The sequence below is a fragment of the Sycon ciliatum genome, chromosome 9 (genome assembly GCF_964019385.1).
Source record: "Sycon ciliatum chromosome 9, ocSycCili1.1, whole genome shotgun sequence".
In the NCBI taxonomy this organism is placed as follows: Eukaryota; Metazoa; Porifera; class Calcarea; order Leucosolenida; family Sycettidae; genus Sycon; species Sycon ciliatum.
In genome coordinates this window covers 25,719,895-25,791,983 of record NC_088651.1, presented here as the reverse complement: position 1 = coordinate 25,791,983, position 72,089 = coordinate 25,719,895, and the positions used below count along the sequence as shown (strand labels likewise).

Genomic DNA, 72,089 nt, shown 5'->3' with positions numbered 1-72,089 from the left:
ACCTGGGCACCCAATTCAGTGGCCGAGGCCCAACTGGATTCGTTTCACCGCAGGCAGTTGCGTAGTCTCATCGGTATTAGGTGGCCACAAACAATAAGCAATGCTGCTCTCTACAAGAGGTGCAAAGCACAACCGATATCTAACTTTGTTCGCCTAGCCAGATGGAGACTCTTTGGCCATATACTGCGCATGCCTGACGGATGTCCTGCTGTGGCGGCTATGATTAACTATTACCAGGTGAAGGAAACAGTGTGGAGGGGACGGCCAAGAACGACTCTGCCTATCGTGCTATCCCGTGACCTGCAGAGAGTGGGGCGGAGGGGACTCAAGACGTTGTCTGATCTACTCTCCCTCCGGGAGATTGCACAGGGCAGAGGGGAGTGGAAGGACCTTTGCAAGGACGTCTGCAAGTCCAATAGTGGCGTCTACGACTAAAACCAAAAAATATTGCTCCGAAATATCACAGTACTGCTTTTCATAACTGCTGCGGTAATAATAATTAACATCTTTTTTAAATACCAACAAAATTCCTCTCTTAACGTAGTGCGTGGATCTGCATCCACCTGCCACCATTTTACTGGATTATTCTCAAAACGGAGTCGACAATGCCCTTTATCCTGTGTCTGCGTCCTCTGTTCAATCTGAGCAATGCTGTCATGTGCCCCTTAGCAGGTACGTCTTGTATTGTATTTCTATTTCTGTTGTCGTTGCTCTTTTTATTTTTATTTTTTCGTTTCCCAATTCCCAAGTCCATTCAGCACGTGCGAATTTGTGGGCGGTTTACCACCGCTGACATTGACGCGTAAGTGCATAATAATAATAATAATAATAAAGCTTCCTAACAAGTTTTCTAGAGACATTCATCAGGGAAATACGTCTCAATAATGAAACCTAGCAATAAACAACAATATATACGTGGAACAGGCAGGGATAGTGGGATGGTCTAAGACCATGATTGAGAAACAGAGGGTACCAGGTTCAAGTCCTGCTTGGAAGCGGAAGGTTATTTCCAGCCGTGCTGCGACGTATACAATCATGGAAGACCATGCTACACATCCATGATTGTGGTTCAGGTTTTCACGCATGCAGTGACTGGGTACACAAACAAAGTACACATGCACAACACAGATTCAGCTCTCGGAAGCAGTTGTTCACTTTTCAGACATTCTGAGGCCAGCTGAAAGAAAGTAACAGAGTAGACAAAGAGCAGAGTTCAGGATAAGGATAAGTGCTAATAATGGATGTTAAACGCAATGGACGAGCCGGCGAAACTAGCACCGCGGAAGCTGATGGCCTGCTGCTGGGGAGTTTGAGTTGGCTGAGTCTGCTCCAGTTGAGTGAACTGGAGCAAAAGCACCTTGGAGCAACAAGTCAATGTCGTCAACATCCTGCTCCGACGGCTTACTGACGAGGTCATCGATATTGAAGATTGGCGCCACTTCCTGCTCCGTGAAAGCCGGACGATCAATTTTATTTACTGCTACAGGCTCACCTGACTCTTCTTTCCGCCGAGGATGTGGGCCATGCATCTCTGTTGGGCGGACGATGGCCGAGCATAGCTGGACAAACTCTTCGAATTCCGGTGGCCTCTCACTGCCATTATGTGGCGTTCTTCAACGCCATTCGCTGATAGCATGGACTCCACCGTGGCCCTCGGGCAGTGGATAGTAAAAGCTTGTTGTTAGCTTGGCTAACCGCGAGATGTCCTGCATCGTTTTGTTGAGTGTCGTTTTGCCCAAAGGGGCATTACAAAACCACACTGGCTCGCGCGTGGCATAGTTCACTCTTGCCGTCTGGAACAAGCGAGGGCAGTCGGGGTGGAGATGTTTGAGGAGCATTCAGATGCTGGTGATCTGCTCCGGGTCAGCGATGCGCCCTGCACCTTTGTGCTCCTTTGCCACCTTGATCATTTTTAGTTGCAAAGTCTGCCGACAGCCATACAATCATATTCTTCTTCTTCGTCCTCACATATCTGTACGTATTCCTTCACTATCCGTTCTTGCAGCTCTCTACCGCGAAGCCCAAGATGCAAGGTCAGGCTGGACCAAACATGCCGGGCAAGGTCAACTGCTGACTTGTGAGTATTGAAATATTCGCGAATCTTGCCAAGATCGATATCCGAGACTGGCTCCTTGTGCTGCACAGGTGTGCAGTTGCCTTTCCGTTTGTTCATTTTCAGAACAGCGTCGAGCACATTATTCGACTTTTTCGAACTCTTAATCGGTGAATACGTTGAATTGTCTCTCATCCTCCTGCAATTCTCTTTGTATAGCAGAACGGAAGCTTAATACACCCCGCAATGATCAGTGCAGCTCCGCCGCTCCGCTGGCTGGTGACCGACGCATTTGGCCTCACCAACAAGCTGGGAGAGCTGCAGCATGCACTGCTCAACGATAATGTTGACATAGCGGTTATCACAGAAACCAAGTTCTCGGCCCAGACTGTAGCCTCTGAGACGATATTTCCAGGATACTTGCCACCCATCCGACGTGACCGGGATACATTTGTTGACGGCATTGCTGTAAGGGTTAAGTCCGGCCTCCCAGTGGTGCACCTCGACCAGATTCCCACTGCTGACCACGAAGTCCTCTGGCTCGCAGTGAGTCTTTCTACGCAACAATCTGTTGTTATCGGTGCGTTGTATCGGCCTGGATCCTGTAGGGACAACGACACCAGTCTGATTGAGTATCTTGGACCTGCACTAGACGTGGCCCGCACGTCATGTCTGGCGCTACAATCAGGCAGACTGGGGGCGCTTGCAGGCCTTCTATCGCATTGCTGACTGGCCCACCATTGTGACTGACGATCCTGAAGAGTCCTGCAGGAAGCTAAGTGACGTGATCTCCAGCGGCATGCAGAAATTTATCCCCGCCAAGCAGCTTGTTACCCGCCCTGCAGACCCCAAATGGTGGACTCCTGAGTGAACCAGAGCATTGAGCACTAAAGACAAGGCATGGAAGGCCTAGAGACGCAATATTTTCAGCGAAGCCCACAAGGCTTGCTTTATGCGCTCAGTAGAAGATGCTATACTGGCGAATTCGCGAGCTCGAACATCCTGGGAACTGATAGTTCGTCGGAAACGGTCACGCGGTGGCCTGAGAGACAAGCAATGGTTATCTGTGCTCAAATCTGCTGCTGGCGCCAGTCACGGCTCGTCTATACTATGCCCAGTGGATGGCGCTGGTAACCAACTCCGTATGAATACTGCCAAAGCGAACTGCCTTGGTCTCTACTTCACCAATAAATGTAGCCTTGGAGATGATGACTTGGGCCCGGGGGATCTCCCTCATGCTCGCCAACCCGGGGTCACCCCACTTAGCCGAACCCACTTCCACCTGCAAACAGTGGAACGCCTCCTGAACCAGCTCGACGTTTGCAAGGCCTCCGGTCCGGACAACATCCCTGCCCAAGTGCTCCCATGAACTTGCATCGCCTCTCACGTCCCTCTTCGCCCTGTGCCTCCGTAAGGGTGTTCAGCCAGAGGTCTGGAAGAGTGTTCGAGTTGTGCCAGTCTACAAGAGGGGCAGCCTATCCAACCCTAAGAATTACCGCCCAGTCTCCCTCCTCCCCATCATCTCTAAAGTGATTGAGCGTATTGTGAACTGTCAAATTGTGAATCACCTTGAAAAACATCATCCCCTGTCAACCAAGCAGTACGGATTTCGCATTGGCCTTGGAACAGCGGACTTACTAGCAGTACTTGGGCATGACTGGTCGCTGGCAGCTGGCTCTGGTGGCTGTGCCCAGGTAAATAAGTAAAAGTAAGTACCCTGGTGTTCTACACAAAGCGGCCACTCTCGGTATTGGCGGTGGCCTGCTGCAGTGGCTACGGGACTATCTACGGAATCGCACACTAAGCGCAATCGTCAATGGACAGGAAAAAATCTGCGCAATTCGAGATTAAAGCTGGTGTACCCCAAGGAAGCATCCTGGGACCCACCGTATTCTTGATGTATGTCAACGATGCTGAGACCTGTCTTTCCCCATCAACGCCAATGGGTGTGTACGCAGATGACACCACACTGTACACCATCATACCAACCAGAGTTTGTTTTACAGATTGCACCTCCTACTGATAGACCATAACAAAGAGAGGAGAAGAAGAAAAAGACAAAAGAAAATAATGATCGAGACAACAAAGGAGAAAGACAGACAATGTACTAGTAGGGGCTCTCAGGGAGCCTATGCCAGTTAGGCAGGACTAGCAACGCCGACTTGGAGTCTCGGCGTTAGCGCTATCCAGCGCACCATGGACGGGATTACGAAACACATGTAAATAGATACGTGAGAGGGAGGGAGCTGATTGTGGATATATGGGGTGTTACAGCGAGTCTGTAGCCCAATACCAGCGGCTTTGTCGAAGGTGCTGATGCACCTTGCCCTTGAACGACTGGAGGGACGTCAGGCGTGGTGGAGACTGCAGCACAGTTGGGGGCAAGTTGTTCCACTCGTCAATGATACTGTAGGGGAAGCAGCGTCGCACGTAATCAGGAGAGGAAGCCGGGCGGACGTTCTGTAGCTGAGACTCGTGGCGCACCGAGTGGTCGGACCGAGCTCGAGGACATGTTGGTGGAGGAAGCTGTGGGGGCACCAGCGACGTTAGTTGCGGTGACCCTGCCAGACACATCAGTTTATACATAATTATAGCTGAGTGCGTCGACCAATCCCCTTGCTGCTAGATGACCTTGCTGGAAGTATTGCAGACATGCAATCTAGCCTGGATCGATTGAGTAGCTGGGGAGAACAATGGCGGGTTCGCTTTGAGCCGACAAAGTCGCAGCTGCTGCATATTGGCCACCACCGCAACCCCTGGCCACTCCCAGACCTAACATTCGTAGCCCATGATATTCCCTGCGGGGACGAGCTGAAGGCTAGGATTTCTGCGCCGTGCATCAAGTTTCCTTGGTCGTGAAGGACGCTTGACAACGTACAGAGGCTTCGTACGCCCTGTACTCGAATACGCACAACTGATATCGAAGGCCTTAAGGCCGGTTTTTGACATGACTGCACTAAGTACATAATAGTTGTACATTTGGAATTATAATTGTTCTTACTTGCCATGGCGACCCCGTGAGTCCACATAACTGGCAGGGCAGGGTTGGGCCTTTTTCTTTTTGTTTTCTTTTCCATACAATCATATCACTTGTTGCGTTTAAAAATATGGATGGGCGCAGCCAACCCTCACTTGCATTGTCTCGACCGAGTACAGCGGAAGGCCCTTGCTATCACGGTCCTGACGCCTTGCTGCAGAGCCTAGCTGCCCACCGCCAAGTGTACGCTCTACCGAACATGTACAAGCTAATGTGCCTTTAAGACCATCCATACCTCTCTGCGCTCGTTCCGCCTCACCAGGAAGCTAGTCTCGTCCCACAGACAAGGTCGCAGCTCTGTGTCCGCCATCAGAATCAGCTACAAACAGTGCTCCTCACTACGGCCCAACTTTCTCCAGCGTTCGTTCCCATATGGTGTAGTGGATGAATGGAGCAGGCTGACGCAAGACTGTTTCCGGAACCGATGCCCCAGTTGAAGTCTCTCCAATCCTTTATATATAGCACAATGGGATGTGCTTCTCCTGCTACGACTCATGCTATCTCCTTCAGCGACCACCATGCTGTGACAACCCCTTTCAACATGGTTCCAATTCGAATTCCTCCTGCAGCTCCTGCACAGACACGGAACATCAGACGTATCAATATGGACCTGTTTCGGCAAGATATCCAGTGTGCTAACCTGTGCTCTATGGAGGGAACCTGTACCGAAATGTGGACCCAGTGGCACGAGTGTCTCATGTCACTCGTAGATCAACATGCACCACTCCGGCCTCGGAAGCACCGTGCCCACAATGTCGCACCATGGTATATCCCGGAGCTCGCAGCGCGTATACGCAGGCGCAACAAACTGCATCGTAAGTGGCTGAGAACCAGACTTGATGTGGACTACCGCAGCTTCGAGCAGAGCAGACGGGAGGTTACTCGCACTAGCCGAGCACTGAAGGAACAGCATTACAATGAAGCATTTGTGAACGCTACGGGGAACCCAAGGCAGACTTGGCGTGTATTGAATCAGCTGAGCGGACGGCAGCCAGTCCACACTCTTCCCAAACGCTCCCCGGATGACATAGGTAATGTGTTTGCAGGCATTGTCAATGATCCTCAACGTCCCCCAGCCTTGACTCTACATCAAGGCCCCATGTCTCCGAAGTAGAGGATATAACCCGAGTCAGAGGGTTATACCGGCTGAATATAAATCCCGACTGCGATTGCAGGAGGGATTTATATGAGGGTACGGTATAACCCGACTACGAGGTTCATATCCTACTTATGCCAGGTACCCCTACGCATTTCCAGAACAACGAACCTATTTGGAGATCTCCTACATCATGCAGTACATGAACATCTTCTGATGGTTATCAGTTGTCAATTGAAAGAATGGTCGAGCAAGGTCAGAAGGAGATTCCTTCGTGGATGTTTGGCATAAGATTTCCTTTCAGTTCCAGTGCATATTGTAGCATCTTCATGATCTTGTCTTGAGTCGTGAGCGGTGCGGAAGTCGACTGAATTGCTGCGGTGCTGGAGTTTGTCGTTGAATCAAACTACCGTCACTAGTTAGATTACAGCTTGGACTCTTTGGGAGTAAGTGTTACTATAATTATGGTACAGTGCTGATTTTTACATGCGGCATCTCATAATCAGTTTTGCTTGCAAGTAGATGCATTTGCATACACTGTTTTGTATCACATTTCAATCCAATCTATTGTAGCCTTTTTCCAATCGGGTTGAAGTGCATGTACACTGGTAATATAAACTTATTTACGAAGAAGACGGTCCGTTGATGATCTTCAACTCTTCGAAGTACAATGTACATTGCTGACCCATTCGGGATACTTCGTGGTTATTCGACGTTCTTTATCCTCAGATTCAGTATAACAGAATACTCTGTAGACGAATTCCAGGTCATTCTTCTTTTCCATTGTGTACTGTTCCTCGTCAGTGTGCCGTTCTGTGTGGAGTGTACACGCGCATGTGGTGTCCGTTGTGTCTGTTTATGTATGGTCCGTGCGCTGGAGTACGGTGGCAGTGCCCTAGCGTACGCACTGTGCACCGGGATTTATATTCTATATAAATCCCGCGCGGGATTTATACTGGCCAATATAACCATGGCAAGACGAGCGCTGATTGGCTGAAAACAGGCCCTCCGTACTGTACCATGGTATAACAGCCTTTCAATCTTTAAGCCTGTTACCATTTCCCGTGTGCGTAAGTGTCGTATCCATACTATTGACACGTGCCTTTTTAGGCCTCTACGGGACAAGTATGCCTTATTTAGGTGTCTAATTATTTATCTATCTCCCGTAAACGGGTTCATAATCGTCTTTATTTTATGTCTTCACACAAGGCCTGGGGCCTTCCTTATTTGGTATACGCTGTTATTTCTCCACATGGCTCCCGCTCTTTATGCAACAGTTCGTACACATATTTACTACGGTTTGATACGCTATTGCATGCGGGACCAGCAATCTCGTGGCCATGGACTTCCATGGCCGCAACTAGATACTATTGCGATCACCTTCCTTCTCTCTCTCTCTCTTGCCTTCCGCCTTGAGGCGGAAGCTTCGGCTTTCGTCTGTCTTGCCTTGTGCTCTCATATCGTCTCTTGAACTAAGTAATTATTAGCTAGCTCCGTTGAAGATGTGAGTAAACCTTTTTTTGTAGTTTTGTGTTTGTGACCTTATGGTTCAGCAGCTGCTCATGCTCGTGCAGCTATTGTACCTGAAGCCATAGCTGTAGGGTTTCTACCGCCTCATCGGTGGGAGTGGAATCGACGCCCCTACAGTGCGACCACCGCTGGTCTCCTGAACTTGTATTGCCGGTAAGGAAGAATTGAAAAAATACACCAGTCTGTATTTGTTGCAAATTGACGCATTTTGCAGCACTTGCTACCTCTGGGCATGTGGCTGATTGCAGACTGATTATTGCTTGATTATTGCTGAGCCCTAGGCCTTGCGAGTTATCAGAAGAAACCTATGAATTAGCCTCTGGGATGTAGCTGATGCTATTACCGCTCTTTAGCGACGAAATGGCTCTAGTCTAGTGCCCTTTTCTGCGGGTTCTCAGTCTGTCGGAGTACTTACTCTGAGAGTTGTCATTATTAACAAAAGACGGGAGGTAGTTTGCATCTGCTTTTGTAGATTTTCCCGGGAAGTGGAACCCTGGGGTTGAAGTCAGTATCTGCAAAACTTAGACTACTACAGAAAACAATAGCCTGATCTATGTGTTCTGTCTTCATTGAACATGCGAGTGAGCGTGCGGACATGTTGGTGCCTGGAGCGGTGAATGCATGTCCAGTGGACGCTGTGATCCATACAGGATCCGCCGCTACATTGTTGTCAGAGGATTTTGCCGACCGCCTACCTGAGGAGCTGGAAAAGGAAACCTCTGACCAAGGCCCGAAGTGATTGGCCCCAACGGGCAACCACTAGAAGCCGTGGCGTCAGCAATTGTTCAGTTGGAACTCGGAGATGCAACCTGTTGGCACCGGGTAAGAATTGTTAAGGGGTTGCCGCGTGAGTGTATTGTTGGCCGGGACGTATTATCCCACATTCCTTGGACAATTTCTTCGGGACAAGGGCTTCTCTACCTCCCCCGCCTCAATCAGTACTGTGGGTTCGGATTATGGAGTGTTCAAACTGAAATCTAAAGTGACATAGTTGGTCTTTGACCGCCTCTTGAAGGCAGATCTGCGGTTGAAGCCCAGTAAGTGTTTCTTGTTCCACACAAGTGTTGAAGTTCCTTGGCCACATTGTTACCCGGGAGGGGTTAGGACGGACCCGGGTAAGATCGAGAAAGTCAGAAACTGGCCTACCCCTGAAGCAGTTGGAGAAGTGCGTGGTTTCTTGGGATTCTGTGGGTATTATAGGCGGTTTGCCCAAGATTTTTCCACCATTGCCCGCCCCTTGTACAGCCTGAAGAAAACTGGCCAAGTGTTTTTGTGCACTCCTGACTGTGAATCCGCTTTCCTGAATCTGAAGACAGTGTTGACAACCGCCCCAGTACTAGCTTACCCCAGGTTTGGGCAAGATGCGTCACCATTTCTGGTAGACGTAGATGCTAGTGGACTAGGGTTAGGAGCAGTGCTGTCTCAGGTTCAGGAAGGTCTGGAACGGCCAATAGCGTATGCTAGTCGACTTCTGGCCGATACAGAAACACAGTATGCATCCACGAAAAAGGAATTGTTGGGTTTGGTGTGGGCTGTGCGCCATTTTCGTTGCTACCTGCTTGGTAAACAATTTGTGATTCGTACTGATCATCGTTCTCTAGAACACTTGGCTAATTTCAAAAATCCACCGGCGATTGTGGCTCGCTAGCTGGAATTTTTGTCTGAATTTGAGTTCACCATATTGTACAGGGCAGGTCGATCACACGCTAACGCTGATGCACTGTCACGCCGCCCTGACGCTCCGACGACGCTGTTCGTAGGGGCCGTGAACAACGACGTTGGCAACATCCCCACACCCCTCATCACGCCTGCAGAAGAAACTGACGCAACAATTTCACTGGGTAGGCATGAAGATAGATGTCTTAGATTGGGTTGCAAGTTGTTCTTCCTGTAGCCAGTTGAAACGTCCCGTAGGCAGAGGGTCTGGCGCTCCACCACAGTCTTCCTGGACGGGGTATCCTTTTGAGCGAGTAGCAATGGATTTGATCCCCAATTTACCGGAGACAGCGGAAGGGAACCGCCATATTTTGGTTGTAGTGGACTATTTCACTATATGGGTGGAAGCTTTTCCGCTTCCGAGAATGGATGCTTCCACTATTGCTTTAGTGTTTGTCAATGAGTTTGTGTCACGTTTTGGTGCTCCTGATGGGTTGCATACCGACCGGGGCAAAAATTTTGATGGCTCTTTGTTTCGCAGTGTTTGCTTTCTGCTTGGCATAGATAAGACCAGGACAACTGCGTACCATCCACAGAGTGACGGTCTGGTTGAAAGATTCAACCAGACGCTTGAGCGTGGCCTGGCGCACTATGTCTGCAGGAATCATCGAGATTGGGACATCAAGTTGCCAGCCTTCTTGATGGGATACCGCTCGACGCCGCAGACTAGTACCGGCTACAGTCCAAGCTATCTACTCTTTGGTCGGGAGTTATGCCTACCTCAAGACTTGGCATTTGGATTACCGCCAGGAGAAGCATCCGCAGTATCGTCACAGCCGGAATTTGTGAGTGCTCTCCGCCGACGCCTGGACGCAGTGTGGCTTCTGGTGCCGGCTATTCCGACGGGTACAACCGCCAAGTTTTCTAGACTGTGGCACGGACCGTACCTAGTCGAGGAGAAGCTCTCAGCCGTCACCTACCGCATCAAGCTGTCAGAGCCCACGGCACATCGGCTGATAGTGCACGTCAACCGGCTGAACAGTTGCCATCATGGACCGAGTCTGCTGCAGGAGGTCCACGAGCAAGATGAGTCGGACCCACCGCAGCCCATGGCATCCACCTTGACTCCGTCCTACCAGCCTGATACCACTGATGCCACCGCCCGAGACGAGGAGGACACCGCTCGGGTATTTGACAGTGCTCCGCCAGTTGGCCTGATGGAAAGGCGAACCCCGCGTTCCCGCCATCCGCCCCAGCTGTTTGGGAGTCCTGTGTGGCATGAGTAAGTGACTTCAGTGGTATTGACTGGATTGGTTGTGGCCAATATTACAGCTAGTCTTTGAACAGTTTTTTTTGATAAGAACTTCAATTTGACCTGCACTCGTTTAGTTAAATTGTTAGCCATGATCTTAGTCTAATATTTATTACGTTACTTATAACACGAGGACGTGTTCTTTTCCGTGTAAGCGGGAGGATATGTCGTATCCATACTATTGACACGTGCCTTTTTAGGCCTCTACGGGACAAGTATGCCTTATTTAGGTGTCTAATTATTTATCTATATCCCGTAAACGGGTTCATAATCGTCTTTATTTTATGTCTTCACACAAGGCCTGGGGCCTTCCTTATTTGGTATACGCTGTTATTTCCCCACATGTCTCCCGCTCTTTATGCAACAGTTTGTACACATATTTACTACGGTTTGATACGCTATTGCATGCGGGACCAGCAATCTCGTGGCCATGGACTTCCATGGCCGCAACTAGATACTATTGCTATCACCTTCCTTTTCTCTCTCTCTTGCCTTCCGCCTGGAGGCGGAAACTTCGGCTTTCGTCTGTCTTGCCTTGTGCTCTCATATCGTCTCTTGAACTAAGTAATTATTAGTTAGCTCCGTTGAAGATGTGAGTCAACCTGAACGCTGGTGTGAGTGTACGTGTCTGTATATGCCTGAGTGTGTGTGTGATAGTATGTCTAGGTATATGTGCGTGCGTGCGTAAGAGTAATTCTGTTGGTGGACTCTCTCCAAGTGGCCACCACTGCACGGCCTTGTAATGTGAAGGTTTAATAAGTTAGTTCATGTCGAACCGCAGCCTTGGGGTCCAACCCCGGGCCGTCCGGATACGACATAAGCTCCTATCGTCAATAGCCACGACAAAAGCTACTGGCAGTGATGGCTTGCCAGGAACAATTCTTAAATCCTGCGCTGACCTTCTTGCACCCTCACTGATGCTCATCTTCAACAAATCATTGTCCGAAGGCCAGCTGCCACCGAGCATGAAAATCGCCAACATCACTCCCGTCTACAAAGGTGGTGACCCCAGTCAACCCACCAACTATAGACCTGTCTCTTTGCTCACTATAGTTTCCAAGCTGCTTGAGCGTATCCTCCATGAGCAACTCAGTCAATACCTGGCTGAACATCATCTTTACCCTTCCTGTCAATTTGGCTTCAGACGCCAGCACTCTACAGAAGATGCTCTCACAATGGTTACAGACAAATTCCTAAGAGCCCGAAATGACGGGCTGTCAACTGGCGCTGCTTTCCTGGACATGTCAAAGGCCTTTGACAAGGTCCAGCATCAGACACTTGTCGAAGACCTATTCCAGCTTGGAATCTCCGGCACAGCCCTGAACTGGTTAAGCGACTACCTTTCAAATCGTCAGCAACAAGTCGTCATCAGCGGCGATAGCAGCTCATCTTTCACATGCTCAAGTGGGGTTCCCCAAGGGTCTGTACTGGGACCACTATTGTTTGTCATAATATATGTCAGGGATGTGGCCAGTGGATCAGTTTGCCGTCCAGGTAACCCAATTCGCGGACGACATCATGCTACACGATAGCAGGAAGGACAAGGTAGTGCTGTCACACAACCTGTCTTCAGCCATCACCCATCTCAGCAACTGGCTTGGTGAGCACAACCTAATCTTGAATAGTCAAAAAACACAAATATTGTTTATTTCTGCCAATCGTCATGACGACAAGACATTGAATGTGCACTGTGCAGCTACTTGTACTTGTACTTGCTCACTGCCAAAACTGGTCACGTGGGTCTCCCCGGGAGAGGGGAGAGAGACTCAAAAGGAATCTTGGAAAGATGACTCAATTGGCCATTGAACCACCCAACGGCCGACACCCCCTGAAATCCCCAAACTAGGGTGGACTTGAAATGATCCCACTTATGGGCTCACCACACCTCAGTAAGTGGATGAGGACAAGGTGCAGAAAAAGGATTGACGGCATCAGGGTATCCGTCCCGGGATCCAACTGCAGGTACCCCTGCCCCCAGTGAAGGTAATACTTGGTACTAGTGTGGGTGGCTAAATCAGAGTGGATCTGATATAAGCTTCACTAGCACCATTGATTACACAAGAGTTAATCTAGCCAGAAGCAGTCCATGGTTAACAGGTATGTATACTTCAAATAGAAAGTATATGAACCCTGAAACCAACAAAGGTGGTAGGTACAACAATACACCTTCAAGCAGCCGAGCCCGTTGGCAACAGGCCCAACACTATCTGGCATAAGTGTACCCACCAACCGAACTAGCTACACTCCTCCAGCAAGTGACAAGCGCCAAGTACCTGGCCTTGCACATCGATGACGCCCTGAAATGGAACACAATGGTTGACCATACAGCCAAGACAGTGTCCTCAAAGATTGCCATTCTCTTCCGCCACAGGCAGTGCCTCCCAATGCCATGCCGCTCAACCTACTTGAGATGTATAATTTTACCCACATTCCAATACGCATGCAACAGCTTTTCCTCTTCCCTTTCCTCTGCACAACTTGATCGTCTTGAGAAACTTCTCAAGCGAGCTGTGCGTGTTGTCTGCTCTGCTCCATTCCTGTCTGCAACTGCCCCTTTTTTTGAACGCCTCAGGATTCAACCCCTGCAATCAATGTATTGCCGCAAACTCCTCCTGCTAACCCTTCGTGTAATTCATAATGACTGTAGTGTGCTTCTTCATGACCTCGTTACACTTCTGTCACACACCCGTCGAACGAGGAGCACAGATGTTCCCCTGCTTCTTTTCCAGAGGATCATATCTGCCGCCGCCACACACAGCCCTTCATATTAATGTCCCACTCTCTGGAATAAGTTGCCTGCATCTATACGATCACTGAAGAAAACAGGTCAATTCCGGACCGCTCTCTTACCCCACCCGAAAATTCACTGACTAACGTTGCTCACTGATCAAATAATTATGCAATCTTTCCTCTGCTGTCTTGAATCCTACTCTATGTTTCTTTTTCTTTAAATCTTTTCCTTGCATTTGTGTGCCTGTAACTTCAGTCGATCTCATCTAACAAGGCAACACTGCCTGTTTGTTATTCGACGTTAAATAAACCAATCCAATCCAATCCTTAAAGACGAATGTCCATCACCACTTGCATCAAAATAATGGGCTCTGGGCTACGGACTCCCTGTGAGGCTGTCACCCGTCAATGTGCAACTACCCTCGTCCATCATCTCTTTCTTTCTTGTTTTATTTTATTTTATTTCTCTTTCTCGTGGCTCTCTCTCTCTTTTTCTTTCTTTCTCTTTTGACCTTCCTCCCTGCCTAGCTACATTCCTATTGATGCCTGGTCGTAGCCTATGATTCCGAGACCTCCGGTCGGACGAGCCTCGCAAACAACATCGGACTATCGCCCCTACTCCCCTTTGTCTTGTTGTCCAGTGTCATTTCAGTTGTCCTCTTCCCTTGATTATTATCAGGGCTGTGTTTTCTAGTAAAAACAATTGTATAATCATGTACAGTCATGACATGTGCTCTCTAAGGGTGCGTTCCTAAGTCCTCTCGGAAAAGTTAAAGACTCTCGGAAACGTTCGAGAGCTGTTTCTTCGACTTCTCCTTTCTTCTTCTCCGGGAAGCTAGAGAATATAAGAACGCACCCTGACTCTCTATGTAGTACCACACTTCTCCAGTGGCTGAAATGTCAACACTCAATCATGGAATAGCCCATAACAGTTATACAAGTATGTTACAGTATTAGATTCCAATGCTTTGAGTTCTTGGACCACTATTGTTCTCAAATCCTGCTGAGTGTAATACCAACTTTGCGTCGACTATACATATGCAATAAGTGATGCCAACACATGGATGAAAAGCAAGAGAGATGCAAGTGAGCACGGCAGTGCACAACAGAAATGAGTTCGAAACGTGTAGATAGGAAATAGGTAAAACGTGGATGCGACCCAAGTGCAACAGAACTATGGTTTGAGTATGTTCCACATTGAACTGCCAAAAGTGTACCTGCAGATATTGAAATGATATAGAACGCAGTGAATGAAGAGAAAGGAAAATAACCTACTTGGAAAGTGTCCTATTGACATGCCACGATGTAGAAGTGGGTCATTGAAATACATGCGTTAGTTACTACACAGTTCTTCAACGTGAAAAGTGGCTACCAGTCGGTTACCACCATGACAACTGTACCCATCGTACATGTAACCGCCACTGGATAACTGGGTGAATTTGGTGGATAGCTTGAGTGGACCAGCAGTGTTGATATTACATATGCCACTGATAGAGCCAGGAGTCACACTGCGATCATCACCGCTGACCGCATAACCGCTTACACCACTTCTAATAGGACCAGGATTGGGACATTCTGTGTTGTTGATGAGAATGGAGATAGTGAATGAATTCCAGCCAGAAGTACGGTAAGAGCCGAATGCTGACGTGTAGGTTACCCTCAACACAGTGTCACTGCGTGTCTTGTTGTACATCACATTCCATGTTGGTGGAGTGGAGCTTTGTCCCGTTGTTTGTCTGAACGACTTCCACGCCACCACACCACACTGTACAAGTAAACACAATGGTACACAGTGCAAAGTTTATAATCAGAATGATTGTGTGATCAAAAATGACTACAGTACCAGTAGTGTATCCCACATGCCATGCAGGATACAATATTCATTGTTGATCACACTTTATGATGGTAGAAGACAACCTGGCAGTCGTATAGCATTATTGGTTTCTGACGCTTATTATTCTGTAAGGCAAATGTAACTCTGTGTGGTTTCAACCATATGGCTTCTACAACTTGTGTGCACCCGCCTGCATAAACCGCAAGTGTTGCCACATCGATATCACTTACTTCACTCGAAATCTTTGGTCGAATTTGATTACACTTAACTTATTTATTTATTTATTCACAATCACGTGGCACTAGCCAATGAAATGGTGATATGGGCGATAGCCAGCCATGGTGGTAATAGAGCTAGAGGGGAGAAAGAAAAAGAACGAAAGGGGAACTGAAAAGCAGGAGAAGCTAGGGCAGGGCTGGATATCAACTAGTATGTTGCATTCTGCAGTAGCTGTGTGAATGTATTGTAACATTGGCAGCTTAGCTTGATAGGTAAGTGTTCAGTCTAACTCTGGCTTTTACTGCCTTGTGTCAGTTTAAAATTGCTTTGTCATTCACTAGACTTCTTTGTGATCGATTTGGCCAGTGACTCTGAGCTCCGCTGAGATCAAAAAAGATTCAAACAACTAGCTTTCCCCAAATTGAGTACTATGCTGCCTTGTCCCGGCTTGGTTCAGCATTCTTTCTGGTTGGCCTCAAAGTTATGTGCCGTGGACAAGACTCGCTATGTTTATTGCAGTTATAGCACCCGGACATGGAAGCAGGTTAAAGATGTCGTGCCGATTGTTTTGACCAGTAACTATGAGTTCCACTGACGAGATCTAACAAAGTCTAAACAGCTAGCTGACCGGAGATAGAGTATTTTGCTCCTCCACCCTTGCTTTGGGCAGCACTCCTCCTGGTTACGGTCAAATTCATAACGATACCATCGTGCAACGCCTTCTGGATTTACCACAGTTAGAACACTCAGACCTTTTAAAAAATGCGTTGAACTGGTCTAAAAATTCTTTATCGTTCAATAAAATGCATTGTGATTGACTTCGCCAGTTCCTGTGTGCGCTTGGCTGAACATCCTCTACGACATGGTGACAACAGAGGACGATTGTGAGATATGCTGGTTGCATGCACCATCCCAGCGCAAGGACCCTCTCCGTGCCACAGAAGGTGCTCGTTCTACCCGTTCCATTTAATTTTTGTCAGTGAAGATCTCCTATTATTACACGTTCTGTGTCGATCTGGGCCACAATAAATGTTGGCCCGGAATTCATCAACAATTCTAACTAAGCAACTTCACCTTGGCAAGTTGCCAACAACACTTCCACCCCTAGACTCTTCCAGTCTATGTGGATTGAGTGCTAGTGTTGAGATTGAATGTCAGATATGGAAGAAACCTCTGGATGCAGATCTCTAAAGCCCTGCAGTAGCTAGCTTACCTTTTGTCCTTCCTCCTTTAAACTAGCATTGATTGCTGCGAATTGTTTAGCAGAATGCTGCTTCATTGCACTTAATTGTTGCTTGGTCTGTGAGAAATTAGACGCGCACAAAATTTGGTTGAAGAAAAAGCCTTTCAAAGGACCAGATATTTGATATCTCGCAAACATGTAAAGAGCGCCGCCTCCTGTGGCTGGGGCACGTTGCCCGGGAAGGACCAGACGCAGCCTCTTACAAGGCACTGCAGCAAGCTCTCAATACTTCGGACATCAAGCGCCCCCGTGGACGACCCCACAAGAGATAGGTCGACAACATTAAAGAAGACTTCAAACCTCTGAATGTGCCGATTCAGGACTGCCTAAACCTCGCCACCAACAAGTAACTCTGGTTAATGATCATTGACAGATGCATGGCCCCATATGAGTTGTTTTTGCGGGCAATATGCGATCTGTTTATATTATCATTATTATTATTTTCACTAGTTTGAGGGAAAGAGACGAACGGGAAAAGTCTGAAGAAAAAATTGACTGTCACCACCAGGACTCGAACCAGGGACCCTCGCTTGTAGCTAACGATGCCCTAACCATTAATGTTATTATTAATATTATTACTTGAAGTATTTTAAAACGAAGGTAAGTTATGGGTCGCAAATATCCACGCAAACACACATCCAGTCATAATAAGGCACTTGTCATAAGTATCCGAACGTTTTCGGTCCCTTCTCATCAAGGATTATACAGGGAATGGCTCAAGCTGGAAAGACTAAAACTTAAATAGCGTAAAGATAATTAGATAACAACACTCGTGACAAGGTGGAAAATTATCAAGTTTAGCACGACACAAAACTCGAAGGAAAATAATAATAGTGACAACAACATAGTGAGCAAATTAAGTTACATTGTTACCACCTCGACGAGGAGTAACACCAAACAATTGTAGCGACAACACATTTTCTTTCTGTACGCAAAGTTCAGGATCTAACTCACTAACTTACTTAACTGCGCAACAACACTGTACCACAATAAGTCCATTACTCCGCCGTCTTGGAACGAAACGGAGTTTGTGAAACTCATGTTAATGGTTACGTCGGGCGTTGAGTTTTCATTTGGCAACGTTATGTATAAACAAATAGGTGGCGTTGCCATGGGCTCGCCGCTTGGTCCTGTATTGGCTAATATCTTTGTAGGGTTCTGTGAAGCGTCCATTAGTCCATCATTGTGGCCCTCTATGTACAGTCGTTTTGTAGACGATGTGTACTGTCACGGTGAGGATGAGGATGTCTGTGGGACTTTTCTACTAACTCTGAATAGTCTCCACCCGGCGTTGATATTCACGTCGGAAGCGGAACAAAACGGCAGCTTATCCTTCTTGGATGTACAAATATCATGGAATATTAACACTAAGAGTTTGGACACCACTATCTATAGGAAGCCAACGTTCACCGGCCTCTACATTCCGTGGGGGAGCTATACTCCAACGAAATCGAAGAGACATCTTGTGAAGGCGCTAGTTTATCGTGCACATAGAATATGTTCCTCTCATCTATTGCAGGACGAATTAGACAGACTGACATCAATATTTACGAACAACGGCTATCCAAAGGAATTTCTGGCCAAGCTAATCAACGAAAAATCGGTGACAGACAAGCCTATCCAATTTGGACCTGACCGTTGCCCAGTGGTGCTCCGTTTACCCTGGGTTGGCACCGGTTCTGCACGCGTGGAGAAGGATGTTCGTGGTATCGTATGTCCATCATATCCGTGCGTCAAGCTGTACGTCATATTTGGGACAGTGCGTGCGTTCAGTGTGAAGAAGGATGTTCTACCTACCCTTAGTAAAAGTAACCTTATCTATTTCTTTCAATGCCGACAATGTGAAGATCGGTATGTAGGTAGAACCCTTCAGCACCTGGGCGCACGCATTCGTCAACATGTGCCGTTAAGTTGTGTTCCGCTTGATGCGCGCGATTGTCGTCCTCGCTGTGGTCGTCCTCCAAAATGTGCTGTCCAGTCCATCGGTGGATCTTCCTCTTCCCGTGAAGATGTGACTGCATGCCCGTCCTCCTCTGCGTGTGTAGGACACGGGCCAGCTGAGAACAGCATAAAAGATGGTGAAAGACCCACACGTAAACCACCAAAACTGACAAAGGATCTGTCGGCGTCGGAAAGGGTGACGAGAAGCCAAGTGAAAATACGGACTGATGAGGACGAAAGTACAATGACAACGGAAGTGACAACAACAGTCAATATTCGAAAACGTGGTAGACCGCGAAAACTAACCTCAATATCGGACACCGGACAAGTTGGAGTAAGAAGCTCAATAGAAATCCGCAATGGAGGAGACGTAACGGAAAGGACACCGGGTATCGCGCACCCAACGGTTAGTGTCAAGAAACGTGGAAGGCCGCGGAAACGCGAAGAGACAGATAGTGGTGATGCCACGAAGAGGCGAGATGACGGGACATTGGAGGAGACAACACCCAATGGAGCTAAGAATCGCACTTCGCCAATCAAGCAACATCTGTCAGCCCGTACCAATTGTCGTGAGTTGTACAGTGATAATGTTTTCTCAATATTGTCACGTGGTATATGTGCGTTACATTTGGCTGTGTTAGAAGCTTTGTATATCCGTAAGTTAGATCCTGAACTTTGCGTACAGAAAGAAAATGTGTTGTCGCTACAATTGTTTGGTGTTACTCCTCAGCGAGGTGGTAACAATGTAACTTAATTTGCTCACTATGTTGTTGTCACTATTATTATTTTCCTTCGAGTTTTGTGTCGTGCTAAACTTGATAATTTTCCACCTTGTCACGAGTGTTGTTATCTAATTATCTTTACGCTATTTAAGTTTTAGTCTTTCCAGCTTGAGCCATTCCCTGTATAATCCTTGATGAGAAGGGACCGAAAACGTTCGGATACTTATGACAAGTGCCTTATTATGACTGGATGTGTGTTTGCGTGGATATTTGCGACCCATAACTTACCTTCGTTTTAAAGTATTATCCGCCTCCGACCTCTTTAAAAAAATTATTATTATTATTATTATTATTTGCTATTCATTATATGCCTGGGATACAGGATTGGTTTCCTTACCTTACGCCCTTCTTCCTCCAGAGTGGTATTGATTGCAGAAAACTGTTCTGCAGAATGTTGCCGGATCGTCCTGAAGTGTTGCTTGGTCTGGGAAATATTTCAAACACATTCAAAGTGCAAACCAGCGAGCTTGTATCTGTGACTAGGAGGATAGCCAAATGTTACCTAATGTGATGTTGTGTAATGTTCCAAACGAAGCAAGTAAAAATACTGGGCCGCTCTCGCAGGATGTTACTTTATCGTTTTGTGCTTTTGATCTTTGAACCGTTCGGTTCGGAAGTCAGTGTTGTGCCAATTTACGGCACGTTATGACTCGCCAGTATCTAGCTGATATTTGCATGTGTTGAACACAAACAACGGAAACTTGTAGACTTCTGGTCCTTCTCTTTTCTTACTAGGGTTAGCATGGCTTTTTCTGGTTTCTGGGACTTGCACCCACAATTATAACAAGAAAAAACACACTCGATCCATTGTGTAATGTGATATTGTTGAGATACTGTATTGATTCACGTACCTTCTGCCTCTCTTCCTGCAGAGTGGCGTTGATTGCTGAAATCTGTTCAGCAGAATGTTGCTGGATGGCCCTGGAGTCTCGCTTGGCCTGGGAATTATTTCATATACAAAGAACAAACCAGCTGACTTGTATAATGTGGCCAGAGGGACAGTGAAATGCTAGCCTGTTTGATGTTCTGTTCGAAAGTAAGTTACAAGTAGTAAGGATATCAGGCGGCTCTTGCAGGAAGTTGTTAGTTTTACGTTAAAAAAAATCTTTTGATCCGCTCTGTTGGTTGCTTTCTATTCACATCCAGACACAGCTGGATAAAATATTTCAAATGGAGACAGTACTCGGGAGAATGAAGTTGAAGACACCACTGCAGCTGTACTTATGGTTGATAAATATGGTGGTAAAGACACACCTGGTAATATGACGGTAAACACACGCCTGCCCACACATGTTCTCTAGGCTGCAAAGTTCTGGCACAGAGCTCTCCTTCTCACCACCACCACCATCAGTTCGCGCCTGGCGCCTGGTCGATGCATGGCTGGCGGTATCCGGCATAGCAGGCTGGTACATCAAGTTGCGCATGGCACATATATGATGACACAGCAACGACATAGCTCGATTGCGACAGTACTGCTTCATGTATTAAGAGAGTATGTTTGAGAAAACCAGGAAAGCTGGCCTGGGCCATATCTCCGATTTCGCTCAAATTCTGCAAGTAAGTTTCCTGTGGGGTCTACAACAACCAAGCGAAAGGGCTCGTTGCATAACTTACCGACACTTTGGAACTGGGGACCACCTCGAAATGGTTCCAAAAGACGACTGAATATTGAGTAAAAAAAAAGCGTGGGTACAACGCGTACACGATGGAGCTAAGAACAAACCACCACCATGCCAACATCACCTCACCTGAGAAGTCTTCACATCAACACCGCATAGAACCATGGCTATATCCAGGAAAGCAATGGCCATCTTCTCCAAATATCACTAAACTGCATCGCTAAAATAGCCAAATTTCAAGGGCCGTAGCGGGAACCATTTATGGCGTATATTTTCCTGAACCATGCACTGCACGACAGTGGACTATCTCAACTACTACACAGGACATGTCTAGTAAAAGGTTTTCCACGTTTTCTGAAAATAAACAAATTTGAATATTTTCACTTCACCACATTGCAACATCGCCAATTTCCTACCCGACGACCAAAATCGCCTCCTCAAGCTCCAACACTAGGCACCGCTCCAGACGCCAGCACGCCAAACACTGCAGCGTGGTCACCTATGCCGAGTGTGACAAAACATTTGTACTGACAACCCTTGTGACTCCAAACAACAACCATTTCCTTCCCTAAACGGCCTCGAATTCACGAGCAGGAAAGCTCTGCATAGGTGCCAAAAATATTGATCGATATTTTCGCGTCCTGAATGTGCCGTGCACCGACCACCGCGTGACATAGCAGATCGACGGATTTGATCGAGTTGATCGACATTCAAGATCAGAATCAAAATCTGGACGATCACATTCAGGTTGATCAGCAACATGATTTTTACGATGGTATGATGTATGGTGGCATGCTGTTTGAGTGAACCATGAAGAGGCACGATATCCTGGACTTGACGATATGGGATCTAGCTGCAACTTGTTTTCCAGGCAGCTCATTTGACATTTCGACCACGTAGAGCATTCAGGAGCTGCACAAGCAGAAGGTTCTGAGGTTTGTGTGGCGTTGCCAGCACAATCGCGCCAGGCCAGCCCTCCGGGACAGGTTTCGAAGTGCTCCTGGAAACACAACCCGCCTCCGGCAAAGACAGGGTTTGCGCCTCCCGCTAGCCCGGTGAGCAGCAGGGGCATCCCGTCCATCGCACTGTGGTGCCGTCCTCTGGAACACCCTCCACAGTGAAGTTCGCCTACTCAACCATTCCAGTTAATTCGCCATAGCCGCACTGCCCTTCACGCTGGCAGGCTAGATCTGCAAACTCCGTGAATTCTCCTCCCTTCTATGTTCGAAGTACCATACTCCTTGAAGTAGTCTGCACCGCACTGCTGTTGCTGTTGCAGTTGCTGTTGCTGTTGCAGTTGCAATTGTTGTTGTTGGTGGTGGTGTTGGTGGTGGTGGTGGTGTTGTCGTCGTCGTCGTCGTTGCTGCTGATGCTGCTGTTGCTGTCCTCTCGTTTCAGAAAATGTTTGCTCGTGCTACTCATCATCCAGTTAAGTTCCTATTATGACTTTGTAGTGAAAAAGAAGAAGGAAGGAAACAATGTTACGAGTTATGACTTATGACTTTGTACGTTGTAATTTTCTTGAGCTCCGGTTTCCCTTTTCATTATCACTCAAGCGCAGTTTAGCGCGTATTGGCTTGTGAGTTCTCGCTCCACATATACTGGCACACACAGAGACATAGACAGCAACAGCGACACTACACAAAGTGAAGGGTAGTTGGCCGCAGCCAGATGTGAACCGAATAACGAGTGAGGTATGGAAGCGAGGACTGAGAACAGAGTGTCTCAGATAGAATAGGCGTGCCAGTGGATAGCAGAAATAGGCCATGATGCAGAACCACTTGGGACCGTCAGATTAATTTTTCTGGACCGAGCCAGCCGGGAGAAAACCCTCGCGCCGACGGACGCAGTTGTGAGAGAAAAAACCAGGTCACGGTGTATATCCCCAATGGTGATTAGGCATCATGTAGGCATGGAAAGCACATCACGGCAAAAAGTGATAAAAAATGATAATATGCACAGAAATGAAGGGTGGGAGGGCAGGGACACTGGTGAGACTCAAACCCGACTGAAGAAGCCAAGAAAAGAAGCGACAATAAAGAATACACCAGATGCCATATTTGCAACTGAAAATATTTCGCGAGAAATCATTTCTCGCCTATCTCGCTGCGCCCGGCTGGCGAGAAATACCACTTCCTTTCTTCTGTTTGCTTTAGCATTTTATCGTTCGACAGGTACCCTCTGTCTCAGGTACACTCATAATTATTTGTGCAATTGTTAATTTTGCTCCTGAATTGTCCTCCCTTTTCTTTCCTACCGTCCTCCTCCTTTCTCCACCCCATTTCTCAACCTTTTGAGCCTGGGCCCTTTGAAAACCTCTGCCACGCAATAATTTTTTTTAATTCACTTTATGTGAGCAAACTTGATTTCAAACGATTCTTTCATGTATCCTGAGCACAGAACTGTTTTTTGTTTTGGAAATACAACAACGATTACAAAAGTTATGACCTTTTCAGAAAGGTAGTTTTACACGAAATTGGTGTTTTGAAATGTATGCTTGCGCGTGTAACTCCAGTTCAAATTCACGGAGCGACTCCCATTTTTTTACTGTACCGGCACATCCTAGGAGTCCTCTGTGCAGCGGTACAGCTAATTAACCCCATTATCACATTCGCTTCCATGTATTTGGGTTTGTAACCCGTGTGTACTTGCGAATTCAAATAAAAATACACATACATCCATACATAGTCGCCACCGGTTTGAGCACGTGCGTTTCAGTTGCACTACGGAGAGATCGACTTGTTGGGTACGAAAATGCATCCACGGCTATTTTGTGCATTGTGTATTAAAGCTGGTCGTGTGTTTTGTGCATTATTTGAGGATTCCTAAAGTCATTTTTGCACGTCACATGTGCATCTGCCTTTTTTCAGTGTACGCAGACTCCACTGCAGCCAGTCCCGGGCCATCACCAGGATCGATTCTAATGCTTTTGTCCTGAAAGTCTAGGTTGTGACGGTTACGCTTTGGGTTATTTCCACCCAGAAGCGACCTTTCTGAGATGGTTACACAGTATAATGCGGTGTACAGGGATTGGCTCGCCATATATAGCAACCCCATCCCCCTGCAATGTGTTGGTTTCCTTACTTGCTAGATTGATTTTATATGATTCTTGACTGATTTGAATCATATTTTCTTCCTTATTGGCCATGGGCCATCGTGAAAATAAAGAAAAAAAATATATATCTGGTCGGTTCATATGGTCCACACACACCTAAGAAGAGTAGTGGTCCGAGCGATTGATCACAACCGACCCCAGCTGGTACATTTCTGTTATCGAGGTTCGTGGTTTCTCGTAAAAAAAAACCAAACCAAAAAAAGCATTGCTTGTATAGTATAGTATAGAAACTTACCTGGATTTCAATTTTATCAATCTTCGTCTTCTGTTCGACAAAAATGGTGGTCAGTATCTTTACATCGGAGAGCAGTTGATTAATCTGAATGTCCCTAGCCTCCAGTTTCTCTTCCAGTCTCTTATTGTAGGTTTTCATATCCTCAATTTGGTAACAGAGTTCACTGTTGGCAGATGATCCGCATAAATCAACTGGAACAGCAAACAAACGCCGGCAAAATTGTAGAGCAAGTCAATGAAATACAATAGAGAAATACCATGGAACTACAAGTTACGCTACACTGTCCACTAACACCACCAGTTACTAAACAATCCACTCATGCGATAACATTGCACGACACTGACCGACGGTACTGACGTTCTACAACTAACTGGCTAACAGCTCTAGCACATCTTAGATGCGCACTCCAACAGCCTTCCAACTTGGAAGGTTCTAAGGTATGGAAATAACACAAGGAGTGGAAGTTGAGCGCAACCAAGATAAGCACGAGCTGAAAGTCTCAGCTGTGAAGGACGTTGGCGGATGTTCATGCATGTCGATGACGATGCTGGCAAGACCATTGGACAATACGGTCAAACCACGATTCAAGAACGCAAAGCAACATTTCAGACAATTTCAGTACCGTCGGTCAGTGTCGTGCAATGTTATCGCATGAGCTGATTGTTTAGTAACGGGTGGTGTTAGTGGACAGTATAGCGTAACTTGTAGTTCCTTGGTCTTTCTCTTTTGTACAAATTAAACCTTGGCTCTCCATCGAAGTTACTGAAAAGAAGTTTTATTGCGGAGAGCAACACACAGGATTTATTCTTGCGTTTTCAAAATTAAAATCCCTGAATATTAAATCTCTGGATGTCTTATATTCGAAACTATCCATATCTATCTTGGAGAAAACGCATGCTGGTGTTGTAGATATACATGTACCCTGCTGCATTTGGCTGTGGAAGTATCTTGGCTAACCCGTTATATGTTGCGACTCAAACCCTGATATGTACCCCAGCATGGCTAACTCGACAATTTGGCAAAGCCTGAAATATCACTACAAACAGACGGCGCAAACTCTTGGACTCTTACTTTGTTTGAAGCGAGACCCGAATGCATCAGCATACTCAACATGCTGTTGGATTTATAATAGGGAAAATTCTCAATCTGCGGACAGAACTGTTTTGTCCTTTTGTGAACTCATTATCGCGGTACAGAGAAAATAGGGAAATTCCTAAAGAAAATGACACGTTGTGTTGGTTTAGGATATGACTTGAACATTGGAACTTCGCTTTACGCAAGCAATGCTCTACCCAATGAACTATGGTGTCGCCAGCATACCAGCTGAGACGTTTAGCACCTTCTGCAGATGTCACCCAATTACCTTCGCAGATAGTACCATCTCCCTTGTATCCAGATTGACAGTAACAAGAGTATGATCCAACAGTGTTATTACACATTGCATGTTCATTACACTCATGTACACCAGCTGTACATTCATCTAGATCTGTACAGAGAGTGAAGTGAATTACATGGAACACACATCATTACCTGCAGGTTGACAAGTAGTTGTATGGAATATGACAGAAACCAGAACCCTAGGACACTGCACAGTAAACCCTGGTTTAAACGACCAACCCACGGTACAAGCAAAAACGGTCGTTAAGGCCAGGTGGTCTTTAGAACCAGGTCCCACAACTTCTGTGTAGAACTGCCCTTGCATGAGAAAACGGTCGTCAAGAGCAGGTGGTCGCTAAACCAAGAGGTCGCTTACACCAGGTTCTACTGTACTTATTTGCTAATAAAACAGTACTAGGAAACAGCTCAAGAATGCACTAGTGCAACAATCGCTGGCCCTATCCTCCATCCTCCATGCGATCTCAATCGACAAGGTGTTACCTTCTGTATCCATCACACACTACGTGATACGAGTGTATGTAGTCACTTTAATGGCTAAAGAATGCAGCAACTTGTCCACTGAAGACGCATCGAAGACAGGAGAAGAGGTTGTGGGCTTCTTTTAAGACCGAACAGAATCGTTCACAATAAGTGAACCCCACTCTGCTGATCGGACAGGCTAGCGGTCCACTTACCATTGCACACTCGCCCATCACCTTTGAATCCCGTGTCACACTCACAACCGAATGATCCGTGAGCGTTGAAGCATGTTGCCACAGCTGGTTGATCACAGGTATTCAAGGTTGGTAGACTGCACTCATCAATATCTGTGGTGGATACATTGATTGAAAAAGAGGAATGTAGTAATGAGAATGGACACATACACTCAGTAATTAACAACTGTCCATTACATGTATACTGTCAAGAAATGGGGTGACAGATACGCGCCAAAATTAAATAAGATTTTGAACGATCTTTCACATGTTTCTGGTCTTTCCTTCCCAACATCCTTCCAATTCTCAAGACCATTGGTATTGAATTTGGTTGGGAATATGTTACTTCCAATTCTCAAGGCCCATAAATCCGCTCTTATCGAAGTCGTAGTTACTAAGTCTACATAGCACCTTACGAAGACCAGTATTGTGAATTACCGACTGTTAATTACACTCACCTGCATCACACCTCCTTCCAGTCAGTCCAGCTGGACAAACGCAAACAGCGGATTGCTGCCTAATGTTGAACACACATTCTCCATCAAGTGAGCAAGGTAGGTGCCTTGTTAAGTCAGTTGTGGGGCACTCTGGCGTTCGATCTGCAATGGCATTCGCACAATAGCATGCCACATGCAAGGATTGTGACGTAGACATGAAGCAGCCTCAAACCAATGATCGGCGAGGACATTGACCACGCTAGAATGTTGCTTCTGCTCCCTTCGGCTCATCGTGTATCATAATTGAGGACCTTTTCATGCTGTTTTCCCCAAATATTATTATTATTCTTGGCTTGGACAAATGCTCAGTTCACAATTGAGAAGATCTAACTGTTCTCCACACCGTATTTTCGATCCTGGTGTACATGTATTTTCAAGCCGTGGAATTGGTACTGCCATCGAATACATATCAAGAAAAATGTGTTACTTAGTAATGGAGAATTGAAAGCAGTAATAGGCTATTGTATATCATGTGTATCGGACACATTCCGTAGATTGGCATTGCTCATGTCTGCAGAAACATCACGTGACTCGTCGTAGAATTAGGTCCACTTACAAATACAGTGTTTCAGGTCTGTTGCGAGCTGCGGTGCAAAGCCCAAGATGAGACTTAAGACGAAGGTCCGTTGGAGTTTCACAACTTTCTCATCCAACATTGCTTGAATGGCAGCGGGTGTGGTGAGAATGGTGACAGCTCTTGCTCGACTAGAGTTGGCTACCAGTAACCAGTCAGTCATGCAATTGGTATCTTCAGTAACAATCGCCGCTGGGTAATCTATTGAGAAATCCAAACAAACAATTTTCAATTTACGTACTCTCGAAACACCACAGACACACTCTATGCTCAGTACTCCGTGCTTTACATTGACACAGCGTTTGTTTGTGTCTATTTCACATGGATGGAGCTAATGGGATGTCGGTCTTTGACCACTTGGTGGTGGGTCTGATCTACTCACCTCCCACCGTTTAGGCGCTGCATCTGCGCATTGATCTTAGAGAGTGGTAGCGTTCCCACGGCGGATGCGGAAAACTCTGCTTTCAGCCGAGTCTCACGCGAACCGTGATTATTTATAAATTTTATTATTATTTCACTTCGCACATCCAAAGGGAACTGGATGGAGTAAAGGCGAATATGAAAAGAAGTTAATTTGCGCGTGCAGTTTGTACTATTTGCTTTGTGGTGGATAACGTGATTTTTGAATGGTAACTTCAATGTGCTTCGATAGCCTTTCCTTTAGACGCTGGTCGTCTGGCAAATGAAAGCCAGTCGTGGGAGCTGGAGAGAACAAGACGCTGTGAACCATCTGATGTGCCCCTGCTCTGATATGTATCTGTACATAGTGTATGCTGGTAAACCTTGAAGTAGTGTGGGAACGCAGCCGAAGGACAACGCGCCCAACAGGAAGACTGAAATACCCATACAGGCTTCACCATAGCAACATGTACTGGTGTTTGGTGACTAATGTTTTCGGAGATGTGTGTACCTGCCATTGAGTCTTATCGGACCAGGAAGAGGATACGGGAAGCGATGAAAATTCGCGCTTGGGCCAGAGAATGGACAAGAACGCATGCTGTGACCTCCTCTAAAGGTATACCATGCATATTGTTCATATTCCTGGCCCCAGTACAGAATTACTTGGTACAAATAAAATTTTGTTTCTCACGGATAGGGGTACGTTTGCAGAGCTGGGCTTTGCGACTGCAGCTGTGTTCACAATGGCATGTACATGTGCAGTCCACAAGTCGTTATTTAGCGCAAATGGAGTATTTAGCCTAGGAGTCGTGCTATTGTCACGACCCGCGAGTGTTGTCGCGCAAGCGTGCAAGGGTAACCGAAGTTGAACCACATCTAAATATAAGACTAGACTGAAGAATGAACACACATGCACACCCGGGCTGTATCTGCTTCCTGAGAACTCACTCCAATCAAAACAGAAGAGAAGTGAAACGACTTGAAAAACACCAAGGCTCGCTCGTGCTGAAGTGAAAAGAAAAGACTGAAGTGTGAGGTAAATACAGCGAGCATATAATTAACAATAATTATATCAACGCAAACTTAACGATGAGCTCAGTAGGTGGAACGAACAGATACAGTAGCTGTGCAGAAGTTTGCAAAAGGAACAGCGGATCGGCAACAATAACGACAGCTCTCTTGTTAGTTGTAATGGATAGTCTAGGCCTTAGGGCAACATCAAGATATTGGCTGACAGTAATCAAAAGAAAACCAGCTGTATAGTCAGCAATAACACGACTGTTAATGTTTAACATGTTTAACATGCACGTGCACATGAATATCTTCACAGGATACCACACTACCACTGTCGGTACACGTAACGTTTTTTTGGCGATGTTTTATTCATATTTTAATCATATTTTAATGGGTGTTTTTTGCCCTCTCTTTCTCTCCGCCATCGCCATAGTACGTGTAGGTGTGGATTACTATCTCCTCGCAGCGCTGTTTATTTGTAAACCCATCCCAGCGGTGCCCATCCTCATTTCGTTCATGATGATGTTTTGTGAACAAAAAACCACTATGCCCTAAAATGAATGTGTGAAATGCACTGATTGAGTGCGAGCCTGTGGTCCTATAGGATTCTGAACCAGATTTTCTAGTCGCGAAATGCAGACATCTACCTAGTTTATCAACGTTAATGTCACCCTCTCTTTAGAAGTTGCACTGGCTTTTTTTCCGCCACTCGGCTTTCGTCTAGTAGGCCTTGACGGATTATGCTAATATGTTCGTGAAATTATGCTTTTCGCATTTCTGGAAAAATTGCAGAATTATGCTATTTTAATGCCAAAACTTAAAAGTTATCATAATTATTATGCCGCATTATGCTCACATATGCTGCTAATGCATAATAGTTCTGTGCAAAATAACAGGGGATTTTTTTGTAGAGGGAGTTGTACTGTAGCAGCAAAAGTTCAACGGGGTCAACTCACCGTCCGATCTAGCTACGACCATCACTGATTGTAGTGGACTGGACATGTTATCAAGGGAGTCGTAAACCTTCAACTTCCTAGTGCATCTACTTGAACTTATACTTGTAGAACATGTAGAACTGTATGGAATTTGATGCGAACAGGCGGATTATTCCAATTTTATGCGATTCGTATGCAATTTGCCTCGAATTATGCGATTATTCGATTTTGGTAGGATTTATGCGAAAAATTATGCTAGCATAATCCGTCAAGGCCTATCGTCTAGGGGGTTAGACAAGGGAAAGTAGGCATGTAGGGGCGTGTACCCGCCTTTCGGCATCGGGAATTTTTGGGATATATCACTGTGTTTCAAGTGCGCTTTAACGCTATTCTCTTGATAATAAAGTTCTCTTTGGTTTTTACTCGGATACTGAGCCAGTAATTAATGTAAAAAGGAGAAGAAAACACGTGAGATCGGGTTATGCACGTTATGCGCTATCTGGATTTTTATCATATTGTTACAGTCGTGGATAGTTGTGGCATAACTAGTTCTCATGTGTTTTCTTGCCTCTCTTTGGTGCTTGCCTTTACATAGTGTATGCTTTCATCCCTCTCGTCTCACTGTATATTTCTCTCTTTCCCTTTTCCTTATTTCCCCTTGTGCATAATTCTTCATTACATAACATTTCCTCTTTGTAATGGTTACCACCTCCGTCATGCTTTAGTTTCATTTGTTCATGTTGTTCTACCTCCACATTATACTGGCAAAGACAGAGGCCTAGCCCAGAAAAGCGACAAAACACAACTCGAAGGGTAGTTGGCCGCAGGGAGATGTGAACCGGACACGGAGTGACGCATGAAAAATGGGACTGAGAACAGAGTGTCTCAGATAGAAAAAGGTGTGCACGCGAATATCTGAAAGATGCCATGAGGCAGAAGCACTTGAGACCGTAATAATCTGACAAGGTTCTGCATCATGGCCTATATCTATTTTCCTGGACCGAAGTAGCCGGAAAGAACAAACCTGGGACGCAGTAGGGACGGAAGCTCAAAACCTGGTGAGACTCAAAACAAACTGAAGAAGTCAGTAAAAGAAAGGACGATAAAGAACACGCCAGATGCCATATCCGCAACCGAAAATGTGGCACCAGAAATCATTTCTCGCCTTTCTCGCTTCGCTCGGCTGGCGAGAATTACAATCTTGTAATTAATTTGAATTTTTTTTCAGAAAATCAGTTTCGGAGTCCTTATTGAGGGTCAGCATATTAGTACAGATGAAAAGAGTAAGTTATCTTTCCCTTACTGTTCGCAGACTTAAATCTTTAGTGCGCATGTTCAATGCTTCTACTTCAAGTAAATGAAATCCAGACCCTGAACTCAAGTACGCACAGGGCGTTGTGCGGACCTGGGCCTGCCAACACTGGGCTGCAAAACCATCCAAGACGCAAACTGGATTTCATTCTATTCGCAGCAGACAAACTTATACAATGCAATACTACTGTCAAGATACGCAACAATGAAAGACGAGAAGATAGTTAAGAGAGCATGTCTGAGAATACCAAAGTATGTGTGCAAGTAGATCTCTCCGATTTCGCTCAAATTTGCAGGTAGGTTCCCTTTGGGGTGTGGATCGATTGTGCAAAGCCCTTGAAAAAGTTTCTGAAGGGAACCTTGAAATTTGCATACCCCTCAAAAATGGACGAAATATCACATTGTTTATGGGTCTTGAAACGAGTCACGCCACAGCGTATACGAACAAGCTATGAACAAAACTCCATCAAGCCATCATTGCCTCACCTTAGAAGAGTTCCTGGAGTAGTACCGCTTATCCACGCCAGCATCCCAGAAGACGAGGTCCATCACCCCCTGACGCCACAAATGATCGTCTTGAAAATAGCCAATTTACAAGCGCTGGCAAAACAGCCAGCTACATGTACGTCCTCAATTGGCCAGAACTATACACCGGCAGATAGTAGAACACCTCTTCTAGCGCTGAGGAAATGTCCCCCATCTTCCTTTTGAGGTTTTCTTGAAATAAACTTTTTTTGAATTTTTCCACTCGACCATGCTGAAATACAGCCAAAGTCATACCTGTGCAGGAAAGCTCGCCCCTCCGCGACGTCTCCTCAGCAATTTCTACTCCAACACTACTCCCAGGACCGCATAACAAAGTGTAGTGTTGACTTTGACAAGGAAAAGCAGCGGTGATCACTTGTCACTCCAAACGACAAGCTTCTCCTTGCGCCACCAATTAAAGGGGAAGTTAAGGCAAAAATTAAAATTTCACCAGTTGTAGTCTTCGGGGTGCTGAGTCGAATGGTCTTGGTCCGAGAAAGCTGAGACGCTCCCTTCCTACTTGAATCCCAATCGAACTCGCGCACTTCCACCGAAACTGGGTGACTGCGCCCTACGAGATGGGGATTTGTATGCAAAATGTCACTAAAAGCGCCATTTCGTTCTTATAAAAGCACGGATGACCGCGATTGGCCCATATGTTGTAGTCTTTTGGACGCTGAGTCGACTGGTTTTGGTCCGAAAAGGCTGCGATGCAGCGTTCCTCCTTTATTCCCAATCGAACATGGTTGAAGAAGCAGTCACGTGCTCCTGGGTGCCAAAATCACCTGGTCACCACGCCAGCAGGCGACAACTCTCACACCAAGGTTCAACTCGAGTGACAGGACTGAACCCAAAAAAGGTCAAAACAGGCTGTAAGTTGTACCCTGCAGGCACGGTGACCAGGTGACTGGTGTACGCAGGAGCACGTGACCGCTTGTTCAACCATGTTCGATTGGGAATAAAGGAGGAACGCTGCAACGCAGCCTTTTCGGACCAAAACTAGTCGACTCAGCGTCCAAAAGACTACAACATATGGGCCAATCGCGGTCATCGGTCCTTTTTATGAACGAAATGGCGCTTTTAGTGACATTTTGCATACAAATCCCCATCTAGTAGGGCGCAGTCACCCAGTTTCGGTGGAAGTGCGCGAGTTCGATTGGGATTCAAGTAGGAAGGGAGTGTCTCAGCTTTCTCGGACCAAGACCATTCGACTCAGCACCCCGAAGACTACAACTGGTGAAATTTTAATTTTTGCCTTAACTTCCCCTTTAATTTTTGTGCGACTGTTGATGCAAAAGTGACTGAAGGCCTGATCTGAGCGCAGTTTTTGAATTTTATTGCAAGATGCACGGTGAAATCACGTGCCTTGTGACGCAAGAATGCCAAGTCGCGTGGCCACATGGGCTCACGAGATTTCAGAGTCACCTTTGTCAAGCGCGCTTGTTAGTACTCGCCTTGAACGCCCGTTGGTCTGGAAGGGATCACACTTGTGTTGTTACTGCGCTCAAGTCAAGAACACGCTGACCGTGTTGTAGGCCTACGAACCGGGACTTTCCCTGACCAAGTAGGTCGAAGACCAGTGAAATGATGATGAAATCACATTCTTTATGACGTAAGAAATCTCTCATGCAGTTCACGCGACAAGTGCGTGCAGCCAGTGCTGCTCGCGTGCCAGTCAACACAAAGGCCCTAGGGTCCGTAGGGATCGAGCTACATGATATACATGTAGCCGCTTTTGTCGAGCATAGACATGAAAACAAGGGACTTTTACTGTTGGACTATGTTCGGGATTGCAGGAGGTAAGTGTGAAAGATGAATAACTCTCCATGCTGTACGAGGGGCATATTTCAACGGCTTGCTGCCATTGCAACACTCCTATAACAGTTTGTGGGGGTTCTCAGCAGTTCAAGCAGGAAATGAAGCTCATCTTACCTCTGCCCTCATGGTCTGTTCCGAATAGCGGTCCAGGCACATTCGCGATCGATGGCCGCGTATCGTGATGCAGGAAGCGTCATCCTACGTCACAGAGCACGCGATCTCACCGTGCAACTTGCAAAAAAATTCAAAAACTGCGCTCAGGCCTTCAGTCACCTTTGCATCAACAGTCGCACAAAAAATTGTTGGTGGCGCAAGGAGAAGCTTGTCGTTTGGAGTGACAAGTGTTCACCGCTGCTTTTCCTTGTCAGAGTCAACACTACACTTTGTTCTGCGGCCTTGGGAGTAGTGTTGGAGTAGAAATTGCTGAGGAGACGTCGGGGAGCGGCGAGCTTTCCAGCGCAGGTATGACTTTGGCCGTATTTCAGCATGGTCGAGTGGAAAAATTCAAAATTTTTTATTTCAAGAAAACCCCAAAAGGAAGATGGGGGACATGTCCTCAGCGCTCGAAGAGGTGTTCTACTATCTGCCGGTGTATAGTTCTGGCCAATTGAGGACGTAGCTGGCTGTTTTGCCAGCGCTTGTAAATTGGCTATTTTCAAGACGATCATTTGTGGCGTCAGGGGGTGATGGACCTCGTCTTCTGGGATGCTGGCGTGGCTAAGCGGTACTACTCCAGGAACTCTTCTAAGGTGAGGCAATGTTGGCTTGATGGAGTTTTGTTCATATCTTGTTCGTATACGCTGTGGCGTGACTCGTTTCAAGACCCATAAACAATGTGATATTTCGGCCATTTTTGAGGGGTATGCAAATTTCAAGGTTCCCTTCAGAAACATTTTCAAGGGCTTTGCACAATCGATCCACATCCCAAAGGGAACCTACCTGCAATTTTTGAGCGAAATCGGAGAGATCCACTTGCACACATACTTTGGTATTCTCTGACATGCTCTCTTAAGTAAGAATAGAAACAGCATTTGCAGTTCAAAGCATCAGTCATGGAAGTCAACCTCCTCCAAAGAGAAAAATATGGCAGGCCGAACAGGACTTGAACCCGGGACCTTTGCTTGTCGTAAGCAATACTCTAACCATCTGAGCTATGGTGCCTGGATGGATCCAGAAGGCGCTGTTGTTCGCTCCAAAAAGTATTAGCATTAATCTTGAAGGATAAAGAATATACAACCAGTCATACAGAATTCCAATCCAATATTAAGAATTTTGATTTTGATTGGTTGATTTTTATTTCACGGATCCTCCAGAGGCAAATAGATGCCTATCGAAGGGAGTCTCCTAAGTAAGTATTAAGAATGAACTGCATCAATTGAGTTCTCACATACGAGCAACGGGGGGGGGGGGGGGACTCTGCAATAACCAGCTCAGCAGACTCTGGATTATGAACACATAGCTCACGGAAAAGACCTCGTGAACTTCTCAAACATGTGATACATGATCTCAGCAGAGCAAATGAGAAAAAGGCACTGGATGTAGGATAGTATACTATGTTGATATCACATGGGAGTATTGCGTCTTCCTCTTGTCCACTCTCCAAAGAAGCGATTCGGCCATAGAGTGCTGTAGCCGCTGTTCCAACGTCGACAGCACAACTAGCAGGAACATGGTATGCTCACAACTAGCAGGAACATGGTATGCTCCATGATTGCTGTCTACTCGGTACATGGGCAGCGTTGCTCAATGAAATCCTGTCTCGACACTCAAGTACATCTATACGCAGTGGGAGTTGTGCAGACCTACGCCTGCAAACACCGGGCTGGGAAAGGCTGCAAGGTGCAAACGTGAGTGACGCTCTGGATTTCATTGAGCATCACTGTACCAGTCTGAGCTGTACATGATTGTACATGTACGTAGCAGACTCAGCGGAGGACATTCAGGTTACTGGTTGTTACTCTGAGTTTCACGCCGTTAGGCAATCATCAGGCAAGCTCTTCTCTGACATTGAGCACTCTCTACAGCTCCATGATCAACGCATTTGATTGTATATGTACATATTTCTTGAACGTACTGCCTGTCCGGTAATATTGACAAGTGCCTGTCATATGGCTGTCAACAGGCCAGCTCTATGCCAGAACACTGAGCAAAGCATGACTGCAATACTGTACAGAGGTCACGTACGCTTGGGTACATACCGGTACAGTCTGTATCGGCTATAGCGTACCCTTTTGATTTCCGTGATTTTATCACTATAACCGATGCATCACTATATGCGATACGATCGATTTTTTTCGAGCGACACATGAAAGGCAAGGAAATACTTCCAGCATGTCGTTTTGACAAATGAGCATGCTGCACAGTTGACAGTGCCCGCATTTCCATAAAAAAATTCTGTTATGTACATGTACATGTGTCACTATCGAAATAAGCAACGTGAAGAAAGTAAAAAAATAGGACCTTTGATATTATTGCAACATGTATTATAAAGTTATCACTATAGCCGATTATAATGTAGTGTGTTATGCATGTTTTGATTCTATGTTGCCATCATAATATCCGATATATCATTACATCCGATAATATTGGTTATAGTGATATTTGTACTGGATAAAATACGTTTTGCTTTTGATATTTCGTACCAATATCACTGTAGCCGATATATTCTTATATCCGGTCACTCTATAGCCGATACAGACTGTATATGTATGATGTTATCAGGTAGACTTTACTTCCACTACAAACTGCTGCGACGTGAAGTAATACGTGATACATGTACATGATATTGTACTTGTAGGAGAATGATTTACATGTACATACATATTTTTTGCTTGTGTTCACGGAAAGCCTTTTTGCTAAACATTTTTTTGAGCAGGGAAGCTTGGCTCGGCATTGTGAATCAATGTACTAACTTATCATGCTAAAAAATTATCTGCGCTTTACTTGAATATCCTTTTGGTAAATAAAATTTTGTACTTAATATTATATTCCTCATGCCTAGGCTCATGGTGGAATCGAGGTAGTTTTTCCCTGCAATAACAGAATGAAGAAGGTGTGTATGTCATGTGTTTCTCGTTTTCTCTAACTCTTTTGCCGACAGATGCGTTAGCCCCATGGGTGATCTCACCCATGGGGTACATGCGAGCTGTTTTTTATTATTATTGTTATTATTTTGAGCTGCTGTACACTTTGACTCTGTCACTCTATAATAATACGATGCCCGTTGAGTGGGATGCACGTGGTTCTGCAGTTATGTGTAGTATGCCTCCGATCCTACGTACATTTGCACAGGAGAACGCGTTATCACAGTATAATTAAAGAAAGGCAACAGCAGGCAGGGTCATATCTCTTTTAGTTGTTCATTGCATTCCATACAAATCCCCCCACTTGTTTGTTCTCATAGACAACACAGGCGAGAAAGTGACGCATCTACAACATACATTGTGATTGACCGTTATCAATCTCTTCACCAGCAGCGACGTGCTGCACCACTGGTGTTGGTGAGGCCATAGCCTGTTCACAGTTCACCGTCATCACCAGCAGCAGCAGCAATGGAGCCAGATACAGTAGTAGGTATGCCATGATACTGCCTAGCTGTAGGCTGCGAATAGCTACACCTCATACCAGAGGGTAGTTCGCAGTACCACTATCAGACTACTGGGTCAGCTCAGCGACTACTCACAATTGATTGCTCGAATAATGCCTTGCAGGACTTTGTAGGCGACCATGGCGAGGAGCAGGTTGCGACAAGCAGCAAAAATTCTCGCTCCGTTGCCGGGCATATGCATGTACATGTTTATGGTGACTTGAAGCGGGTACTGTAAAATCATGTCTTTCACTGCACAGCATATCCAGTGCGGCCTTGGCGGCTCTAAATCCGTGCCAGGAACGGATCGCACGCTGACAACACCAAGCACGACTTGACAGTCTGGTACACACTAGGGGTAGGAACGGTAGTCGTTTTGGCGACAAAGCGCTATGCCTTTTACATGTATAAAAAATTATGCGTACATGACATACACTCTTGGAAGTGCTAGATTTCAACCAGGACAGAGCCGAGACATCGCTGACTTTAGAATCCAGTTGTAATGTTATACAATGCTGATTATGGACTATCGTCATCAAATCAATCACAACAGTCAACAGTAAGGTTGCACGGCCACAGGTACTGACGGACTGCGATGTCGCATCAATGCATCAATGAACTCGCCAATACGGGTACGGCAGGGCTCCCGGTGAGCTACAATCTAAACAATGTACAATCCAAACTGGGGTCTCTGAGTTTTCAACACCTGCCGGCACTCCCCGGTGGGTTCCCTGCCCGGTCATATTCTCTGCCTTCACTAACCGAACTGGGCTCTCTGCCCCGTGAATCATCGCCGGTAAATCCCGGACTGGGCTCTGTGCCCGGTAATCTCTTGCTGATACAGAGAACAGTCTCAACAACATGCAGCCTGAGGGCGTCGCTATCACAACCTGTGGATCATCATTACAGTTTTCAATGCTCTGACCATCTAAACTGTTTTACCTGGCTGAATCCAGAAGGCGCCGAAGAGTTGTTCACTCCAAAAATCAATAAGCATTCATTTTGAAGGGTAAAGCATACACAACCATCCATACAGAATTCAAATCCAGTATCTACAATAAGAATGAACTGCATCAATTGAGGCCTCACATACGGGCAACCTGGGCCTCGGACCCAACCAGCTGAGCAGACTCTGGATTCCGAACACATCGCTCACGGAAAAGACCTCGTGAACTTCTCAAACATTATGATGCATGATCTCAGCAGAGCAAATGAGAAAAGGCAGTGGATGTAGGATATTGTATTATGTTTATATCACATGGTAGTATTGCTCCTTCCTCATGTCCACTCTCCAAAGAAGCGATTCGGCCATAGAGCGCTGTAGCCACTGTTCCCACGTCGACGGCACAACTAGCAGGAACATGGTATGCTCCATGATTGCTGTCTATTTCGTACATGGGCAGCGCTGCTCAATGAAATCCTGTCTCGACACTCAAGTACATCTATACGCAGTGGGAGTTGTGCAGATCTACGCCTGCAAACACCGGGCTGGGAAAGGTTGCAAGGCGCAAACGTGAGTGACGCTCTGGATTTCATTGAGCATCACTGCACCAGTCTGAGCTGTACATGATTGTACATGTACGTAGCAGACTCAGCGGAGGACATTCAGGTAACTGGTTGTTACTCTGAGTTTCACGCCGTTAGGCAATCATCAGGCAAGCTCTGTCTCTGACATTGAGCACTCTCTGCAGTCCGGGAATCAACGCATTTGATTGTATATGTACGTATTTCTTGAACGTACTGCCTGTCCAGTAATATTGACAAGTGCCTGTCATATGGCTGTCAACAGGCCAGCTCTATGCCAGTACACTGAGCAAAGCATGACAGTAATACTGTACAGAGGTCACGTACGCTTGGGTACATACCGGTATATGTATGATGTTATCAGGCAGACTTTACTTCTACTACAAACTGCTACGACGTGAAGTAATACGTGATACATGTACATGTGCATGACATTATACTTGTAGGAGTATGATTTACATGTACATATTTAATGCTTGCGTCACGGAAAGCCTTGTTGCTAAACATTATTTTGAGCTGCTTGACACTTTGACTCTGTCACTCTATAATAATACGATGCCCGTTGAGTGGGATGCTCGTGGTTCGACAGTTTTGTGTAGTATGCCTCCGATACTACGTACATTTGCACAGGAGATCGCGGTATCAGAGTTTAAAGAAAGGACCCAGCAGGCAGGGTCATATCTATTTTAGTTCTACATTGCATTCCATGCAAATCCTTCTCTTCTTTGTTCTCATAGACAACACAGGCGAGAATGTGACACATCTACAACATACCTTGCGATTGACCGTTATCAATCTGTTCACCAGCAACGACGTGCTGCACCACTGGTGTTGGTGTGGCCATAGCCTGTCCACAGTTCACCGTCATCACCAGCAGCAGCAGCAATGGAGCCAGATTCAGTTGTAGGTGCGCCATGATACTGCCTAGCTGTAGGCTGCGCATAGCTTCACCGGATGATACCAGAGGTTCGTTCGTAGTATCACTAACAGACTGCTGGGCTAGCTCTGCGACTACACACAAAAGCCTGTTCAAACAATGCGTTGCAACTCTTTATAGCCGATCCTAGCAAGGAACTTGTTGCGATACGGAGCGAATCTGCGAAGATCCCCACCCGTAGCCGTGCATATTCATGTAAGTGTTCATGATGTCTTGAAGGGTTTTGTGAGAGCTTGCACTGCACAGCAGCCAGCGCGGCCTCTGAAGCTCCAAACTGCGTGCCAGGAACGGATCGCACGATATCAGCAGATGTCAGCAGATGTCAGCACCTCCCATTCAACATGACAATCTGGCAAACACTAAAACAGCGACATGTAGTCGACATGCATGGCAAAGCGCTATGCATTTTTGTACTGCAAGTAATACTTACAATGCATTATTCACAGGTGTGCTTGGACCTGCAGTCAAAAGCTAACACGATTGTGCACTGTATCTGTAACGCACACTCTTGAATGTGATAGATTTCAACCAGGAGAAATTCACGACAACACTGACTGTGGAATGAACTGGAATGCAGTTGTCATGTTATACAGGCTAGCAATGGGTTTCTCACCATCAAGTTCAACCACGTGACTTCAGTAAATGAAGTGGCATTGCCACAGGTACTGAATGACCTGTAATCTCTGACATTTGATCTTCTGCCGGTATGGATACTGACTGGGGTCTGACCGGTTAGCTACTGCCCGGACTGTACTCTCTGACCGGGTAGCTACTGCCCGGACTGTACTCTCTGAGTGGTCATCTACTGCCAGTACTAACCGAGCTAAGTTCTCTGACCAGAGATCCACGGCGTGATACTACACGGACTGGGCTCTCTGACCGGAGATCCACCGCTAACACTTCAAGGACTGGGCTCTCTGACCGGAGATCCACCGCTAACACCACCCGGGCTGGGCTCTCCGACCGGCAATCTATCGCCGTTACTTCCCGGACTGGGACGTAGGCCCCGTGATCTTCTGCCTGTACTGAGAACACCGTCAGCAACATGCAGTATGAAGGCTTATCACAAGAAGGGGATCATCAGTAGTGGTAATATGTTTTTTGTGACCAAACGAAACCAAGCGACGCGTGCGGCCACCAGCAGGAACATTTCATCAGCGACACTCCACGACAGCTAGAAGTTGCTCCTGACTAGCCCTGTTTCGTTCCACTATTATGTCGGGAAATCATATAAAGAGTAGCAGATTTGTATTGGAACAGGTTGAACTAAATCATACTTACAATTTGCCTCTGTATCACACACTAATTTCTACTCACCACCGGATTATTTTTCGAGCTCTATGAAGTATTATTCTTGTGCATCTGGCAACGATGAAATGTGACATTAGACGTTAAACGTCCAAAACATTTTGTTGGCTGTCAATTATGTTCTACTTTGCATCCCTCTTTCTCACCGCAGCAGTATAACAGCATATTCAGTGTACCTCTCTTTCTCTTTGTGATTGACTTAGCACTGGTGATAATTGAGTGGTAGGATTCATAACACCTCCGTTCTACACAACTACGTTCGTGTTCATTTATCACATGTGTTACTTAGTTGACCGTACACACATTTCGCCAGTATCGTAAATAAATATTTGAACAGCCTTTTTTTATCAAGACTTTGCAGCAATTTAAAGTTGGCATACATTGTGGCATACAAAATATTCGTGTGTGTCTGCAGGCTTCGTGTGGTCTTCTTTGGTCAAATGAAACATCTAAAACTACTATTAATTTTTAAAGACACAATACAATACAGATTACGAAATAGTGATTGCGACTTCGGCCATGGTTTGTTAGGAAGGGGTTTACTCCCACACTGGAGCTCGCGCTATTCCACCGACTTGACTTCACACTTGACTGACTTACGACTGCCACCCAGAGCACACGAGAAGTCCATCGAACTTTCGACTCGGCACCACTCCCTGCTCAATACCCCCTCTGCTTCCGCTCGCTATTTAGGAATATTAGTTGATGAGCATCTATCCTTTTCAGACCAAGTAGCAGCGGTGTGTACATCTGTTAACAAGAAAGTCGGAGCCTTTGTGCATGCAAAACAGAATATCATTATCTTTGGCAAGCGACTGTTCTACCTCTCTATACTTCAGTCTACTCTTGAGTCTAGCAGCACCGCATATGTACACTGTTTGTCGCGAGCTCTTTATAACAACCTTCTTGCTGCCAGCCGCTAAGCGCTAAAGAGAATTGTTTTCCTTGGATAGAATGACCCCAACTGCCCTTCTCTACAGTAACACCAATGTATACACCCTTGAACAACGCCTCAATTTCAAGACCTATGTATTTGTGTATCGCTGCCTGAATGGCCTTGCTCGCTCTCTCCTACAAGACCGCTTTACTCTTCGTGCTCACGGTGCTCACACCGCTGCCATTACCCGTGGTCAGGTGTCTGCCGCGCTTGTTTTACCCCCTGCTAGCACACGCTATGGTTTCAGTGCAATTTCTTACGTAAGTGCTAACCGGTGGAATGCACTGCCACCTTCTTATTGCCTTTCTAATTCACTTGCTGAATTTCGATCATCCATCAAGACGTTCTTAGGGTTCCCTGTAAGAAGGCGATGACGCCTGTTGGGAATTCCCTAGAAAAATAAGAATAAAAAATTAAAAAAATTAAATACACAATGTTGCGGTGAATTCACCCCTGATCAGTTGAGCTTGAGTAGGCTGAGGAAGAAATTTTTTTAGGCGAAGTGTGGGAGAAAACTCATCGCCGAAGTCGCAACCACTATTTCGTACTGTTTGTGCCCAGCGCGGGCTTGCGAATAGCTGGTTTGGAGGTGACAGCGTTGTGAATGACCGAGGGTCCTCTACGTCTGTTTCCACCGTCCAGGAGCTACACTGACTCACGCTGCTATCTGGTGTTCAGGAGGTTTTTGTCGCGCTCGAAACGGAGTGTTTCTGTAAGTTTGTATCTCTGGTTATGTTTGGGCATGGAGAGCACTATATAAGTGGTGCTCTTCACGCACAATCTTCCTCGGCCTACTCAAGCTCAACTGTTGAGGGGGAATTTCCCGAAACACTGTGTATTGAGCAGGGAGTGGTGCTTTCTTGCAGGTTTGCCGAGTCGAAGGTTCGATGAATTTCTCGTGTGCTCTGGGTGGCAGTCGTGGGTCAGTCAAGTTAGTGTCAAGTCAAGTCACCGGAATAGCGCGAGCTCCAGTGTCGGCGCAAACCCATTCCTAATACAGATTGTCATGTTGCAGTATTTAACTGGTCTCGTCATTGTCCTGCAACGGTCAGCATTCTTTGTTGCCGTGGGACTTACATGTAGCTTGTGCACGTTTTCGCTAAACTCACTTTCCCTTCTTCGGTCCTACGTAACCATAAACCTTCAAAGTTGGAAGGCTGTTGGTTTGCGCACTGGAGATGTGTTACAGGTAGGTCTCGGGTCGCTGAATGGCTCAGTAGCCTGTCAGTTTTGTGCCCTATTATCGCAATTTCTGACTGTTTATCATCTTGTTACAGTCATGGATAGTTGATGCATAATTCGTTCTCATGTGTTTCTTCTCTTTTTTTTAAATATAGATTGCATCAAAAATTTCTTCATAATAGTGGTTCAACAGTTAGAGTTTTGGTTGACTCCTCACTGCCCTGTAGTAGAGAGGTTAAGAGACAAGTTATTTCTGATGTGACGCGATAGTCCAACTAGCGTTATTTGCCTTGAAAGTGAGTCACTTCTCCGCACACTTCGGAGGAGAATAGGAGAAGCCACTCGCAAGTCTGCCATTGATCTGGTAGTGACTTCTGACGAGGTCACAATCGTCGCCAAGACCGACCACCTTGAGAAAAGATTAAAGTTCCTGAAACACTTTTTTCTGACTTCTATGCTACATTAAGTGTGTATAAAACATGCATTCTAAGAAACTTTTAAACAACGAACGTCAACTGAACGCCAGTAGCTAGAGAGAATCAAAGTGTGCATATTTTTTTACAATTGTCAGCTTTTGCTTTTAAAAGTTCCACTTCACGTATTCAAAACTGTGACGCATGCAGAGTCATTTGGACATTTTCTTAGCCGATCGAAAAGCCAATTAGGCGGAAAAATCGGGCCGATTTGGGACATGCCTCGCACACTGGATATGTTTGTATACCGTTACTAGTGACGCGCATTATAATAATGGCTGCGGTGACTCACTCCAGATTTATGAAAATGCAACATTTTATTTGAAAGGAACCCAAAGCTAATAAAATGACTGTATCTAAAACATGATGAAAACAAAACAAAACAAGCAAAAGGTTAACGATGTATGTAATACTTTAAAACAGTGCAGAAATGAATGGCAGGCGCAAAAGGAAGGCAGGCGCAAAAGGGAGGCAGGCGCAAAAGGGAGGCAGGCGCAAAAGGGTAAAAGACACTTCAAGTACACAACTTGGCAAGAGAAACGTTAAATTGTAGAGTTTTGACAGAAATGTACTGCATTTACAATTCAATACATGTGTAGGTGCATTTCACGAGCAACGTTTACAAAATGGCGAAGAGCAGGCGTCATAAAAAATTTCTAGATTCCAAAATGATATTGAGCGCATTGGACCGCGAAAGGATCATGTAGGTGAATACTACAAATCTACTTGGAAAGTGTCCTTTCGACATGCTACGATGTAGAACAATGCCTGTTGGGAAATCCCTGACAAAATAAGAAAATAATAATAATAACAATAACTGGGTCATTGAAATACATGCGCTAGTTACTACACAGTTCTTCAACGTGAAGAGTGGCTACCAGTCGGGTACTACCACTATTGTAACTGAACCCATCATACATGTGATAGCCACTGTAGTTCCGGGTGAATTTGGGTGATAGCTTGAGTGGACCAGCAGTGTTGATATTACATATGCCACTGATAGAGCCGGGAGTCACTGTGTGGCTTTCACTGCCTGAAAAGCTGGATACACCACTTCTAATAGGACCAGGATCTTGACATTCAGTGTTGTTGATGAGAATAGAGATAGTGAATGAATTCCAGGTGTTAGTAACCACCGAGCCGAATGCTGACGTGTAGGTTACCCGCAACACAGTGTCACTGCGTGTCTTGTTGTACATCACATTCCATGATACTCGATTGGCGTTTCCTGGAGTTTGTCTGAACGACTTCCACGCCACTACACCACACTGTACAAGTAAACACAATGGTACACAGTGCAAAGTTTACAATCAGAATGTTTGATCAACAATGACTACCAGTATTGTGTCGCACATGCCATGCAGGATACAGTATTCATTGTTGATCACACCTTATGATGGTAGCAGACAGCCTGGTAGTCGTATAGCATGATTGGTTTCTGACGCTTATTTTTCTGTAAGGCAAATGTAACTCTGTGTGGTTTCAATCATGTTACAACTTGTGTGCACACGCCTGTATAAACCGCAAGTGTTGACACATCGATATCACTTACTTCACTGGAAATCTTTGGTCGATTTATATTACACTTAACTTGGCTTGGCTAGGTAAGTGTTAAGTCTAACTCTGGATTTTACTGCTTTGTGTCAGTTTAAAATTGCTTTGTCATTCACTAGACTTCTTTGTGATCGATTTAGCCAGTGACTCTGAGCTCTGCTGAGATCAAAAAAGATTCAAACAACTAGCTTTCCCCAAATTGAGTACTATGCTGCCTTGTCCCGGCTTGGTTGAGCATTCTTTCTGGTTAGCCTTAAAGTTATGCGAGGCGGACAATGCTCGCTATGTTCATAGCAGTTAATGCCCCCGGACACGGTTGCTTTTAGCGAGTTCAAAGATGTCGTGTCGTTCGTTAGACTTCATGCCGATCGTTTTGGCCAATAACTATGAGCTCCACTGGCGAAATCTAGCAAAGTATACATAGAGCTAGTAGTCCGAAGATAGAGTTTTATGCTCCCCCACCCTGGCTTGTGGCAGCACTCCTCTTGGTTAGCGGCAAATTCATAAATCGTGCACTGCTGTCTGGATTTACCACAGCTAGAGCATTCAGACTGTTTTTAAATGCATTAAACCGTTTTAAGAGAGCATGTCTGAGAAAAACAGAAAAGCTGGGCTGGTCCATCTCTCCAATTTCGATCAAATTTTGCATGTGGGTTTCCTTTGGGGTCTACAACCATGCAAAAGGGCTCGTTGCATCACTTACGGAAACCTTGGAACTGGCACCCACCTCGAAATGGGCCCAAAATACGACCAAATATTGGTTCCAAAAACGAGCGCTGGTACAGCCTACACAATTGAGCTGAGAATAAACCACCACCATACCAACATTACCTCACCTGAGGAGTCTTAACATCACCACCACATAGAGCCATAGCTACATTCAGGAAAGCAATGGCTATCATCTCCAGATATCACTAAATTGCATCGCTAAAATAGCCAAGTTTCAAGGGCCATGGCGGGAACCCTTTATTCATCTATTTTTTCTGAACCATGCACTGGAGGACCCCTCTACTCTGTTATCGGCTCTCTTAAGAGTTGTGTTCATCACTATTGAGGCTTCCAATAGAAAATAAAAGAATACTACTACTACTACTAGGACAGTGGACTATCTCTTTAAAATCGTTTATGGCCTGAGATTGCACGGGTACACGGCTGCTGCGAAATCGGCCACGGCTTTGCAGGAACGTACACTGGCTGGCAGAGTGTTCCACAGCGCAGGTCCACGGAATACCGGTCGGTGAGTGCCTATATTCGTCCTGGCCAGCGGCAGAATGAGCCCAGCGTTGGCTTGATGTCGAGTTGTGGCCGTTGTTGCGGGCGTCAGCTGCTTTGAAAGCCCTTTACTACATTAGGGAGGTTTAGTCCCACGTAATCCGTGGGTACTTTACGTGTGTGTACCACTTGATACTCAGTGACCCACGTACAGACGTTTTCTGATTCACGACATGCCGTGTATGGAGGCTCACCCACGTTCCGCCAGAACGTGGGTGAAAATCAGATTGGAGCGCATTGTGCGAGCTGTGAGGGTGCTCAGCTGAAGAAGTTTCCGAAGCACGAAATCAAAATATTGGATGAGCTTCTTAGGCCCGGGTATCTTCGTCTTTGCCCAGGTTTGGGCCTTTCGCATCATGCTTTTGTTTGTTTCGTGTGACTAAACACAACATTGCAACGTGGGTGCCCTTCATCCACTTTACGTGGATCACCCACGTACGCGTTTCCGTTACGTGGGAACTAAACCTCCCTATTAACCGTTCAGGCCGCCCACGATGAGATCGAGAAGTCGGTGGTGTTGTGTCTGCTCGATTTTCGGAGGGATACGCTCTCCCTTTGGCGGCTTACCGAAGATTTGGGTGGTAGGCTGAACACAGCGCGGATGGCACGATTCTGAATATGCTGAAGCTTCCCTACAGCAAAAGCTGAGAGGGACGTGCTATAGGCCACACTTCCATATAATAGTTCGGGCGTCACAGCGGATTTTAGGTATTGGACCCTGGCCTCCTGGGAAAGGGATCGCCGGGCTCGCCACAATGCTCCGACTTTCCTGTTCACCTTCGCTGTAGCATCGTGGATATGGTGGTCTCAGGTCAGTTGCTTGGTGATGGTTAAACCCAAGTACTTGGCCGCAGTACAAGCAGGTAAGCGGGTCTGATGGCAATTTACAGCGATGCTAGTTGACGCATCCCTCCTACAGATGGACAGAACTTGACTTTTGCGTTCATTCAATGTCAGGCCGCGGTTTTCGAGCCAGTCGGCCAGCGCAGTGACGGATGACGAGAGTCCCAGTGAAATAGTTTCCGTGTTGGGACCACTTTGGTATAGTGCAATATCGTCAGCAAATTGTATACTAGGGGTCGGGTGAGCTACTGCAGCTACCACTCGGGTGTAGATATTGAACAAGATGGGCCCCAATACAGATCCTTGGGGTACTCCACTTGTGCATACTGTGATGTTGCTGAGTTGGCTACTGATGCAGACTTGTGTCCGGTTTGTAAGGTAGCTAAAGAGGCATTTCTTCACCGTGCCGCCAACGCCAATTTCAAAACAGTCCTGGATCATAATTTCATGCCGCACTTTATCTAAGGCCGTCGACATGTCAAGGAAGCACACTCCAGAGGAGTCCTTCTTGTCTCGAGCCATTTGCAACTGATCAACCAGTAAGGCTAGTGCATCACCCGTCGAGTGCTGCCGGCGAAATGCAAACTGAGTTTGCGGGATAGCGTCAGTGTGGTCGAGGTGCCGTACTAGCTGCCGCTGGACCAGCTTTTCCAGCAACTTTGACAAAATCGGAAGTAGCGACACTGGTCTATATTTTGTCGGCTGAGACGGATCCCCAGACTTAAACAGCGGGCTTACAGCCGCCAACTTGAAACCGGCAAGCACTGCACCAGATTTCAGTGAAAGGTTGAAGAGTGTGGTGACAGATGTTGTGAGGACCTCAGCACAGGACTTACGAAGAAATCCTTGGACACCGTCGCTGCCCGTTGCTTTCGCAGTTTTGACTTGACTAAGTAGACGGTGGATCACGGAACACGAGGCTGGCTGGAACGTATGCAGTCTGCCCGATGGTAGTGGGCCGACGGGAAGGGCTAGTCATGATGGGCGCTTTGGGTCGGTCACAATGTCATGAAACACGTTGGCGACCTCTTCGATGTTGCAGGTTGGTTCGGTTTTCTGCTTCCCGCGTCAGGTGACGGTATTGATGACTATCCAAATATGGCGTGGATTTCTGGAATATTCTTGGCATTGACGTACGAAGTACTCATTCCTACAACGGCGATGCATGTTCGTTGCCTGAGTTCGAACCTTCCTGTGCTGCTGGTGGAGTTGAACATTTCCTTTGTCAGCCAGCCAAAGGCGATGATACTTTTTCTTCTTCTTGTCCAACTGACATATGTCGCGGTTTGACCAAGGCACAGGTTCTGCAGATTTCATTGCCCCTTGTACAAGAGGGGCATGTGTGTCCAACACAGTCATAAATCGATCGCGCCAGAGCTCCCAGATCGCGCCAGAGCTCCCAGTAAGTGTCAACATCGGCATCAGAGGGGATTGAAAGGTCGCAGGGGCTTCCGTGAGGCCGAAGCCCATTACTGTGAACTGAAAGTGGCCAAAGGGTGTGTTTATTGCCGTCTTCGGTGTATCTTCATCTTCGATTTTAATCTGGTTGTACCCAGAGCGCAAGTCCAATTTGATAAAGTATGCACTATCCTGAACGGTGTCAAAGAGATCGTCAATGTTCGGTAATAATAATACAGCACGCATCTAGCTCATATGAAAAATCAAATGAGGGTCATGCATCTGTCGACAACGTCGAGCCAGTGCGTTCTGTCTGAGGCAAGTTGCTCCGCTTCCAAAAGAGACATATTGAGAAGTAAAAGGTCATTCCTAATGTTGTCTACCCATCTGGTCACTGGGCGACCTCTGGGCTTCTTTATATCTGTTATATTCATTGCCATGTGAAGGGCTTTGTACGACACAGCGTCCTTCCCTTCACGAATGACATGTCCAAACCATAATAAGCGCCGGCGTCTACAGACTGCACTTATTTGGCATTGAGCAGTTTAGCATAAAGAGTATTATTCGAAATTTTATTGGGAAAGATGATTCCAAGTATGTATCTGAGTTTACGGCGGTGCCATACATCAATTTTGCTTTCTAAGGCTTTTGTTAGAGTCCATAGCGCGCAGTTATATAGGAGAACTGGCAAAATGAGACAGTTGAACATGCTTAAGCGGGACTGCTGGGTATGGCGTTTCCATGATACACTGGAAAATGCCCGGTTCGCTGCTATGATACGTGCATCAATGTCCTCCGCTGACCCCAGACGAGAACCCAACAGTTTGACCGACCTCCAGGAGGCATCTGACTTTGTAGCTGTTAAAAATTGTGTTTTGCTGATGTTTAGTTTTAAGCTGTCTTCTGCGAAGATGGGTTCGCATTTCTCGACGGTTGCTTCAACTGCTGTCCGGCTGTGGTCATGCACTGTTGTATCATCTGCATACAGGGTGAACTTAGTAGGTAGATTGACTTGTTCTGGGCAGGCTTCTCTGATCCTCTGCAATCCTTATACTTATCTTATACTTATCGTTATTCCATTTAACTCGCTCCAGTCGCATACCATGCCCAGGGGTCCGTCTGCCTTCTTCACGAAGAACACTGGCGCGCCATAATTATAGTGATTTGCTTGGTTGAATGAATCCTCTCTTGGGCAATTCTGTGAGTTGCGCTTGCAGCCGATCCGCCTCGGGCCTTGGCAGGCGATAGGCGGCACGGGAAGGCGGTTTGACATCATCCTTAGTTCAAATCTCATGATCCACTCCTCGGTTTGGAGGTAGCTGGTTGGGCAGTTCATCCGGAAATTCATCCGAAAACTCCTCCAGAATGGCACTGACGGACCGCTGCTCATCACCCAGAGGCCGCATTTCTGTGTCCGTATCGTCTTCTGCTGCCGTTACCTAAGCAAGTATTTCCTCTGCTCCCGTTCTTTGTGCGTGGCGAGCCTGACAGCCGGAAATAATGAATCCCTCCACAGGCGGCTGCGGATGAGGGGTATCTCCCTGCAGGGTACTTGCGTCGTGCTTGGCACATATCGGTTCGCTGTTCAGTGTGACCTCGTTAGTGCGAAAATCGATGAGCGGATTATTCCTCGTCAGCCATGGCTTGCCGAGAATGACATCATAACGTGCTAGCGGGAATGCAAGGTACTTCTGGTGTTCACTGAAGTCTCCAACGACCGTCTTGAGTACTTAGGTAATCTGCTTGGAATGGGAGTGTGACGAACCATCGGCTAGCGTAACGTTGAGGACATCGGTGATAGTTGTCGTTGGAAGGTTCAGCTTCTTGACCAGGTTATAAAATCATGCCTTGACCCAGAGTCTATCAGCATTGTCACCCGGCGGCTGTTGATTTTTCCCTGCACGCGTAACAGGTCATGCTTGATCTCTGCAGTTGTTGTTGTTGTTTATTTATTTTACATCGCAAGGCAAACGGGCAGTTCTGCCCAATATTATGGAAGCGATGATAACCAGTAAGAAGAGTCAGAAATGAAGAGAAAAAAATGAAAAAAGTAGCAATGAGGGGAGGCAGGGTCAAGACGAGCAGAAAAATATGGATCTCAAATTTACAAGTCGGGGCATCGTAGCATGATTCTATCGAGCCTCATCAGCAGGTTACGAAAGCCATTACATTTAACCGAAGTAAAATACGCGTAGCATGCGTTTGAATTCACGGGCAGGTACTATGGACTTCATACAGTCGGGCAGGCTATACGAGAGTCGGCAGCTGGCTAGAAACGGTCGGCATGCGCCAGCAGCACTGTGGGCCAGGGGGAGGGGAAGGTTGCGTCCTAATTGACCTCGAGTGGTCATGCCTGTCGGCGGGCCTTGCAATACAATTCGGGACGACAACAGCTCACTGACGATTCCAGAACGGATTCTAAATGTCAGGAGTCGGAGCTTGCATTCTCCTCGTTCCAGCAGTGACGTTCCCCATGCTAATTTCGACCTTGGTTGCGTGGGGAGTAGCTGCTGCTTCATCTTCTGTGTCCTCGTCTACTTCGCTGGACGGCTCCTCACCTTCCAACATACTAAAGCTATTACTGGTCGGAATTGGCGCACTATTTCTGGGTGGTGGTTGTCTAGCCAGTATTCGCACCCCTCTCCTTACTGGTGTCCATCGTTTAAATTATGTTGTGCTGGTTGGGCTGTGCTGTTCAGTTTTCGTTGGTCGCAATCCCTGGCGATATGCCGAGGCTTCTTGCACTGAAAACCGACGATTTGCCTCTGCCGTGTCAGGTAGTCGTTACGGAACTGCCGAGTCGGGGGCTGGTTGGGGTGCGCATGCCATTGTTGCGACCAAGGCCCTTGTGAGCCATGCTCGTGTTCCCGCGTCGTCCCCGTTAAGCCCGAGTGCTACATCCGCATCGATTGCTCAGCAGTGACGGCCGCTCGTACGGCTTTGGACAGGCTTCTGGGATGCTCTCTCAGTACCTAACCCCGCAGGTTGGGAAGCAGTCTCTGAACAAACAGATGGGCTCTAGAATGTTCAACCAGCTACGGAACCTGTCAACTGAGCCTGTTGAACGCGGTGACGTATTCTTCCAGCCTTGCTCCCTGGCGAATCCAGAAGAGAGCAATGCGTGCTCGTTCCTTGTCGTGTAATGGACCGTACACATCCTCCAACTTTGTTCGCGGAACTGGCCAGTCTGGAAATGGGTCGCGAGCATCGAGCGCGGCGATAAGCCACAGCCTTGTGCTGCCTCCGAGGAATCCCGCGGCATGGTCTACTCCCTGCTTGGGGTCTTCCAATATGAGCGACCGTATGGTGAGATATGTGGCAAAAGCCCATTCTTTGAATTCCGACGCACCACCGTTGAACACGGGTGTCCGTTCCCGCCTTGAGCAGGTCGTCCCTCTCCTTGGTCACTCGACGTCTGCAGCCGAGATTTGACGAGCTGGCGTACCTGTCTCCGAATCTCGAAGGTTGCGACCGCAATCACTCCCCAGAGCAGCAAAATGAAGCCTATTAAAATCATCCTCTTGCTACCAGTGTAACCGGTGAGACGCTGTGGAAGAAAAGAGGCTTTCTTTATATTTAGGAACATAGCCATGATAAAGGATGCAGGTGAGAACGCAAGGTGAGATACTGATAGTATGAGTCAGAAGAGTGAGTATGACTAAGTGTGTAAGGATGAGGTGTGACGCCATGTTACATGGGGTGGTCCAGAAAGCTGATGAGTGGGAAAGAACGGGTGTGCATGTGAGTTCAGTGAGGAAGCTGGTTGTGGATCAAATATTGGCAAGGGTTGGAATGCTTTGGCTTTGGGACTGAGCAATCTACCTGGAATGAGGGCTGGGGCCCGCATATTCAGTTCCGAGGTATTCATTGCGAGGTATTTTGTCCGAAAGGCTGGTCAGAATTGAAACGTGATTGGCCAGAATGAGTGCTGGTATACAGTGTTCGCATCCATTTTGTTGGTTTGTTCATGATAGTAATGTCATTGTAGTTGGTATGTTCATGATAGTAATGTCATTGTAGTTGGTATGTTCATGATAGTAATGTCATTGTAGTTGGTATGTTCATGATAGTAATGTCATTGTAGTTGGTTTGTTCATGATAGTAATGTCATTGTAGTTGGTATGTTCATGATAGTAATGTCATTGTAGTTGGTTTGTTCATGATATTCATTAACCAAGTACAGTACTGTAGAATATCGGCATTCGGTTTCGGACAATTCGACCTCGCGAAGCTTCCCTTTTATTTCTTATTCTTTGTAAAACTGAGCCTCCCAAGTTGGGGGGGGGGGGGGGTGGCGCTTTGCGTCGAATTGTGCTTAGACTGTAGTGTCCAATGGTATTATCGTACCGTTTTCCCACCAAGCCAGCATACCACTGTGTCTTGGAATGAAGCTTGTGTTCGGCTTTCTGGCGCGTACCCTGCCCTCTTTGGAATTAGAAGGGTCATGGATAGTTCGAAGGCTGTTGGTAAGGGATATCGAGCAATGCTAAATCGCACTTTCTAGCTATGGAATGTCTCAGTACTCCTTGTCTGTCTGGTACTACCTTGTACACGTATGACAGATCAAAACCTGGTTTAGTTGGTGGACTCTAACGCTTAACGTGTGGCCCACCTTTTTCCTGTTTTCCAATTATTTTTTTCCTTGGATAAACATCAGAAAAAAAGGAATTTCTATCTCCAATTTTGAGATGCAGTCATGCTGAGCATGACCGAAAGATTTCGAGAAATTCGACATCTTCCTTTCTGATCGGATGCATTAAAATGGTTTACTTGCAAGTAATAGCATTGAAAACTAGCAAGGTTTCCAAGTCAATGGTGTCTTTGTGTGTACGTGGCTCTTGCCATCTTCTCCGTGCTTGAATTACGCTTGTATGCTTCGCACTTACAACTGTTCACTCAGCGGTTTCAGGTTGTAAGTCCATCCATTCCAGAATTGTTTGAATTATTGAAATACAGTAGCGCGAACAACGAACGTGCTTTAACTGCAACAGCCACTCTTACCCGTTCTTCAATGGTTGCCTTTGTCGCTGCCAAACCATTCGTCAAATCTGTAATTTTAGCATGGTAGCTGGTAAACACATTGGTCATTACGGTGACGTCATTCAGGAGACGATTGATTTCGCGATCTCTTTGCTGGGGCTTGTTTTCCAGACCAGTGATGTGCAGTTTCAGCTGTTGAACGTCATCACACAGACGTGAGCTGGTCGAGGTGGCACATATGTCCTCTGTTGTGGATGAAGAGGCAGTAAAACACCACTCGGAAATTACTGTTGTGAAAATGGTTCTGTTATGAAAATGTGTGATCCTGAATAGCTGACGTCATTCGAGTGACAACAGCCAAAAGAGAACACCAAGGAATAGCAACATAGAGATGGAAGCCCGTGCATGAGCCAGGCAGTCGTAAAGACCCTTTTTTCCTTTCATTTTTTTAGTAGTCGAAATTAACTCCCTGATCTCCTTGTATCGCACACACATGGCATTGCTCCTTGAATAATGCCCTCATGCTTAGGAAAATGCGACCTACCAGTGCACGTCAGACCGTTCCCTTTGTATCCTAGTCCACATTTGCAGTTGTAAGACCCGGCTGAATTGGTACAGTTTGCGTGTCGATCACAGGCTGCTGATCCATCTTCACATTCATTCAAGTCTGGTAGCACACAGTACGCGCAGACAAGCCGTCAGTGAATCGCAAATTTATAGAACTACCTTCAAATCAGGGTAAGATTAGCCTGAGCATTCAATAGTCATGACGAATGCAAAGATGAGAAGGTTGCCATCAATACCCTACATGCCGTAAACAATGCGAAAGACGAACCCCGCCCGTGCACAAGAAAAGTACTATTATTCACAAATTGTTTCTGTGTTTGTGTGTGTGTGGGTGTGTGTGTGTTTGTGTGTGTGTGTGTGTGTGTGTGTGTGTGTGTGTGTGTGTGTGTGAATGAAAAAGGAAAATGTGTGGAGAATATAATTATGTGGAACTACTCCACATGTTACAACTAGGGTAGGGGTACTGAAACTGCACTTTAAATTGCCTTCCAAGCTCAGCACGTGAAGACGCACTTGCATACCTTCGCAAATTCGACCACTTCCGTAATATCCCGGTCGGCATTCGCAGGCATAAGACCCAAAGCTGTTGCGACACAGGGCTACAATGTCATCTTCGCACTCATTCCGCGAATCTTCACCGCATTCATCGATGTCTGTGCATGTACAAACAGATAAACAGCGCTACAAATCCTTCTGCCGTTGAACGTCGTAATTAAGTGCCTTCAACAAAGGGCTCTCGACATGGCATTTCATTCCAGTCTTAATCGGCGTTCTGGTGTCAGATGAAACCAGTTATCAAATCACACTACTGTTCTATAAATATTCCTAGGATCAACACGTAGCTAGCCTGAACTATTAAGCCTGTCCCTCCCCCATTTGTCTTCGGAATGGTCTTTTTCTTGAAGCAGGCATGTGTCTCCGGAAAATGAAATAGATATCTTTGCCAAGTTTTGTACGCATTCATACTTTCGTAGGCATGTCATGATGACGTGCAAAATACACCCAACCGTAACCTCACCATGCATTAATGAGCAAAAATGGAGGGAAATGAACACAATCGCCACCTCAACAGGAAGAAAATGAGCTAAAATGGAGGGGAATGAACACAATCGGCACCTCAACAGGAAGAATATGAGCTAAAGTGGAGGGAGGAAGCTTACATGTCTGTGACAACATTCTAGTATCGAGGGAGCTAAACGTATAGTGCATGGCTAGCTACGTTGATTCTATCCCGCGACAGCGCGTCCACCACAAATCGAGTCATTTCAGCGCGCCTACTTCAGCGCTAGGCATTTCAGCGCGAGGTAGTGTCAGGGCGAGGCACTTCAGCGCGAGGTCTTGTCAGCACGGCGCTGAAATGGCACCGAGCTGAAATGTCCCGCGCTGCGCTGAAGTACACCGCGCTAACATAGACGCGCTGCGCTGTAGCAGGAGGTTACCGATACGTTCACCTGCAGCCTCCACGGAAACCAGTGACGCGAGCAAGGAAATATCAGTAATAGGCTTTTCATTTGACCCGACAAGACCACACGACGCTTGCAGATCACAGCACGAACAGTTCACCAGCCACACTCCATTAAAGCAAGTAGTAGAAGTACTTCTGACAAGTCTTGTTTCGTTCTATAGAGATATAACGGGGAACTCATCGGAGGGGAAGCAGTTGTTGAATGAAGGGGTTTAGCTGAATAATGCTATTTGAGTTCCCCGTTATATCTTTTTGGAACGAAACAAGACTTGTCATGAGTACTACTACTACTTACTTTCATGGAGTGTGGCAGGTGAACTGTTCGTGCTGTGATCTGCAAGCGTCGTGTGGTCTCCTCGGGTCAAATGAAAAAAACAAAACATTACTACTATTTGACTGACCTATTGAAGATGGCAACAAGGAACAAGGAAACATCGTGAGACACTCTGAGGGAACGCGAACCACGAAAACAAATTACGCTTTATCTAAGCAGACCGAAGCTGAGGCGGCAGCGAACCCAGGCCATTAGAACGCCGCACGGCTCATGAGTCTAATCTAACAACAGGGAAGAAATCTTCTTGTGTAGAGCTGCGCAATGACCACCCATTCTCCCAGTGTTTGCGAAGACAGCTAGGATGACCAACTCGTGCTCAATATCAAGGATTCTCTGCTCATACTGGCGGCGCTTTTCCTTCGCCTGCCTGGTGAAGGCGATGGCAAGTGAGGCAGTACGGTTTGAAGACGCGAAGGGGTTAAACAACCTTATATGAATGAAGGTGCGTGAATGAAGGTGCGTTCAAATAAACCACCCAAAATGCCACTCGCAGCTACATCCAGGCGGGTTTGGTCGGCCATGACAGCAGATCGATGACGAAACTGGTCACCAGTAACCGGCTGAAGATGAGGCTCAACAGAGACGTTGTGCGCCATACGCCTCAAGAGGGAGGCAGTAACGGCCCGCACCTCGTTCTGCCGAATGGGTGGGAAACCCCCAGTCGGGCATGACAGGGCATGGCATACGGAGAAGGAGGAGACATAGGCACAGGTAGACAGTAAGCGCGGTGGCAGCCAGTTGTAGCGTAGGTGGACGCCATCACGTAACTCACACCTCGCAATGACCAGGCCGTGACGTCGAATGGGCCTGCAGGTTAGCCAGCTTGAGGCTCATTTCTCACCGGCGAGAGCTAGAACCCGTTGGAAGTCAGGGTCAAGCGAGGCCGAGAGAGTGAAGAAAGCTGAAACCCCATTACACCCACATCGACAGTTAAATGGGTGCAGCCAGGTGGTATGTTCGCGAGGTCCATGTCCAACATCCGTCGCAAGACTTTACAATGGAGCCAGTCAGTTGAGAACATTTGAAAAAGTGTACGTTTCTGAGCAGTCGACAAAAAAACGAGCGAGCAAGCTGAAGGTGATCTTGAAAAGTCTACCTTTCGGCACTGTAGTTACCTCAATCCTGTTCTGTTCCATCATAGTATTAGTTATGCCCCAATCAATGGTTTAACTGGTTATTTGGCTCATTTCCACATCATTTTCATTACAACAAGAATGGATGAAACATTTTCGAAATTTGAGAAAAATGGCAAGGACAAAAAGAGGCGAGATTTACCGTGCTAATCTCCGTATGTTGTTTGTTTAGCTTTATTTTACTTCACCAGAAGCACAGACAAAATCTACCTTCTCACTGGGCGTATTGCCACAGTTCTCGCAGAATGATGAAGATAGTGATAATTAATCGACGTGGAGAGAACAATTTTATAATAGCTATAAAGAGAACAAATTCTGCTGTCATCACCACACTACAACAAAGTCATGAAGGTTTACCAAAATCGATTTTCTTGTCACAATCATCAGTGGAAAGCCGTGACTGAAGAGTAACCATGCTGAATCAATGATTAATATACATTCAATAATGTGTTACGAGAACAGAACAAAGTGCTAAAATAGAATGAGGGAAGGTGAGACAATAGAAGTGAAGTGAGAGCTAAGTGCAACAGGGGTGAGGAAGTAATTACAACGCTAGAACTGTGTATTGAGACAAACAATCATGCTGTGCACCTACGAAAACAATCTTAACGCAACTACATGTTTCTTCTGCTTACAAAGATCAGGCTTATGCAAACGAATACAAACAGCCTCAAGTACTTTCAATTGACTAGCGTACCGTGCACGACAAAGAACAGAAAAACTAAAATCATCATACACCTGCAGACACTTGGGGTGAGACAACAGATGAAGAAAAACGGCAGACTTCTTACGATCACAATCACCATCCGATTCCTCGTCTCCACCAACCGCAACCTCGTCCTCCGTCTCATCTTCCAACTCGTCCTCAGTGTCGTCCCCGGTGTCATTCTCCTCATCCACACCGATCGGTCCCAGGCTCGCTTCATGTTGCTTAACCTCTGTTCGTTGACTCCTCCTTTGATCTTGATGGTAATTTGTTACCATTGTTGTTGTTGTTATTGTTGTTTTTCCTGTTGTTGTTAAATCTTCTGTTCCCAGTGTCTTCGCCGATGCTTGACATCCAGTACTGTAATAATTCATTGAATAATTAGCCGTTGAACGGCCAGGTCTTTGAATGTTGATCGTGTTGTTTTCTCTGTTGAATTCCGTTCCCTTCAACTTTCTTTCTCCTTGTTTATGTTCAGTGCTTGCCTCTTCCATATTCACCTGTGCCACCGACCCCACAGACCAAGCCCCAGCACCGCTGATGACAGGTGCAGGTGGTGGTTCCGGGGGAGGCAACGGCAACAACGGCGATGGGGGCATCACCTCATCGCAGCGTCCACTTTGGTCTTGAGCCAGATGTTCTGGTGGCGTACTCTCTTGTGTTGTTGTCGTGCATTGTGTTGTGGTGACGATGTGCACATTATCCATCTCCACGGTTCTCGATACGGGTAACGGAGGCACTATTGCCGACGACGGCAATTGTGCTAACGATGGCTGGGACCGAGGGTTCTTAGGTGGCCTGCCACGTTTGGGCCGCAGCGCCCGTGCCGAGCCAGTCAGCATGTGCAGTGAGACGTGCTGCTTGATACGTGCGTTCAGATGTTGAAGAGTCCTACCAACGTACCGACTACCGCATTGTCGGCACTCAAATTGGTATACCAATTTAGATGCGCGTTGGGTTGGTAGGACATCCTTCCTCACCGTGAACGCACGTACAGTTGTGAAAACGGGTACAAAATGTACCGCGTAGTACGTTTGTTGTAGAATTTTCCGGACCACGCGACTCATGGATAATGAGAGGTTACCTTTCCAAGGGAGAGAAAGATACGTGGGACATTTGTCTGGGCCAAAACGTATTTCCTTACTATACATCCTTTCGCTCATGAGCTCCTTCAAGAGATCGTCGGGATACCCGTTCTTGAGAAAAACTGACTTTAGGAAGTCCAGTTCCTCAGCTAGTTTGGAAGAGGAGCAAATACGCTTTGCTCGATCCACCAAGTTACGCACTAAATTCAACTTGTATTGGTACGAACAATACGAGTCAAACATTATGTACTGGCCGGTGAATGTAGGCTTTCTGTACACAGATGTTACTGTACCCTGACTAGACTTTTCCACAAGGACGTCTAGAAAGGGAAGTTTGTTCGCTTGTTCGTGTTCACAAGTTAAACGTATGCAAGGATGTATATTTCATTTAGAATACCAAGAAAGATTTGGCTATCTTCAAGAGAATCAAACCAGGTGAGGGAATCATCAACAAACCGAACGTAAAATGCTGGCCACAACTGTTCCGCAATCAGAGACTCGCAGTAACCAACGAACACATTCGCTAACACTGGACCTAATGGAGAGCCCATCGCTACCCCATCAACCTGCCTATACATAGTGTCACTGAAGGAAAGCTCCACACCAGTCGTCACGAGCAACGTCAGTTCCCGGAAGGCCGTCTCCGATATCCACGGCGTATCAACTTCATCATTTCGGTACAACACATCAAGCTCAGCGGTGCTGGGGCTTGGTCTGTGGGGTCGGTGGCACAGGTGAATATGGAAGAGGCAAGCACTGAACATGAACAAGGTGAAAGAAAGCTGAAGGGAACGGAATTCAACAGAGAAAACAACACGATCAACATTCAAAGACCTAGACGTTCAACGGCTAATTATTCAATGAATTATTACAGTACTGGATGTCAAGCACCGGCGAAGACACTGGGAACAGAAGATTTAACAACAACAGGAACAACAACAATAACAACAACAGCAATGGTAACAAATTACCATCAAGATCAAAGGAGGAGTCAACGAACAGAGGTTAAGCAACATGAAGCGAGCCTGGGACCGATCGGTGTGGATGAGTAGAATGACACGGGGGACGACACTGAGGACGAGTTGCAAGATGAGACGGAGGACGAGGTTGCGGTTGGTGGAGACGAGGAATCGGATGGTGATTGTGATCGTAAGAAGTCTGCCGTTTTTCTTCATCTGTTGTCTCACCCCAAGTGTCTGCAGGTGTATGATGGTTTTAGTTTTTCTGTTCTTTGTCGTGCACGGTACGCTAGTCAGTTGAAAGTATTTGAGGCTGTTTGTATTCGTTTGCATAAGCCTGATCTTTGTAAGCAGAAGAAACAAAAAAAGGATTGAGTAAGCAGAAGAAACATGTAGTTGCGTTAAGATTGTTTTCGTAGGTGCACAGCATGATTGTTTGTCTCAATACACAGTTCTAGCGTTGTAATTACTTCCTCACCCCTGTTGCACTTAGCTCTGACTTCACTTCTATTGTCTCACCTTCCCTCATTCTATTTTAGCACTTTGTTCTGTTCTCGTAACACATTATTGAATGTATATTAATCATTGATTCAGCATGGTTACTCTTCAGTCAAGGCTTTCCACTGATGATTGTGACAAGAAAATCGATTTTGGTAAACCTTCATGACTTTGTTGTAGTGGGGCGATGACAGTAGAATTTGTTCTCTTTATAGCTATTATAGTGATAATTATAAGAAAAGGAGGAAGCGGAAAATACAATCATGGACAAAGTACAAAGTGAAGACAGAAACAAATCAATGAAGAAGTACTACAAGTAACGATTTTGATATTGATGAGGTGTTTCCTGAACGTAATGCAGCGGATCCAAAGGTTCCAGGGTTGAGGGAATGTTGATAGTTATGAGTCTTTGAGATCTTAGGAGAGGGTAATAGAGTTTAAGATATCGTTTGTAATTGCGTTCTTAATTAAATCTAGAAGGAATTGTGATGGAGCGGACATCAGGCGGCAGGAAGTTCCAGTACACACTACCAATGAACTGAACAGTGGATCGACCGGAAGCACGTGGCAAAAACGGGACACGAAGCAAACGTGAGGCCTGACCACGCGTGGCACGACCATTGACCAAATCAAAGAACGTGCTGACAAGACTACTGATCATTTCAGCAATATCATGGTTAAAATCGCACGTACTGGTCTAAAACCCACTCGTTGCTGTCATGACGAGTAGACCCCTTCGAACTCGTCAAACACGAGTATGTGTGGTCAGGACGGGATTCTAACCTAGCTCCCCCCCCCTTCGCGTTGCCGTTTAACGGCTTGATAATGGTCCGGGTGACAGTGTTGGAGCTCTGAGCAGACGGCCTCGGCGAGAGTACCTACAAAGCTCTGGGGGAGTAGAAGATGGTAGAAGAGAGGCCCCGCAGCCTTTAGAAGCGCCGTGCTGGCGAAAGGCAACGCCGGCAACAAGACACAACTGAGCAAATATCCTGTCGTTCGGACTCGCCGATTTCATGAAAAGTTGCGTTGACAGCAAATGTACGCTTAACAGGCATCCAGTCGGCAGGAGAAAAGGCGCGATCATGCCCGAACCTGTTCGGTATGCCGTGACCGCGTTCCGTAGGAACGGGGCCGTCATCTATGCAATCTATGCCCCCATGCAAAATGAAGTAACGTGCTTGTTTCATAGTTGCGAACTGATCGAAATGTTTTTGTCAATACACTGATGTAGCCGATCAGTTCTAATAACATGCATGATGAGCTAGGCAAAAAGCGTTGAGTATGACCCTGACCTTTCAAGCTCTCTCGTTGTTTTCGCATCTCGGGTGCGACTCAGTCAAGCCGAGTTTTTACAGATTCAGAAAGGCCTTCACCCCTGTAAACCAATTCGACGTATTATATTTCACCCGAAAGGTGCGAAAAGCAGAACAGCTCTAAAGCGGTAGCAGGTCCATAATAGCTAGGACATTTTTCCAACTTTTGGTTGTTTTGGAAAAATCGAAACCTTCGCAAATTTATAGAAGAAGAAAATGGACCAAGGAACTACAAATCACGCTATAATGTCCACTAACACTACCAGTTACTAAACAATCAGCTCATGCTATAACATTGCACGACACTGACCAACGGTACTGACGTTCTACAACTACATGTAACTGGCTAACAGCTCTAGCACATCCAAGATGTGCACTTCAACGTCCTTCACAGCTGAGACTTTCAGTTCGATCTTATCTTGGTTGCACTCACCTTCCCCTTCTTGTGTTATTTCTATAACTTAGAACCTTCCACGTTGGAAGGCTGTTGGAGTGCGCATCCAAGGTGTGCTAAAGCTGTTAGCCAGTTAGTTGTAGAAAGTCAGTACCGTCGGTCAGTGTCGTGCAATGTTAGCGCATGAGCTGATTGTTTAGAAACTGGTGGTGCTAGTGGACATTACAGCGTTACTTGTAGTTCCTTGGTCCTTTTTTTCTTCTGTAAAATGATCCTTGGCTCTCCATCTGAGTCCACTTCGCCACTTTCTTCATTTTCGCGAACTATCATGCGACCTTGGCCCCATGCGGTGGTCAAACGGTCAAGTCAAAGGTAGCATCATAGTACATTTCGGACAAATGCATACACGCTCATTTCTCGCGTGTTTTCACTGCAATTTCAGATTCCATTCAGAGAAACAGTAGATCAACGATATAATACGTTACGTGCATCTTCTTTTGCATGCACTGTCGTGATGCAATATGCATACCGTCTTTTATTTATTTCTCTTTTTTTACTATTTTCACATACCCAGACGTCTACTTGCACTATGTAAAGTTATGGTTCACAGCAGGAAGGAAGGGGTAAGGAGGTTGCTGTCGCCGCACTTCTGCTATTTCTCATGGTTTTTGTGGTGGGTTGGCATCTTCCCATGCACAAGAACTCTCACTTTTTGTTGCGATGTTAGCAACTTTTGAACTTTTCCAGAAAATGTGGATGCGATTTATACAACTTGAATTTGTTTTTGCGACGGTTACGAAAAGCTTAAGTTGCGATAAATCATGGCATCGTTGGGAAAGAACTAATACCAGTACATTAGAACAAAGTTATCCAAGACTTTAAAATCATTTGACCCACCTACGCACCTATAGGAGATATTTGACCAGGGAAAACAAAGCGCAAAGAAAAGGTTGATGTGAATTCCGGGATGCATTTGGAATTTTGTGTGCTCGCTACAATCATAGGAGCCCTCCCTTTTCAGAGAACTCAACTTCCATGTAGTGATAGCACGAAGAAAAATCATATGTAAGTGTGAATTTCACGATGCATTAGCGCCCGATCCGTTGTGGCACGCCTCGCATCGCGTCTCAGAAAATGACAATTATTGCGATTCATGCTTTAAACTAAGCGTGATCACTGACCTATGTGGCACCGCGCTCCAGTCAGTCCAGGCGAGCAATGACAATCCGTCTGCTGCTGTGAGGTGTTAAACAAGCACTCGCCGTGGTGATCTCGACACGGGCGTACTGCTTTCAAGGTGCTGTCGCGACACGTCCTTGCACCAGCTATTGCAAGAAGCGAGGAAAAGAGAGAACCACAGGGATGTTTGGGTTGTTAAGATAACATTATAGTCTTCATCAAACCGCAGGCAATGTGGTGTAGAGCTTGAAAGGAGAGTGCGCCTGACCGGAATGCACAGACGCAGACAGCAGACAATATAGTTGACGAAGAAGTGATAATGTACCGTGGTGCATGCACCAATGGCACGACCACTTCGTAGACTGCCTCCCGTTCATTTCTGTGCTCCTGTCTATATTCTCGTCAGCTGTGTACTTCAGTAGTTCAATTCTGTGCTCCAGTCCTCTTTATTCTCGTGGTTTGTGTACTTGTTTTGCTGTTTCTTTGGTTTATTCGCACAGTAAACGTGTACTTCAGCTATTCTCTCCTCCATCTTCTGAGTTTGACTCTCCCCTGGCCTTCTCTCCTCCCATCCCCTTACATTGTATTGGGCCTCGGCACCCCCTCCCCCCCCCCCCTACACCACCACCACGCACACACTACATTGTCACATTGCACAACTCAACCATTCGCTACCCTGTTATTGAGCACTCCTGCTGTTTGGTCCTGCGAACCCAAATAGAATCAATCAATCTAGAAGTACCTCGATTCGCCGCTTGATAATTTGATATACTCACTCACACACATACACGTACAACACACACAACACACATTCACACATCCCGAAGGAAAGTCACAACTACGCGCTTGTGGCAAGGAAATAACTGGTTCTTACCTACGCAATTCTTCAAGTTCGTAGCGAGGTCTGCGTTGAAGTCGAGCAGGAGCTTCAGCACGAATTCTCCCATTGCCGATATCTTGCGCTCATCCAATCCAGCTTCAATAACTGGTGCAGAATTTGTGAGTCTTGTAGCGTCTTCTGGACTTGCGCCAGCAATCTTCAACCATTCGGAAAGACAGTTGAAAGCTAAAAACACCAAACATCATGTCACAGGATATAAAAAGTAATGTGGTTCCATTCTTGAGCTCAGGGGCGAAATATAACTAAAATGGTTGTTTTCGGACTGCAAGCCAAGCAGGAGTCCATTGTGGGAGAATCCATGGACAGAAAGTCACCTTCAATGGCCGGTATCAGCGATGTTAAGTCTTGTAATTTGGGGTAGATCACCACCATAGTCTACTACAGCATTTGCCGAAGGATCATCAAGTGGTCTTGAATAGAGTTATCCACTCAATGACCAAACCATTTTAGTGGGAGCAAAGTCCTCCGCGTGATAAAAGGAGCCAAATTTGAGCAAGATCGGAAATTTGGCCATGTCGGGTGATGGTTGGTCAGTACAGGTAGTGACTATTTTAACAATTGAGTTCTGAAGCACGACAACTCCTAGAACACACAGCTGAAAACAGTAAGCGAGAGCAGAAGAAAAGACAATCATTCATAACAATGCAATGTATATAGGTTGTACTCGTTGCTCAAGGCATGCACCTCTACTACTACGAAGTAGTACATTGATTGTGGAACTACTCCAAGGCCTGTACATTGGTTGTATGAAGTTAGGAATCAAGTCTGGGCAGCAACGACAAGAGTACTAGTACATGGCTTTGCATTCCATGTACGTGTACGTGTACGTGTACATGTACATGTACATGTACGTGTACATGTGTTGTGAAACGACAAGTTCTCGAGAGTGAAAGGCCTTCTCGCTTGTGGCATTGTGTTCGTTTCAATGCAGCTGTATCCCGACTCCGCCGTACCGCTGATGTTTACGACGTGGCATACGCTACAGGGGCCATGTGCGGTTTGCTGTGTGCGCTGTAGTTGTATGTTGTATGTGTATGCTTTTCTCATATACGCTGTCATTTTCACGCTATAACTACCTGGTGGTTTTAGTGTTCAGTTGTTCCATTCATTGTTAATTGTTATTATTCGATGGAAGTGAAATATACTGTTGAGAATAAATAGTTGTCCTAGTGCTGTGTGGGGTCGTTCGTTCCTGATACTTTAGAGAACCAGAGGGTTCACAACATTTGGCGACCACGCCAGGATACGAAGCGAGCATGGCACAGGAACTATGGATCATTGAAGCCAGCTTTATCGCCAACGGAATTCGGTATGGATTTGAAGGCGATAGGTTGAGAGAATACATGGAGAAGAGGCTCCGACAGAGCGAGGAGTTTGAAGAGCGCAGTGCTAGACGGCAAGAGTGTGCGCTCCGCACAGAGTTTAACGAAAAGCTCAAGAAGATGGCCGAGCGCATCGCCGTCAGTACATATTATGAGGAAGCAAAGCGAGATTTGCTTGCCTCGCCCGGAAGGACGCCGGACAAGGCGTGTAAGACTTTGCTTACAGACAACCAGCGGTCAGAGGAGTATTCGAAGCCAATGGGAGGATCAGATCCAAGGCCCACTGGGTCCGTACAGTGCATGGCGACATCGGTCGGAGACGCTCAGAAGCAGCTGGAGTCTCGGCCGAACGACGTAGAGGCGCAAGACGTAGAGGCGCAAGAGTTAGAAGCGCAAGACGTAGAAGCCCAAGACGTAGACGCGCAAGACGTAGGAGAGGAAGACGTAGACGCCCAAGACGTAGAAGCGCAAGGCGTAGAAGCTAAGGAAATGCGAAGGGCGATACTGGTTAGCACGGAAGAAGTTAGCACGGAAAAAGTGAGCGGCGAGACTGTGTGGAACATGGAGATTAGATGTATGTTATCCGGTCCAGCGTCCGCCCCACGAGGCAGTGGCCCAGTAACGGTGTCATGTGTGACAGCCAAGATCTGCAAGCTTATCGGTTGTGTGTTGTCTGGTCCATCGTCCACCCCATGTCGAAGTGGATCGGTGACAGTGTCGTGTGCAACAGTCCACAGCGGCAAGCTTCGCGAAATCTAGTTGGCCGAAGTGGTGGGCATTATTGATATTCTACCATGGCCACCACCGCAGCAGAAGATGACGCGTAGTAAGCCCCAAATCGTTTGACTTGTGAGTTGTTGTACGGCGGTGAGAAGCCCTTTGGTGGGGAGAATGTTGTGAAACGACAAGTTCTCGAGAGTGACAGGCCTTCTCGCTTGTGACATTGTGTTCGTTTCAATGCAGCTGTATCCCGACTCCGCCGTACCGCTGATGTTTACGACGTGGCATACGCTACAGGCGCTATGTGCGGTTTGCTGTGTGCGCTGTAGTTGTATGTTGTATGTGTATGCTTTTCTCATATACGCTGTCATTTTCACGCTATAACTACCTGGTGGTTTTAGTGTTCAGTTGTTCCATTCATTGTTCATTGTTATTAGTTGATGGAAGTGAAATATACTGTTGAGAATAAATAGTTGTCCTAGTGCCGTGTGGGGTCGTTCGTTCCTGATACTTTAGAGAACCAGAGGGTTCACAACAACATGTACATGTACATGTTCGTGTACGTGTATGTGTACGTGTGTGTTCGTGCGTGTGTGTGTGTGTGGGGGGGGGGGGTGTGAGTGCATTCATAATGCTATTGTGTGCGTATATGCGCAGTTGCGTGTTTGTGTGTTATTGTACACATGCATTTGGGTGCGTGTGGTTACCGGTATGTTGATTTGGGAGCATATATGCTTGTGCGTGTACATGTATGTGTGTTGTGTGTGTGTAGACTCTGGATGCCATGAAAAGACCTGGTCAACCTCTCTTATTTTCACAAGTGCCTTGCATATGCCTGTCAACAGGCCAGCTATAATTATGTCAGTATTCCAGCTGCAACATTACTGTATTACTGCACAGATGTTATGTTGCCGAGGGTACATAGGTGTGCATGATTTTGTCAGGTAGACTTTACATCTACTCCAAACAGCTGCGACGTGAGCTTGTACTAATATTTGTGACCATACAGTGCTTGAAGCACAGAAAGCCTTGTTGCTGTACATCATGCTGAACATGATTCTGAGCTGATTGCCACCTTGCCTCAGTCACGCTATAATACTAAAGAGATGTCCTTTGAGTAGAATGCTCGTGGGTCTACAGTGTTGAACAGTATACATGCCGCTGCGATACAACGTACATTTTCTAGGGAGAATCCAAAATCCGAGCGACGCAAATCACATTTTAGATTAAAGGCACAGCAGATAAAGACATTTCCACAAAGTTCTAGTGTTTAGATCTAAAAACCGCCGCTAGCCATTCTTCAGAATTGAATTCTACGCAAATCATTATGTTGTTTGTCTTCATAGGCAACACAGGGAAGGAGAGTACGACGCGGCTGCAACATACCTTCAGATTGATCGTTATAAATCTGTTCACCAGCAACGTGCTGCACCACTGGTGTTGGTGTGGCCATAGCCTGTCCACAGTTCACCGTCATCACCAGCAGCAGCAGCAATGGAGCCAGATACAGTAGTAGGTATGCCATGATACTGCCTAGCTGTAGGCTGCGAATAGCTACACCTGATGATACCACAGGTTCATTCGCAGTATCTCTAACAGACTGCTAGGTCAGCTCAGCGACTTCACACAATTGTCTGTTCAAACAATGCGTTGCAAGACTTTATAGCCGATCCTAGCGAGGAACTGTTTGCAATAAGCAGCGAATCAGTGAAGATTCCCAACCGTGGTTTTTGGCCGTGACGCCGAGACCTCAGGTCGGCAGAGTCATCAATGCCCCACCATCACTGCTGCGTCTCGGTGCAGCGCCTGCTCATTAGTTGTCACGTTTGTCCTAGTCTCCGTACCATTGTCTTTCCTTATTCTTTTCGAGCTGGTTATGTGAATATAGTAAAAAAAAAAAAAAAAAAAACATGAGATACAATTTCAAACTTTGGAGCAGGGTGCAGGTTTTCGCGCTCTGAGGGTCCCACAGTTTCTCGCCAGGAACACCGGCATCAGGCCGGCCTGGTTTCAAACATTAGGATTTAGGTATTAGTTTGTAGTAGTAGTAGAAAACTAGGTAGGCATCTGATAGCGTTGGGTCACCTCCGCCATGCCTCCAACTAAATCTGCCGTTCGTGGACTGGCGGATTCCGAGGTAAAGCTGTTGTGCTCCCTCCCCGGGATCGAGTCGTCGGTAGTAGATGTGATGAAGACGTTAGCAGCATTGGTAACGGAGTCCGCAGACCACGAAGAACGACTGAATAACAGAATTGACGACTTATCGAGGCAAATTGCAGGGCTGAACGAGGAGGTTGTCGCCCTCAGGGAGTCCGCCATTGCTTCTCCTCGGCCTGCCACAGCTGACGAACCCCAAAGAACTCGTACTCCGCAGAGTCGACGGCGTACCCGTACGCGCAAGGGCCAGGAAACGAAGTTCTCGACCCAGACCGTAGCCTCTGAGACAATATTTCCAGGATACTTGCCTCCCATCCGACGTGACCGGGATGCATTTGGTGGCGGCATTGCTGTATGGGTGAAGTCCGGCCTCCCAGTAGTGCACCTCGACCAGATTCCCACTGTAACAGTTTTCCCCTGTTCTCTATAACTTTACACTCCCTCGCACCTCATGCGTCTTACGCCTGTCTATTAGCACCTTCATTGGCGCCATTGCCACATGTATACTATCACATTTTGCATATAACTGGTCGAGGCACGCTCAACCAGGCCTCTTACTTTTCAAGTTTGATTAAACCTGTTACACTGGTAGCAGAGGATGGTTCCTACTCTGCTTTTGGCAGGTGTTCTGGTCGCTCTGCTTACGCTCCTCGTACTCGTCGTTCGGCTGATAAACGATATCAAGACCGCTCAGCGCGTTAGCCAAGGAAACCGAACGATACATCCGAACTCGGAACCGTGGGAGCCAACACCCCGCCTTACGAAAGAGCCGCCTGTGTTTGGAGGAGATTCCGCTACATTCAAAGAATGGACGTTTGCAATGGACATGGCCCTACGGTCGTTGGCACTCCCAAATGCGGCACAGAGGGTCGACTACGCGGCAGGATTTTTGACTGGAAACGCTCGTCTTTGGTTGATAGCGGCATTGGAAGCTAACCAAGTGTTTTCCGACTGGCCTGCTCTGAAAGCGGCACTTGGCGATGTGTACGGACCACGGCACAACGAGGAAACATCGCGTATGGGACTAATTTCCGCAGCGCAGCGCGGGTCGCTGGACGCATACATTGCTGCTTTCACTCGCCTCAGCCTGCAAGTGCCGGAAATCGACCACCACACCAGAGCGCTGCTGTTCGTCAGGGGTCTAGTGCCGCACATCCAGCGACAGGTCATGCGTGAGCATCCACGTACCCTGGAGCAAGCTGTCATGGCAGCAAACACCGTGGAGCAGTCGTCAGGGCCACCGGCGTCGGGGCCACCAGCCAGTAGAGAGTCGCGTTCCGTGCCCAGCTTCCGTGGTCAGGGCCTCCGCAAGCTGACGGACCAAGAGCGTGTCCAACTGCGAGCAATGGGACACTGCTTTGCTTGCAGGAAGCCAGGCCACCACGCTAAAGACTGTACTGAGGGTGGACAGCGCTACCCAAACGCTGGTCGCCAGTAAGAAAGGGGGTGCGCTTACTGGCGACGACCCAAGCACCCACGCCGGTACCAGTCGCTAACCGGTTCGGAGCTCTGGAGGTTGAAGACGTTGCTCTCCAGGAACCTACGGAGCCGGAGACACCCATAGCTGTAGGAAATTGTCCCGTTGCAGAAAGGTGTCATGTCAGCAACGTCAGCGTCGGTAATGAACCTGAACACGACCTACTGCGCATACAGGGAAAGATCGGCGGTCGCCGTGCAGTGATGCTGATAGATTCCGGTTCGACGCATGACTTCATTGCAGACAGTTTTGTTCGAAAGCATCATCTTGACACGGATGCAAGCTCAGCAGTGCTGAGCGTAACATTGGCGGACGGCTCGACCAGCGAGGTCCCGCAGATTTCCACACGCACGCTAAGGGTGACAGTCGGGGGCTTCAGTGAGGAACAGCACTTTACTGTGTATCCCCTGACTCGCTACGACGCTATTCTTGGCAAGCCGTGGCTTACAAGGAACAACCCCAGCATCAACTTCCGTACGAACGAAGTTCAGTTGGACGGTGAGCCCTTTGTTGCCAAATTGCCTTCAGCTAACCCGCCGCCAGCCGACCGGCCATCTGTGGAAAGCATGTTTATCAGTGGCCGACAAGCTCGTCATGCCCTGAGGAGTGGAGCCGAGGGGTTTCTTGCATGGGTCACTGCTGCAAACGAGGAGAATCGTTCCGGGCCACAACTCCAGGAATCAGAGCAACAAGACATCCAGAACCTGCTCAAGAGGTACCAGGATTTATTTCCAGACGAGCTGCCGAATGAGCTTCCACCGAAGAGACCAGTCGACCATGAAATCCAGATAGAAGATGGAGCCAGACCACCGTCTCGACCCGCCTACCGCTTGCCGAAACCAGAGATGGACGAGCTCCAGTCACAGCTGTCAGAATTACTTGAGAAGGGATTCATTGAGCCAAGTAAGTCGCCATACGGTGCACCTGTGTTTTTTGTGAAAAAGTCGGATGGTACTCTGAGAATGGTGTGCGATTGGCGAGAATTGAATAGAATTACGATCAAAAACAAAGCTTGTCTTCCTAATATTGATGACTTATTCGACACGATCCAGGGCAGTGCATATTTCTCCAAGTTGGACTTGCGGTCGGGGTACAATCAAATCAGAATTCAAGACTCGGATGTTTCTAAGACGGCCATTAATACGCCGTTCGGCCACTTCCAATTTAGAGTCATGGGATTCGGGCTGACTAATGCCCCGGCCACCTTTCAGTCACTCATGAACTCTATTCTGCAACCGCATCTCCGAAAATTCGTTGTAGTATTCTTGGATGACATTCTAGTTTTCAGCAAGACCTGGGAAGATCATCAGCATCATCTTCAAACAGTTCTAGAAACACTTAGAAATAGTGAGCTGTATTGCAAGCAGTCTAAATGCGAATTCGGCGTGAGAGAAGTTCTCTTCTTGGGGCATAAAATCAACGGCACATCAATTTCCCCTGATCCCAAGAAGATAAGTGCTGTGGAAACATGGCCAACTCCGTCGTCAGTAACTGATGTGAGGAAGTTTCTTGGCTTTGCAAACTATTTCCGAAGGTTCATAGATCGACACTCGACCATCTCTCGTCCATTAGAAGAAATCACCGGAAAAAATTCACGCTTTGAATGGAGCGCTGCTAGACAGAAGGCATTCGAGTCTCTAAAATCAGCATTACTCGAGGCGCCAGTGTTGCAACTGGCCGATGTTGAGAAAAGCTTCACGGTAGAAACTGACGCAAGTGACTTTGCCGTGGCGGGTGTGCTCCTGCAGCAGGGAGAAGATATGGATTTGCATCCCGTAGCCTATTGTAGTCGGAAACTGTCAGCTGCAGAACGCAACTATACTGCGGCCGAGAGGGAAACGTTGGCTGTGGTATTTGCATTAAAGTGCTGGAGAATCTATCTATTCCGCCACTTTGACCTGATGACTGATAATATGGGTGTTGTCTATTTACGAACCAAACCGACTCTCACCAAGCGTGAGGCAAGATGGGTAGAGTTTTTAGCTGACTATGACTTTACGGTCTTTCACAAACCAGGAAAGAAAAACATTGCCGACCCGCTTTCACGCCGTCCAGATCTGTTCAGTGATTCTGAAATAGGCGGGTCATCCTATCCTCCTAACATTCAGTTGAATGCCATAGAGCATACCCTAGAGATTAATCCAGACTTAGCGCAGTTAATTGTCAGCGGTTACAAGTGCGACAAGGATCTTGCTCCCATTATCAGGAGACTGAAAAATTCAAGCCATGACAATCTGCACGACCGTTACCTTCTAAATGAAACACCCGGTTATCTTTATCTCAGATCTTCACCACAGAACAGGTTATGCATTCCAAAGAG

General features: G+C 46.6%; 2 protein-coding genes across 2 annotated transcripts; one reads left to right on the top strand and one right to left on the bottom strand.

The window, feature by feature from the left end:
- Positions 1-9,797: 9,797 nt before the first annotated feature.
- LOC135824387 (uncharacterized) lies at positions 9,798-10,658 on the top strand. The gene has a single exon (XM_065337118.1). It carries the CDS (start codon positions 9,798-9,800, stop codon positions 10,656-10,658), a length of 861 nt encoding a protein of 286 aa, XP_065193190.1.
- Positions 10,659-14,418: 3,760 nt separating this feature from the next.
- Positions 14,419-39,746, bottom strand: LOC135825273 (uncharacterized). Its single transcript, XM_065338012.1, has 10 exons — positions 39,450-39,746; positions 27,546-27,764; positions 26,951-27,091; positions 26,475-26,606; positions 25,766-25,888; positions 24,403-24,593; positions 20,285-20,371; positions 19,771-19,857; positions 16,681-16,767; positions 14,419-15,179 (listed from the first exon to the last, which is right to left on the bottom strand). Exons 1-10 carry the CDS (start codon positions 39,616-39,618, stop codon positions 14,748-14,750), a joined length of 1,668 nt encoding a protein of 555 aa, XP_065194084.1. The 5' UTR covers positions 39,619-39,746; the 3' UTR covers positions 14,419-14,747.
- Positions 39,747-72,089: the final 32,343 nt, after the last annotated feature.

Bases quoted from the DNA above. Each gene is read 5' to 3' on its own strand.
- LOC135824387 (XM_065337118.1), top strand. From the start codon at position 9,798: ATGGATGCTTCCACTATTGCTTTAGTGTTTGTCAATGAGTTTGTGTCA.
- LOC135825273 (XM_065338012.1), bottom strand. From the start codon at position 39,618: ATGCGCAGCCTACAGCTAGGCAGTATCATGGCGCACCTACAACTGAAT. The intron at 27,765-39,449 runs GTATGTTGTAGA...ATTTCTCAATAG, and splicing joins TGATAACGGTCAATCGCAAG to ATTACCCAGCGGCGATTGTT. The intron at 15,180-16,680 runs GTAAGCTAGCTA...TTACTTGTACAG, and splicing joins TAAAGGAGGAAGGACAAAAG to TGTGGTGTGGTGGCGTGGAA.